The following is a 72089-nucleotide window of genomic DNA, read 5'->3' as shown; positions in this document are numbered from 1 at the left end:
ACAATCGCTCATTAGACGACCTGTCTATAAAAGTGCAGTCCCTGGTAGGGATGCTGGGAGCGCAACGAGAAAAGGGTATGCACGAGCTATACGCCAACTCTAACGTCGAGAGGATTTTAGAGAAGCTGCCACCCGCCAGACAAGAGCGCTTTAGGCGGCAGAGAGACCACCGTGATCCTAACGGTCCCGAACCATCCCTCCTCGATCTAGCCGACTTCCTGGCGAGAGAAGTCAGCAGCTTACGACTGGATACGTTCGTGCGGAGCACACCAAGCTCCAGAGAGGGACCCAGGAGAATAAACGATGGAAGAAGATCGGTGACTGTCATGCACCAATCAGAATCAGTACCGAGCAGTAAGAACCACAGTACCCCCTCGAGAAAAGAGAAGTGGAAGATGGTGTGCCCGTACTGCGAGAAGGAACACTGGCTGTCACAATGTGACCTGTTCACAAAGATGAATGCAGAAGAAGTGAGTCAATGGATAAAGTCCAACAGGCGCTGTTACCGATGTGCGCGCAGTCACATGGCAGCCGAGTGCCGCCTAAAGAAGAGGTGCAGTCGGTGTGACGGAGCCCACCTAGATGTCCTACACGACAGTAACAGAAGAAAGCCTGCACCTGCACCATCGAGCAGCACCAAGGCAAGTGTCATGTACATTGACCCCGCCAGCAGCAGCGGCGCCCAAGTGCTCTTAAAGGTAGTCCGTGTAACATTGAGCTACCAAGATAAAGTCATGGACACTTACGCCGTCCTTGATGACGGGTCAGAGAAGACCCTTCTGCTCGCGTCCGCTGCGGCCCAGCTGGGACTGCGGGGGAGCGAGAACCAAATGACGATTCGGACAATAAGAAGAGATTTAAAGACGATAAAAGGCGAGAATGTCTCCTTCACTATCGCAGCAAGCGGGCAGCCAGAGCGACGGTATAGGATTACAAATGCTTTCACCAGCCAAGAAATAGGACTATCACAGTACACCTACCCCATCGCCAAGCTGATGGATAAATATGTGCACCTGCGTCAACTACCTATCCCGCTCATAGACGGCGCCACCCCGACCCTGCTGATAGGCTCCGACCATGCAGACCTCATAGTCCCGATAGACCGGGTCCATACAGGACCCAGAGGCTGTCCTGCAGCAGTCGAGACCCGCCTAGGATGGACACTACAAGGCCCCCTCGCTAAATCTCTCAACCGAACAGCAGCCACTAGCTGCCTCCACTCCAGAGTGACAGAAGAAGACACCACTCTCCTGCAGCATGTCGAGAGGCTATGGACACTAGAGACAATGCCCTTTAAGAACGAAAAGAAAGACATTCGTTCTAAAGAAGACATCTACGCCATAAACCTCCTCGAGCAAGGGACAAAGAGAGTCACAGTCAGCGGAGTGATGAGATACGCAACTCCACTCCTGAGGCGAGAGGGAATGCCCACCTTTCACGCCACGAAAGAAGCTACGGAGCGGTATCTATTGAACACAGAGCGGCGCCTAGCCAAAGACCCCGCTCAAGAGAGTGTGTACCGCGCTGAGATTGAGAAGCTAATCACAGCGAGACACGTAATGAAGATTGACATTGAAGAGGTCCGACACAGTGTGAAGAACAGTTTCTACGTGGACAACTGTTTACAAAGCGTTTCGACTCAAGAAGAAGCCGAGGCTCTCCTACTCAAGCTACGCGCCTCCCTGATCAAAGGCGGCTTTGATCTCAGGCAGTGGGCCAGCAGCGACCCGCACGTATTGCGCAGCCTCTCCCCCGCGGACAAGGCTGCCAGCAGCGAGACCTGGATGGCGACAATCCCAGGAGAAGCCCAAGAAATGACACTAGGACTAGTCTGGCGCTTCAAAACAGACTCGCTCCACTATAGACACAAACCCCTGACCACGGAGCAGGGAAGGTCGACAGCGATACCGACCACCAGACGGAGTGTGTACAGAACACTCGCCAGACAATATGACCCGTTGGGATGTATTCTACCTTACACCACCAGGGCAAAGATGATTGTACGAGCACTATGGGACAAGGACCAGGGCTGGGACGACCCAATACCCGCACCCCTTGCCTCCACATGGAGAGAGTGGGAGACGGAGCTCCGCTCACTCCCAGGCGTCAATATACGCCGCAGCTACTTCCCACCCACAGTGAGGCCAGAGACATGCAAGATGGATCTACACGTCTTCAGCGACGCCTCCGAAGTAGCCTATGGATCTGTGGCCTACTTGCGTGCCCAAGAGAAGGGAGGAGAGATACACACTGCTTTCATCCTGGCTCACTCAAGAATAGCCCCACGAAAGCAACAATCTATCCCGCGTCTAGAGCTCTGCGCAGCCCTAGCAGGAGCGCATCTAGCCACGTTAATCCAACGTGAACTCACCATTCCGGTGCACAGAACAATCTTGTGGTCAGATTCCACGACAGTACTCACATGGATCAAGTCTGATTCATGCAGATACAAAGTCTTCGTGGGAGTCAGAGTCACCGAGATTCAAGAGTTAACAGAAGCAGCGAGCTGGCGGTATGTGGACACCAAACACAACCCAGCTGACGTCATCACCCGGGGAATGTCCCTAGATGACCTCACCCGTCACAACATCTACAGTGACGGACCAGAGTTCCTCAAGCTCCCGGAAGGAGAGTGGCCTACGCCCACCCCACGGGAGGCGAGTAAAGAGGAAGCTGAGAACAAGAAACCTATGTTCTGTGGACTGAGCACAGTCGCCTCCACAGACCCCAACATAGATGACTGCCTCACCCTACAGAGTGCGCAACTAAAGACATTTCTGTGGCACCACCCAGAGATTCAGCCCACTGCCGACATTTCAGCAGCTGACTACGAAGAAGCAGAACTTCTTCTACTACAACGAGCCCAGAGAGACTCGTTCCCCGACGAGCTAGACTGTCTACAGGGAGGAAAGCCCGTCCCATCAGACAGCAGATTGCTCCACCTGGCACCCGAGAGCGACGCCCATAATCTCATCAGAGTGGGTGGTCGTCTGCGGAAAGCCCCCGATCTACCGGATGACGTTAAGTACCCGATAGTCTTGAACAGCCGACACAAGGTCACAGAGCTGATCATAAAGAAATACGACGAGGATGTACACCACGCAGGAGCAGAGAGAGTCTTTGCGGAGATCAGACGTCGCTATTGGATACTTCAAGGAAGAGAAGCGGTGCGACGCTTCCAGCGAACCTGTCTAGACTAGACTGTCTAAACTATAACTTCACTCACACACCTCGACCTTCCAGACGGGGTGGAGGCACTGCCCTCATGACATCTCCTTCATGGGCTACAAACGTAACACCACTCCCAGAACTGTCACTCTCCTCTCTCGAATATCATGCAGTATCTGTCTCTAATCCTTTCAATCTCACCATTGTTACACTCTACCGCCCTCCAGGTCCGCTCGATCACTTCACAGATGAGCTGGACATGCTTCTTAGCTCCTTACCGGAAGATGGTACCCCTCTCCTTCTACTGGGCGACTTCAACCTGCCTGACTCATCTCAGTCAGTCATAGTAGTCTCCCTCCTACAATCGTTTGACCTGACTCCCACTGCCATGCCTCCCACCCACAAAGCAGGCAACTCCTTGGATCTCATATTTTCCCGTAACTCCAGCATCATTAACACCACGGTAACTCCCCTACATGTATCTGACCATTCCTTCATATCCTTCTCACTAACTCTCATGCTTAACCGAAAGGTCTTCACCCCAACTCAAACAGTCTCACTCAGACGCAACCTGCCCTCCCTATCCCCCTCCACCCTCTCCTCTGACATACTATCCGCTCTACCTTTGAGTGACACCTTCTCTGCTCTCTCCACAGAGATGGCAACCTCCACCCTCCTTTCAGCCCTGGCAACCTCCTTCGACAAGCTCTGTCCCCTCGTTGAGAAACCTGCCCGCCGTTCCCCACCCAGTCCATGGCTGACAGATCCAGTGAGAGAACAAAGACAGGTCCTGAGAGCAGCTGAAAGGAAGTATAGAAAGTCACGCCTCACTGCTGACATCGACACATATCACAACCTCTTGTTAACATTCTCCAAAACCATCACTAATGCCAAAGCTTCTTTCTTCCACCATAGGATCGAGGCCTCTGCCAAGAATCTTCGCAAACTGCATGCTACCATGTCCTCCCTCCTCACTCCCCCCCCACCCCCCCCTCCCTCATCTTTCTCTGCCGAAGACTTTGCGATCTTCTTTGAGGAAAAAGTGGAGAACATCCGCAGCTCCTTCTCCCAACCCCCACCCATTCCAAATGCTGAATCGAGAACCTCATCCTTCACTCTGTCATCTTTCTCTCCCATTACAGAAGCAGAGACCCTGACACTGGTAACGTCAAACCGTCCGACTACTTGCCAGCTGGACCAGCTACCCTCCCCACTCCTCCAGACCATAGCACCAGACATCCTCCCATTCCTAACTGCAACCATCAACTCCTCACTCAACTCGGGGGTGGTCCCCACCTCCCTAAAACAAGCCAGAGTCACGCCGCTCATAAAAAAACCAACCCTGAACCCTACTGTCATAGGCAACTACCGTCCTGTCTCTCTTCTCTCCTTCCTTTCTAAAACACTTGAACGTGCTGTATCCAACCAACTTACTACTTATCTCTTACAGAATGACCTCCTAGACCCTAATCAGTCAGGCTTCAGGACTGGTCACTCCACAGAGACAGCCCTCATTGCGGTCACAGAGGCACTTCACTTAGCAAAAGCGAAAGGCCTCTCCTCTGTCCTGATTCTCCTAGATCTATCTGCAGCCTTCGACACAGTCAACCACCAGATCCTCCTTGCGGCCCTCGCAGGAATGGGAGTGGCTGGCTCTGCGCTGACATGGCTGTCATCATACCTCAATGACCGCTCCTACCAAGTGTCATGGAGAGGGACCCTGTCGGCCACCCGCCCCCTGCGGACGGGTGTCCCCCAGGGCTCGGTTTTAGGACCCCTTCTCTTCTCCCTCTACACTAAATCACTGGGTAACATTATCACGTCTCATGGCTTCTCCTACCATTGTTATGCCGACGATACTCAACTCTTCCTCTCCTTCCCTCCCTCAGATATCCACGTCTCTGTGCGGATCTCGGCCTGTCTGTCCGACATCTCAGCCTGGATGACGTCCAACCACCTCAAACTGAACCTAAGCAAAACAGAATTGCTCCACCTGCCGGCCAAATCCTCCCCCCTGACCGACCTTTCAATCACAGTCGAGAATGCAGCTGTGACTGCGTCCCCGACCGCCAAGAACCTTGGTGTTGTCCTCGATGACCAGTTGAACTTCTCTGCTCACATCGCAGCGACGACCAGAACCTGCCGATTCCTCCTGAGCAACGTCAGAAGGATACGCCCCTTCCTGACAAAAGAAGCCACCCAACTCCTCGTCCAATCAACAGTCATCTCCCGCCTCGACTACTGCAATGCACTGCTCGCTGGCCTCCCGGCCACTGCCACTAAGCCTCTTCAACTCATTCAGAACGCAGCGGCCCGCCTGATCTCAAACCTACCGAAGTCGGCCCATGTCACCCCACTTCTTAGGGACCTGCACTGGCTCCCCATTGCTGCACGAATCCGCTTCAAGGCCCTCGACCTAGCATACCGTGCGGCAAAGGGAACCGCTCCCGCCTACCTCCGGTCAATGGTCTCTAACTACACACCCTCAAGACCCCTACGCTCTGCATCTTCTGGCCGCCTCAGACCTACTCCTATCCAAGCTCCGGGAGGGTCATCAAAGAGAAGTCGCCTATTCTCAGTCCTTGCCCCACAATGGTGGAATGAACTACCCACCCCAGTTAGGACAGCCGAATCACGTCCAATCTTTCGCCGTCGACTAAAGACGCACTTCTTCAACCATTATCTGAATTTAAAAAAAAAAAAAAAAAAAAAAAAAAAAAAAAATCTAACCCTAACTAACCGTACTGTCATGCACTTGTCCTAATAAACTAACCTACACTGTAGCACTCAACACTTTGATGAACATTGTTGCTCAGCTGATAGAGTTGTGCCCTTCCTGATGGCTTGTCGTACAGAACTTGTAAGTCGCTTTGGATAAAAGCGTCAGCTAAATGACTAAATGTAAATGTAGACTGCCGAAAGTGGCGCGCGCAGCCCAGCATACCCCGGATGGCTGACCTACCTCCCTGTCGCCTCCGACTCGGCGACAAGCCATTCCACTCCACAGGCATGGACTGTTTTGGTCCGTTGTATATAAAGAAAGGAAGAGGAACCGAGAAGCGGTGGGGTATTGTATTCAAATGCATGACCACCAGAGCGATACATATCGAACTCCTTCCAACCATGAGCACAGACTCATTCCTTATGGCCTTCCGAAGATTCACATCACGGAAAGGAAAACCGTCTACATTGTTGTCTGATCACGGGACAAACTTCAAAGGCGGAGAAAGAGAGCTGAGAGAGAGCTTCCAAGCTATGGGCCCAGAACTTAAGACCCACCTCGCTCCATCCCAGATTGACTTCCAGTTTAATCCCCCGAACGCACCCCACTTCGGTGGAACCTGGGAACGAGAAGTACGTTCTATAAAGACAGCCCTGTACGCCGTGCTTGGGGCCCAGACTGTAGCGGAAGAAGTCCTAATGACAGTCCTCACGGAGATCGAGGGAGTATTGAACTCCAAGCCCCTCGGCTACGTCTCCAGTGATATAGCAGATGTCGACCCAGTCACCCCCAACACACTCTTGATGGGGCGGCTGGACCCCGCGCTACCCCAGACAATGTACAGGCCTGAAGAAGCGAACGGCCGAAGAATGTGGAGGTACAGTCAAGTACTAGCTGACAAGTTTTGGAACAGCTTTCTACTCCACTACCTACCGTCTCTACAGACCCGCCAGAAGTGGGTAAAAGAGAGAGACAATTTGACAGAAGGAACAGTCGTCATGATTATCGACCAGTCACTACCCAGAGCTATGTGGCCGGCTGGCCGCGTAAGCAAAGTGATCACCGGTGCCGATGGCAAGGTCCAAGCAGCTGAGGTGCTCGTCCAAGGGCGAACTTACACACAACCCGTGGCGAGGCTAATAGAACTGCCCAGACTCCCAGACACTATCGATGACGACCATGACCCCATGACTTTGTGAGTTGACTGATCCTTACAGCGGACCTTGAGTGGTAGACAGTGCGGTCAATCTGTCTCTGCTTAGCTAATTAGGTGGGACTAATTAGGGGGCGGCTGTTGTGAAGGATCAGATTAAACCGAATATATATATTTATTTATGGATATATATTTAATAGTATTTGTATATCGTTTGATATCCCTTGTATATTCCTTGTACATATACACTGAATATCCCTTTGGTCTACTAACAGCCCATAATAGTTTCATTCTCTCATTGGACAAGAACTTGGCGCCAGCAGCCAAGCCCCTTGGTTCAAGTTCAATCGTGCCGACGAACATGTCGTTACTAGCCCCGGTTCCGCGTAGGAATACGTCTGCCGAAATACAAATGGTACTATTTGTTCACAGCGCATATATATATGGCGCAAGTAAAGTAGAACTTCCCTTAGCCCTTAGTTCTTTACCCTCCAACCTAGTGGCAAGACGTTAAGCCTCACCCACGATACACGTGTGGTGCAGTATGGTCAACTTGGCCTCAGAATGGCATTGAGACATCGTGTGGATTAATAGTTGAATTGTCATAGTTTGGCACTATACCATCGAGTGGGACGTATTTCTATTAAGTTAATAATAGTCTATTATGTATGGTGCATCGTTCGGTTAGAGTTATAAAGTGAGCAGTACCCCCATCGTTTTCCTCGCGTTATCTAGAGTCTTAACCAGGCTGGGCAGACCACGTGTGGTGCTTTCATCCGAGGAGTTCTGGGCAAGGACGAGTGGACCTGCACATTGGATTACCTTACCCGGACGACGGCGAGCCCTACACGGCTTGGATTATCTACTTGCTTTGGGTGCTTTGATTATGCCATGGATAACAGCCAACACTGGTAAGTGTTGGAACTACCCCCGAGAGGAGTCCAGGTGAGACGGCGCTCTAACCCGAGTGAGGTCGCCTCACGTCTCTTCGTTGTGGACCGGCAGCTACCGTCTACAAGAGGGCCCAACTGTATTCATCTGTGGACCAAGGTTCTGTGGGCACCGTGTTCAGCACTCTGAATTCTCCCAAGAAATCGTTGGCCAGATGGGATATCGCCAGCGGCTCTCCTAACCCCCCCCCCCCTACTGACTTACAACCAGCGGGACCCCCCTTTAGTATATCCAGCTATAATCATTAAGTACCATCGCTATAGTTCCCTAAAGAACCAGGTTGTATACTTGCTTCCTGCGTAACCAGAGATTGGACATTCAATGTTGATTTGCCTACGAATACTCATTTGCCTTACAAGTGCATTCAAATCATAAATGTCATTACGTGAACGTTGTATATACCCTTTGCTACATATTAAAGATTCGACGGATACATTTGTGTGGACTTGGTTTCATCAGGTTTCATCAGGTGGGAAAGTGTTCATCATATCTATATCATGTACTGTGTGGCCAGTAGTTAAAGTACATAAAGCGGTAGTGGTTTAATGATACCATACTTATCAATACAGTCAGGGAATTGTACCCCTCAGTTACACACAGGAATTGTGTAAAAGTGCCCAAATAGTGAAAGAAATAGTAAAATAGTTCCCCTTTAACCTCTTAACTGGCGCCCCCAAAAGTGGCCATTTCTTTACTTGAACTTGAGGACTGCATACTTTGCAAACCAAAATACTATACTTTATACTTATAGCACATTAATGAGCCTGGTCTCTTTTGAAAGATAACATTCTGAAGTTTGATACAATAAAGAAAATTCACTTTTAGTACTAATGAAATAGAGTAACATAGGTCTGAACTTGAGTTGTAGAAAAACGTGTTACTCATGTTTTTCTGTAGTAGTTGCAATATCCAAAAATATATATCCAAAAATTATTGGTATGGCTGAAGAAACACCCTGGTATTTGAAAAAATTCAAAGTCTGCTAAAGACTTTGGTGCACGCCTCACATATCGGCATGTAACCCGAGAACCGCTGAGCGGATTTTGTCGCATGAAAAGGCAATCGACAGGCAACAAATAGGGCTTTAATTGCACATCCGAGCCGCTAGAGGTCGGCAAATCGTCCTCAATACGGGCCGTTGCGTGTTAAGTGAATGGGTGTCTACCGGGAAGAAGGAATGTTTTGGTTTGGAAAGACGGGGTGATCGTACAGTTTTCAACCACACATAGCACACACCACACACACTTAACCCTTTCACTGCCACACTACAGAAGGTTAACCCTTTACTATCACACTACCGACGGTTACCGTCAGGGCCGGACTGGGGAAATAATTCATACCGGGAGATATAGCGCGAAATATAGCCCCAATCAGGCTACCTTTTAAGCGGGGGGTCTGGGGGTTCCCCACCAGGAAATCTTTTGTTACAAAGACTTAATTTCCTGCATTCTGGTGAATTTTAGTGCATGTGAATCACAAACTAATGAGCCAACAATTGCTTAGTACAATGTACTGTTATGAACCTCAAATAAAACTGTTGTGGCACTAGCAATGCTACTCTCACCTTCAAAAAGAAAAAAGCAAGAGCACAACATATTTTTCTATTTACTATTATAATCCACCTATTCAAACAGAGCAAGAGCACAATACCATATTCACTTTACTGATGCACTACCCATCAACAGTTAAAATAGCCCTTTACACAAACATTAAATAACAGACCTTGCATTACAATACTATAATAACAGTAGCCACTGCCAGAATAGTGACACATGTATCGCGTGTGGTGAGCACACGCATGCATGCACAACGAAGACAGAAGATTGCCTTGTCTCAATCATTTTAACTATAAAATGAGCTCAAAGTATGAGCTCACTGACTGAAATTTCCAACAAAAAGCATCAATTGTCAAATAATATTGATCACATTAACTAGACTAGATGTTTTTGAGGAAATTAGAAAGGGAACAACAACTTAACCCTTGTGTCTGATCAGATTCTTATATTTTGATAACTTTGCAGTGATTATGTTTGTAGCCAATATATGTGGCAAAGGTGTGTAATCTTTGAATTATCTTTGAATTATTTTGACTTTCTCTTTGATAAATTGTTTATTCAACTTCAGCCCCAATCATAACCACCACATATTGTTTTTTGTAATGTCAGATTTAACAACTCCTTTCAGAAAAGTGGGAGTATTTCATTTTTTATCTGAAGTTGAATAAAATATTTATGGAAAAGAAAGTGGGAAATTATTTCAATTATAATCTTTTTATGGCGTTTTTCAATTTAGTCCCCTAATATCACTTTAGTTTTCAGACACAAGGGTTAAATTATTTATTTGTTTCTTGGCAGATTTAACATGGGGCTTTTGAAAGGGGAGATGATGCATTGCATGGTAACGTTAGCTAGCTAACATCCACATGTTTATTTTTATCACTGACTAACCTGCTGGTTCCTTGACCTTGGTGCAAGAAAACATTTGATAAATGTTGCCGGATTTAGCAGAATCTCCTGTAAGGGCCTTTCTTTTTCTTTGTTTTATCCCTCTCTCCTCCACCCTTTCTCTTTCTTCCACTGTCCATCTTGACATCAACGTTAATTGACTTTCGCTCTACTGTATCTCTCCCGAGTCCCTCACTACCTAGCGCATTGCCTGGCTGCGTGTATCCTTTCCGCAACGGAATTCGGTTTCCGGGTTCCTCTGATTGGCCGCGACCCCCACGTGACCCGCCCCCCTATCCACCGCTCTGCCGCTGCCGTGCGCAGCAGAGCGAGCGGCCGCGCTCGCTTCCTCAATTTATACGCATGGAAGTATTGACTGAATGAATGAATGAATGAAAACTTTATTTAACAGATTGCAGAATGGGTACAATACAGTACGGCTCAATACACACAATTGTTAAGGGGATGCAGACCTGAGAAAGACGTTTGTCTTGTTTACATCAGGGTCCCCCATTTACAATTCATATAGAACGACTATGCCGTAACAAATCATTAAAAAAATATACCGTTAACTGGAATATGTTGTGCCTTTACACATATGTTGGATTATGTAATTGGTTTGTCATGACAAACAAATAAAAAAAAATCACGATTTACCCGCTGGCTACAACAACACTCAGTGACTGCATGTAGTCAGAGCCAGAGCTCAGCGATGCCGCTCGCGGCAGCACATTCTCGCCGCGGGCTGAGCTCTGGTGTCCGTTGGAGCAAGCCAGAGACAGCCGGCGATGTGATATTTTATTTGTTTGTCATGACAAACCAATTACATAATCCAACATATGTGTAAAGGCACAACATATTCCAGTTAACGGTATCCTTTTTTAATGATTTGTTACGGCGCAATCAATACTTCCATGCATTCGGGACCTCCATGTTTTGGGGGTATTCATCAGACAAATCGGATCCGGGGGTTTCGGCTCCCATCAGTCGGGCAAGAACTGCGGGTTTTCAGCCTCTCCCCTCTCTCCTGGAGCTTAGTATTCCTGCCTCTGAGGAGGTGGCTACAACATCAACACACAGTGACTACATGCAGTCACTGTGTGTTGTTGTAGCCAGCGGGTAAATCGCGATTTTTTATTTGTTTGTCATGACAAACAATTACATAATCCAACATATGTGTAAAGGCACAACATATTCCAGTTAACAGTATATATTTTTAATGATTTGTTACGGCGTAGTCGTTCTATATTAACACTTTGATCGCCATGGTTAAATTCATAATTTACCATCCCTCGCCATCTCTATTTGTCTATGGAGAAGTTCCCCTTCTTTGCAGGGCTATAACTTTTTAAATTGTATTGCTAATTTGACATTATTATGGCCCATTCAATGTCCTATATCTATTGTTCAGGGTGTAGCAACATTATACTTTTTCATTCACATATTCATACTAAAATATGGTCTAAAGTATAAGTATGTTTTTATCGTTTTCTGCAGCCTTCTTCAGAACTTGATTTATAGCCCCAAATGCATTATATTGATGATCAAATACAGTTTGGTAGCGATCGGTGCCAGATAAAAAATTTCAACTGGAGGTACTTCTAGAAGTTACTACGTATCATCTGATGTTGACGGATGGGCGGGGGGTCGTTTATAATTCCGTGGGCAACGTTATATCATTCACCTAGTGTGGGTCATATGATCATCAGAGCAGTTTATATGGAACACGTTAGAAAATAACGCTGAAACTCACCGTGGCTTCCTCGCGCCATTGGGGGATGAGCATGGAACAGAATTTTTTCTATTATGGGATGGAGAAATACCGGATCCATTTCCAGGTTGTATAATAGTATATACGTCCAAATCATGTTGTTTAATGAGTTAGGGTGAGCGATCGATTATCCAGTGTGTCAAGATGGAGTCCCGGGAGCTATAGCGAGTGGTCGGACCGAATTTGGATGAGCACCAGTTTCCTGTTTCCGGTTTGCTGTTTGGGCGATCTGCCGATCGGCCACCAGATGGCGCTCTTGAACCATTAGAGAGTTGAGAGGAGATCAGCAGTATATCTCAGGTCCCCGGAGGAGAAATATGATTTCGATCACAAATTTTTGAAATATTGATATCAAAGATGAGTTACGGCGTCTTCGGCAGAATGAGCATGGCGGGGAAAGACGAGTTCCAGCGTTTTCGGCGATTAAAGTGTTAATTGAAAATGGGGGACCCTGATGTAAACAAGACAAACGTCTTTCTCAGGTCTGCATCCCCTTAACAATTGTGTGTATTGAGCCGTACTGTATTGTACCCATTCTGCAATCTGTTAAATAAAGTTTTCATTCATTCATTCATTCATTCAGTTAATACTTCCATGCGTATAAATTGAGGAAGCGAGCGAGTCCACGGCCGCTCGGGCAGAGCGGTGGATAGGGGGGGCGGGTCACGTGGGGGTCGCGGCCAATCAGAGGAACCCGGAAACCGAATTCCGTTGCGGAAAGGATACACGCTGCCTGGCTGTTATTCTGCATCTGAGTGCCATCTGCCATTCCATTCGCCGCCTCCGCTGTCAATCAGTTGTATCGCCTGGTCCCGCCTCCACCAATCACAAGCGGCAGCAGGGCTCCATTGTGTGTGTGTGTGATCCGCGTGAGGGAGAGAGAGTCAGATAGTTCTCCAACTCTGTGGCAGACAGTGAAATCCTGGTTGTTCTCCACCCACCTAGGTTATCTAACTATCACGCCGCGCCGCCGCCACAACTAGAAACAATGGCCTGGCAAAAAAAAAAAAAAATTATAATAATTTTTTTTTAATATTTTTTATTTATTTATTTAAAAAATTATCTGTGCAGGCCAGGCCACCGGGAAAACTCCCGGTGCTCCCGATGGCCAGTCCGGGCCTGGTTACCGTCGGTAGTGTGATAGTAAAGGGTTAACCTTCTGTAGTGTGGCAGTGAAAGGGTTAACCTGCTGTCGTGTGGCAGTGAAAGGGTTGACCGTCTGTGTATTGTCGCAGTGAAAGGGTTAACCGTTTGGTAGTGCGGCAGTGAAAACGCGCAGTTTGTTTTGTAGATTTTTTCCATTCGTTTTTCGTTTGGAATTGTGAATCCTAATACTTGGGATCACAATAAACAATTTTTTTTTTATGACTCAACTGGATTGTTTGCTGGAAAGTGCGTCTGAAAGGTTTTACCCCGATCTGGTCTCGGTTTATGACGTTTTGGAGATCAAAAGTCGATACAGAAAGTGTTATACGTTTTCTGTACAGAGGTCCACCATGATAGGCACCCAGGTCTGTCACAAGTTCTAGATGTATTTGTCACATACAAATGGATAAGTGCAGTGCAGTGACTTCAAATGATCAAATAAACTTGTGAATATTTGTGATTTTATTTGTCTATATCCTCCACTTTCATTTATCTTCATCACATCGACCTCAGAATGGGAATTGAACACTGGTGGCAAAATGCTCATACACTTAGCTTGTGGCTGGTAAGTCTGTCCACTCTAGCAGTCCCTCCAGTGGGTGAACAATCATCTGGAGATTATTTTCACATTTTAAGAATGGCGGAAATATTGAACAATACTCGTAAATCGACCACCCACAGTGGCCAGCGGACATAAGAAAAGTACATTTCCCACCCTGGCTGACATGTAGGCTAGGCCAACAGCCGTGACAAGTTACGGTAACACCGGTACACAGAGGAAACTCCTCAAGCTCATAAGCCCGTCTAAGAAACTTAACAGACCCAGTGACAAAACCTTTTCTTCTGAAACCACCCACAGGTTTGTCGGCGACAGTTAGAAAGTAGACAAATAAAGTAGTCATAGTAAAAAGAGCCATACAGTAGGACCACAACATCCGATAATATCCTGCAACATTATGCCCACCATCTCCCGATTGCTTCTAGGCCGAAGGTCATGGATCCATGTTTCTCCTAAAGCCTAAGGGATGTGGTTTCACAGCTGTTCTTGTGTTCAGCTCAGCGATCCAATAAAGGCAGCATAGCTTGAGATTCTTCTTAAGTAAAACAATTGTCACTTCAGATTCTTCACAAGTAAAGTCGATGTTACTGAGTAACTTCACCAATTAAGTCAGTATCACTTGGTTACTGTAGCGATAAATACAGTGTCACTCTGTAGCTCTAAAAGGTATCACTCTGTGGGGCTATGCCCAGTGATAACAGTATTACTCTGTGTACTCTGGGGTTATACTGAGTCGCAGCAGTTCCTCTTCTCTCCTGACCACCATGCTGATGCTGTCGCCGCTGCGCACGGCCTGGTAGATCTCCTCTGAGGTGTTGACCCGGGTTCCGTTTATCTCCACCACCAAGTCGCCAGGCAGCAAGCCAGCCCTGAGACCAGAGCAGGACAGTACAGGGTTAGCAGTAGGGGTGTGTGTGTGGCAATACATCACAATATATATTTTTTTGAATATATTTTATTATAAATATGAAAATGTAGGTTGGGTTAGGAGTATTTGTAGGTTGAGTTAGGGTTATCTGTAGAGTTACCTGTTGGCTGGTGACCCCACGATGACCCTGTGTATGAGGACCCCATGTGTGACGTCTGGGAAGGAAGGGTCTCTCAACTTCAACTCAGCAATGATACTGAGAGACAAGAGAGACAAGAAGGCAAGTCAACATTTACCACTAAGTTAAGTTACAAGTTACCACAAAACTCCAATTAAAAGCTGAGTTCCATATAGATGCCTGTCCCTCTTATTGGCCGGTGTGGCTACACCTTTTGACAAATGAATGGCCAGTCTCAATTAGAAGCCAGGTCTATATTAATAGTTTATCTGGTTGCCATTGACGCTGCAAACAGTTTATTTATTACTTGCATTCAAAAGTCACATTTGCCATTGGCAGCCCAGAGAAAACAGTACAACCTGAAATCCAAGATGGTAAAAAGGGCCAGACTGCATGGTGGGAGGAGGAAGCTTGTTTCAAGCTAAGGTAATCTACATTGCAAGCTCATTATATGTGGTGAAAATAATTCCCAAGTGGCCCAAACTGGCCAAGGTAGCGTGTACATCTACGTCTGAAGCAGCACTATAGGCCTATACTGATGAGTGTGTGTGTGGGCTGGGTGCTGTCCAGTGCTGCAGGTCTGACTGTGCTGTTAAGTGTGTGGGCTGGGCGCTGTCCAGTGCTGCAGGTCTGACTGTGCTGCCGAGTGCGTGGGCTGGGTGCTGAAGGCCTGACTCAGCTGCTGAGTGTATGTGGGCTGGGTGCTGTCCAGTGCTGAAGGCCTGACTAAGCTGCTAAGTGTGTGGGCTGGGTGCTGTCCAGTGCTGAAGGCCTGACTCAGCTGCTAAGTGTGTGGGCTGGGTGCTGTCCAGAGCTGAAGGTCCGACTCAGCTGCTAAGTGTGTGGGCTGGGCGCTGTCCAGTGCTGAAGGCCTGACTCAGCTGCTAAGTGTGTGGGCTGGGTGCTGTCCAGAGCTGAAGGTCCGACTCAGCTGCTAAGTGTGTGGGCTGGGCGCTGTCCAGTGCTGAAGGCCTGACTAAGCTGCTAAGTGTGTGGGCTGGGTGCTGTCCAGTGCTGAAGGCCTGACTGTGCTGCTGAGTGTGTGTGGGATGAGCACTGTCCAGTGCTGAAGGTCTGACTCAGCTGCTGAGTGTGTGTGGGCTGGGTGCTGTCCAGTGCTGAAGGTCCGACTCAGCTGCTAAGTGTGTGTGGGCTGGGTGCTGTCCAGTGCTGAAGGTCTGACTGTGCTGCTGAGTGTGTGTGGGCTGGGCGCTGTCCAGTGCTGAAGGTCCGACTCAGCTGCTAAGTGTGTGTGGGCTGGGCGCTGTCCAGTGCTGAAGGTCTGACTGTGCTGCTGAGTGTGTGTGGGCTGGGCGCTGTCCAGTGCTGCAGGCCTGACTAAGCTGCTAAGTGTGTGGGCTGGGTGCTGTCCAGTGCTGAAGGCCTGACTGTGCTGCTGAATGTGTGTGGGATGAGCACTGGCCAGTGCTGAAGGTCTGACTCAGCTGCTAAGTGTGTGGGCTGGATGCTGTCCAGTGCTGAAGGTCTGACTGTGCTGCTGAGTGTGTGTGGGCTGGGCGCTGTCCAGTGCTGAAGGCCTGACTAAGCTGCTAAGTGTGTGGGCTGGGTGCTGTCCAGTGCTGAAGGTCTGACTGTGCTGCTGAGTGTGTGTGGGCTGGGCGCTGGTCAGAGGCAACTGAAAACGGTCTTGTTTCTCTTTAATGTTACATTAATTAGCGCAGTCTCTTAGAGTGAGATTAAATTAATGATTTATAATTGATGTTATTAGTCAGCACCATAAGTATTCATAAAGTGGTTTACCTTGGAGTCAGAGTCAGCATCATAACTCAGTATTTATAAAGTTGGAGTCAGCGTCAGCATCATAACTGTCTTTATAATGTATTTTACATTTGAGTCAGCATCTTAACTCAGTATTTATAAAGTGGTTACCTTGGAGTCAGAATCATAACTCAGTATTTATAAAGTGTTTACCTTGGAGTCAGAATCATAACTCAGTATTTATAAAGTGTTTACCTTGGAGTCAGAATCATAACTCTGTATTTATAAAGTGTTTACCTTGGAGTCAGAGTCAGCCTCATAACTCAGTATTTATAAGGTGTTTTACCTTGGAGTCAGAGTCATAACTCAGTATTTATAAGGTGTTTTACCTTGGAGTCAGAGTCATAACTCAGTATTTATAAGGTGTTTTACCTTGGAGTCAGAGTCATAACTCAGTATTTATAAAGTGTTTACCTTGGAGTCAGAGTCATAACTCAGTATTTATAAGGTGTTTTACCTTGGAGTCAGAGTCATAACTCAGTATTTATAAGGTGTTTTACCTTGGAGTCAGAGTCATAACTCAGTATTTATAAGGTGTTTTACCTTGGAGTCAGAGTCATAACTCAGTATTTATAAAGTGGTTACCTTGGAGTCAGAATCATAACTCTGTATTTATAAAGTGCACCATAACTCAAGTCTTTATAAAGTGTTTACCTTGGAGTCAGAGTCAGCCTCATAACTCAGTATTTATAAAGTGTTTACCTTGGAGTCAGAATCATAACTCAGTATTTATAAAGTGTTTACCTTGGAGTCAGAATCATAACTCAGTATTTATAAAGTGGTTACCTTGGAGTCAGAATCATAACTCAGTATTTATAAAGTGTTTACCTTGGAGTCAGAATCATAACTCAGTATTTATAAAGTGCACCATAACTCAAGTCTTTATAAAGTGTTTACCTTGGAGTCAGCCTCATAACTCAGTATTTATAAGGTGTTTTACCTTGGAGTCAGAGTCATAACTCAGTATTTATAAGGTGTTTTACCTTGGAGTCAGAGTCATAACTCAGTATTTATAAGGTGTTTTACCTTGGAGTCAGAATCATAACTCGGTATTTATAAAGTGGTTACCTTGGAGTCAGAATCATAACTCAGTATTTATAAAGTGTTTACCTTGGAGTCAGAATCATAACTCAGTATTTATAAAGTGGTTACCTTGGAGTCAGAATCATAACTCAGTATTTATAAAGTGTTTACCTTGGAGTCAGAATCATAACTCAGTATTTATAAAGTGCACCATAACTCAAGTCTTTATAAAGTGTTTACCTTGGAGTCAGAGTCAGCCTCATAACTCAGTATTTATAAGGTGTTTTACCTTGGAGTCAGAGTCATAACTCAGTATTTATAAGGTGTTTTACCTTGGAGTCAGAGTCATAACTCAGTATTTATAAGGTGTTTTACCTTGGAGTCAGAATCATAACTCGGTATTTATAAAGTGGTTACCTTGGAGTCAGAATCATAACTCGGTATTTATAAGGTGTTTTACCTTGGAGTCAGAATCATAACTCGGTATTTATAAAGTGGTTACCTTGGAGTCAGAGTCAGCATCATCACTCCAATGTACCTCCGCCTCGTGTCCAAGTCACCCAACCTCGACTCTACAAGGACAGAGTGATAATCTGTTATTACAAGTTTGTTTTCAAATGCATTTCTACTTACTAAGTAGTTTGGTACGTTTTCATATCAAATGTACAGTAGCACTAGGAATGTCAGAAACATATTTCAGGTTCAACTTTAGGTAGAAAAAGAGAAAGTTGACAGCGAAAATGGGAGCAGAGAACCATGGAAAGGTTGACACCCAGAAACCTAGAGAGAATGGCGCTGCAACGACCGGCTGCCTTTCTGTTCGCTCCGTCGAGACTGTGCTTACTTTTGTTAATATTTATAGTTTTAAGAGTTTTGTCTGTACCAACAGTAGGTGCATTTAATGTGTATGACCGTCAGTCACTTATAGACATCGGATTACGGGAAACTTACCGATTGGATTACTCACTGGACCAGCTTTCCGAACCGCAACAATGGCCTGAGGAGATTCTCCGGAGAATGGGACCAGATCCTTTGTTCCTTGATCCCAGGAACAAAGGAACCAGACGGCGTGGGAAGAGAGCTGGGATCCGTAACAGGCTGAGATCCAGACGCCACCGAACGCCATTGCCCAGTATATTGCTAGCCAATGTACAATCAATTGACAATAAACTGGATGACATCCGAGCAAGGATTCAATACCAAAGAGACGTCAGAGACTGCAACGTTCTCTGCTTCACCGAAACGTGGCTCACGCCGGACGTTCCAGACCACGCAATCCAACCAGCCGAACACTTCTTTATCCACCGCAAGGATCGTACAGCAGAGTCCGGTAAACAACGTGGAGGAGGTATTGCCTTCATGTTTAACAACAATTGGAGCGATCCAACTAACGTGAAGGAATTATCCAACCACTGCTGCCCAGACCTGGAATATATAACCATCAAGTGTCGTCCTTTCTTCCTCCCGAGGGAGTTAACGGCGATCATCCTTGTAGGAGTGTATATTCCACCGCAAGCCAGTAACAACGTCGCGCTCTCCAGACTCCACGACGAGGTAAATAGAATACAAGCGGCGAACGTTAACGCCGCCATTTTAGTGCTGGGTGATTTCAATAGCGCCAATCTGAGAAAGGTATTACCTGACTTCTATCAGCATGTGACTTGCAACACCAGAGGCGGTAACATCCTAGATCACTGTTACACGCAATTTAAAGGTGGCTACAAGGCTCATTCTGATAGTGGCTTTGGTAAATCAGATCACGCGTCCATCTTTCTTTCACCAATGTACAAACAGAGAATCAAAAGTACTCCTGTAGTCTCGCGAGAGGTGCAGAAATGGGATTTGACGTCAGAGGAGACGCTCCAGTCTGCGTTTGACTGCACAGACTGGAATGTGTTCCGCGACACAGATAACATTAATGTCTACACGGAGACAGTGCTGGACTATGTTTGTACTTTGGTGGAAGAAACAATCCCCACTACCAAAATGAGAGTTTACCCAAATCAAAAACCCTGGGTAGACAAATCCGTCCGTGAAGCTCTGAGAGAGCGCACCAAAGCATACAACGACGGCCTAGTGGCAGGCAACATGAATGACCACAAGGTGGCGCGATACAACGTAAGGAGGACAGTGTCAGAGGCCAAACGGCGCTACAGGGATAAAATTGAACTCCAGTTTGAACAAGCTGACTCTAGAGCTATGTGGCAGGGGCTCAAAACGATGACAGACTACAAAGGCGCCTCCCTCAAACTGAACAGTGACATCTCCTTAGCAAATGACCTCAATACCTTCTATGCGAGGTTTGATGCTGGTAATAACAACACCAGCTCACAAGCCACGGCAATGGGGGGGGGGGGGGGGGTCGGCTGCTGATGGAGGCGCAGTGTTCAGGGTAACAGAGCATGAGGTGAGGCGGACCTTTAAAAAAGTGAATATCAGGAAGGCAGCAGGTCCGGACGGCATCCCCGGCCGCGTCCTAAAAGTCTGTGCCGACCAACTGGCCCCAGTATTCACTGACATATTTAACCTGTCCTTAGAATAGGCTGTCATCCCCACCTGCCTGAAGAAGTCCACTATTATCCCTGTACCCAAAAAATCCAAGCCTGCTTGCCTCAACGACTACCGCCCTGTAGCTCTCACCTCCATAGCCATGAAGTGCTTTGAGAAGCTAGTAAAGGGCTACATCTGCTCCTCCCTCCCCATCAACATGGACCCCCTGCAATTTGCATACCGCCCCAACAGGTCCACGGAGGACGCCATAGCCCATGTGCTGCACACAGCAGCATCACACCTGGTCAAGAGGCAGGGGAACTATGTGAGAATGCTATTCATCGACTACAGCTCGGCATTCAATACCATAGTCCCCTCCATACTCATAGCCAAGCTCAGGGACCTGGGCTTGAACTATGACCTCTGCCAGTGGGTCTTGGACTTCCTGACTGGCAGACCCCAGGTGGTGAGAGCAGGCAACTGCACCTCCTCATCCATCACCCTCAACATAGGGGCCCCCCAGGGCTGTGTTCTGAGTCCCCTCCTCTACTCCCTGTACACACACGACTGTGTGGCTCAGCGGAGTAGCAATACAATCATCAAATTTGCTGACGACACAGTGGTGGTGGGCCTGATCTCTGCCAACGACGAGAGGGCCTACCTGGAAGAGGTCAAGGTCCTGGCGGGATGGTGCCAGGAAAACAGCCTCTCCCTGAACGTCAGCAAAACAAAGGAGATGATTGTGGACTTCAGGAGGTCGGGGGTCAAGGACTACAGCCCCCTCAGCATCGACGGGGCACCGGTTGAGAGAGTCAACAGCTTTAAGTACCTCGGAGCCTACATATCCGAGGACTTGACATGGACCACACACATTGACAGTGTTGTGAAGAAGGCACGACAACGCCTCTACTTCCTCAGGCGCCTAAGGAAGTTCCAAGTCAGTCAGAAGATCCTTAAGAACTTCTACTCATGTACAATAGAGAGCATCTTGACCGGCAACATCACCTCCTGGTTTGGGAATAGCACTGCACAAGACCGAAGCAGACTACAAAGAGTGACACGTTCAGCCGAACGCACAATTGGAGGGGGGCTCCCCACCCTCCAGAACATTTACAACAAGCGTTGCAAGGGCAAGGCTAAGAGAATCATTAAAGACTCCAGTCACCCGAACAACTGCCTCTTTGAACTGCTGCGGTCAGGCAAGCGATACCGGAGTCTCAAGGCGAGCACAGAAAGACTCAGAAGAAGCTTCTATCCCCAGGCCATCAGGCTGCTAAACGAACAATGAACACTACACAACAACAACCACCAAACGCACATAGCACACACATCCACACGCACACACTCACTTTAAACAAACACACTGTAGCACTCACTCCACACACTTTATAGCACACACCCACTTTAAACAAACACACTGTAGCACCCACTCCCCACACTTTATATTTATTGATGAAGGATTGCACTACAACTCGTACACCTTACTGTAAATTGTACCTAAATTGTACCTCATCCCATTTCTGCTTTGCACTATATAGTACTGTACATTAGTACACTGCATAGTATTGTATATTATATGGTAACTCAGAACATTGTACATATGTCTATACCGAACACTGTGACCTCATTTTCTTCTTCTAAATTACATGCTATACTATGTTATTTGATACTATCTTGTCTAGCACAGTCTCTGGAGCGTAACAGTAAGACGCATTTTGTATGAAAGTATTCTGTACTTCTGTATGACAACTATTAAAGAAACTTGAAACTTGAAACATCCACAGCACAAAAAAAAGAGGATACAGGCAGAGGGAGGGGTCTCTGTAGATAAAGACACCACCACACACCTCTAGTGGGTCATACGTGATGATTGAGAGGTTATGTTTATATGAGTAGAGTATATAGCTCACGGCAGGCCATGGTATGGTTATTATATCACAGCTAAGGGGGCGTAGTCCGGCCTGACGCGGTATTACAAATCCTTGCACAATGAAAATGACCCTTAAACATTACGTTAACAGCAGTAATCACACCATACCAGCAGTTAAACTGAGAACTACTTGCCTTCATATCTTGGTTCAAGAACACCAGTCAAGGTCTTAAACCCCTGGTCCTCACGCTACTACTACAAATACAGTATAAGTCTACAAAAATTTCGATTCACTATTGAACATTCACAATTTTGTATAGAAATCCTTACACCCCTATTGTGTAGTATATATCCAAGGACGACAGGACAGATGGGAGAGCCAGAGAGCATGGCGTGACAAAGGTCGAGCCTGTCCTTTTGTCATTTACTGCTGCTGTTAGCAGTGGAGGCACCACATCTTGCTGACCCAAGTGACACTACAAGTACTTCCTTTTGAGTACTCGCTGATAGAGTATTAATATGAGTACTTTTACCTAATATTGAATGAATACCAACCTCCCATTTGATTTTCTAACCGATAGATAATCCTGTGCTAGTTCTCGTTATTAATAACATTAATTCATTAATTCAATCGATACAGAGTATGAGTATTTTTGCCTGGTATATCAGGACAATACCCGGTTGTACTGGTACAGTCAGGGCCGCCTGGGAGAAATGCGAGGCCCTGTGCGAGATTTAAACACGAGCCCCCCCCCCCCCCCCCCCCCCTAAAAGGTAAAAAAAAAAAAATCATACAGGCAACATATTCTTAAATAATAGCGCTGCCCGAGGCTGGGCATGATACAGTCAAAATATAGCAAGAGAGAGAGAGCGAGAGAGAGCTCCCGTTCTACAGTCAATATACAGTGTTATCGCTGCACAGACCCGGCAATGCCCCTGACCCTCCACCAGAGCAAGGCCAGAGAGAGAGAGAGAGAGAGAGAGAGAGACACACATTGGAAAGAAACAACCCAAAACCAGAGCAACAGAGAGTACACAGTGGCAGAATACCTGAGCACTGTGACTGACCCAATACTAAGAAGATCCTTGACTAGGTACAGACTCAGCGAGCACAGCCTAGCCATCGAGAAAGGCTGCCATAGGCAGACCTGGCTCCCAAGCGAAGACAGACCCACTGCACACAAGATGAGGTGGAAACCGAGCTCCACTTCTTAACAACCTGCCCACTATACCAAGACATACTTCCCACAAATTGCAAACACCCAAAGAGACTTTGAAAACATCGACAACATACCATCGACAACATACCTACTGGGAGAAATACAAGAATGTGAAATAAAGCCCATTTGAATTGAAGAGAGAGAGATAGATAGAGCATGTCTGTGTGTGTTAGAAAGAGAGAGATAGAGAGAGAGCATGTCTGTTTGTGTGTGTGTGTTAGAGAGAGAGCATGTATATGTGTGTTAGAAAGAGAGAGAAATATAGAGAGAGAGAGCATGTCATTGTGTGTGTTAGAGAGATATAGAGCATGTCTGTGTGTGTTAGAAAGAGAGAGAGAGAGAGAGCATGTGTGTTTGTGTGTTAGAGAGAGAGCATGTCTGTGTGTGTGTGTTAGAGAGAGAGCATGTATGAGAGAGATAAGCAAAGATGAGCCCCTAAAGGATATTCAACTTTTAATGGAAGAACAAAACAGAAGGAAAAGATAACTTCACAAAGGCAACATGAATATACATAGATCCAAAAGGACAAAGATCAACACTTAAATCCAAAGAGAAGAGGGTCTATACCAGAGAAAACAAAGTAGCAAGGAGCCAATGGCCGACATCAGCTAAATAGGCTAACTGCAAATAGAGTAGCCAGGTACTGACACCAGGCCACACACCGTTAGCTGCTACTACAACAGCTAGCCGGCCCGTTTGGCTCAATATAACGTTAGCTACGTTAGCTAGCCGGCCCGCTTTGGCTCAATATAACATTAGCTACAACAGCTAGCCGGCCCGTTTGGCTCCAGAGAGAGAGAGAGAGATATATCCACGGCGGGAATAGAATAGAGTGCATTAAAAACTCACCAAACGTCCAAGAGGATGGAGACAACCGCGTGGAGTTGACGAAGTTCATCTGCCGAATGACCGTCCTCTTCATCTTGGCATAACAATGCTGCACGCGCTCTCTCTAGGTTAGCTAACGCTAGTTAGCCTTAAGCTAAGCTAGCTACTAGCCGACATCATCATGGCTATCCCGACTGAACCACACGTTAGCACTCGATATTATAACGTAGCTAAAGCTAACTAGCTATCCCTGCCTTTAGCTAAGCCGACATGGCTAGCCTGACTGAACTGTCTAATATGCAACAACTTTCATCTTCAGTCCATCTGCCGAATGGCCGTCCTCTTCGTCTTGGCTGGCATAACTAAGCATAACCTCCAAAGCTGCACGCGCGAAATAGTCAAACGCAGCTGACGCACGCCGGCGTACACATGATGTAACCCCTCCCTTCGTTGAAACCAATAGTATGTCTGCTGCAGAGCCCCAGAGCTCCAATAGTGAGTGTCTGCTGCAGAGCCGCAGAGCCAGAAACAAGTCAGACACATTCTACAAACGTGTCTAATGTGAAATATATAAGCATATAAGCAAAACTAGATTTTAGGTCTGTGATGAAAAAGGGCCTCGCGGGAAGGGGGGCCTTGCAAAAAATAAAAATAAAAATTGCGAGGCCCCCCTTCCCGCGAGGCCCTGTGCGACCGCACTGCTCGCACACCCCCTGAGGCGGCCCTGGGTACAGTATTGTGTGTTGGTACTCAGTGCATCTCTAGTTAGCAGCATGTTGGTATGGTAACTGAGATAATTTTTCAAAAAGGAGATTTTTAAAAGCATTGACGTTTTCACCAACCAAACTCAACTAAACACATGGTCACTTTGCTGCCCCCTTGTGGTTGATATTTTCACTCTGCTGCACACTCTGCCCTGCACCCAATCTGTGATGTCATGTGTCAGGGATCAAATCTGAAGTAAATACATTTTAGAAACTATGAAGTTCTATTTCCACTCTCTTACTCTTCTTGTCTGTGGCTTGGTCCAGGAAGAGTTGGACGCGGTCGGAGGGGATGGCGAAGGAGATCCCTGCCGTGACCTTCATGGTGTTGATCCCGATCACTTCCCCGTCCTGGATAAGAGAGGAGACGACACAGGATTTAAAAAGGTGCTATAGATAACCTTCAGCCACTAGATGTCACACTAGAGCACCAGCATGTCATGTATCCAATCGGGTGCATTCCACATGGAGAAATGGAAAGTAGGGAGTGGATTTTTTATTTATTTTTTATGTTTAATCTAAGGCTGTCAAAGTCAACGCGGTATTAACGCGTTATCGCCCGATTCTATTAACGCCACTCTCTTGTTTAACTCAAGATAAACTTTTTAAAATATATATATATATTTTCTTTTCCTTTTTTTTCTTTTTCTATTTGACTTCACTCAGGTGTATTGTTGATACTCTCATTGATACTATGTTTGTTTCTGACTCAAAGTGTGTGTGTGTGTGTGTGTGTGTGTGTGTGTGTGTGTGTGTGTGTGTGTGTGTGTGTGTGTGTGTGTGTGTGAGAGATAGAGAGGGGGGGTGAGAGAGATGAGGAAGGGGTAGCCCCTTTCGTGACTTTCGGTTTGCAAGCCTGGGGCTTTTGTGACCGCAGTCACTTATTTATACACCGCCACCACCCAAGAAAATAACAACCAAGCGTGATCGGGGGGCTCGGAGTGTGTCAAAAATATATCAGATATGAATTTCAAAGATACCCAGCGTACAAAATGGGTTTAACACAGCTTCACAATGGGGTCTGGAAGCTCGGAGTTGCTAATAAACATTTTAAATCATTTTTATAAAACGAGTGTACTCACAGAGCGAACCTTGGCAAAATGGCTGGTGTGTCCAGCAATCACTGCGCTCCCTATCGGTCCCTGTTGGTCATTACAACAATACACAGGAGACGCGCTCAGCAGATTCTACCCTGTAATGGCCTATAGGTAATGACCAACAGGGACCGATAGGGAGCGCAGTGATTGCTGGCACACCAGGCATGCGACAAAAAAAGTTGCAGAAGGAGAAGACGCCATCTTGCTGCCAGAGTTCGTTGTGAGTACCACTTGTGTTTCCTAACAATGATTTAAACTGTTTATTAGCAACTCCGAGCTTCCAGACCCCATCGTGAACCTGTGTTAAACCCATATTGTACGCTGGGTATCTTTGAAATTCATATCGGATATATTTTTGACACACTCCGAGCCCCCCGATCACGCTTGGTTGTTATTTTATTGGGTGGTGGCGGTGTATAAATAAGTGACTGCGGTCACAAAAGCCCCAGGCTTGCAAACCGAAAGTCACGAAAGGGGCTAAGGAAGGGGCAAGAGAGAAAGAGAGCTGGGAGAGTTCTCAGCCCTTGTGTGGGTTAATGTAACAAGTTCCTAACGTTTTCTTTCCCCTATTATTTCATGCACTTTATTCATAGTTTTAAATGATTATTTTCTTTTAAGTAATTTTGTGCATCACTTTTGAATTTGATGCAAATTTGCAATGCACAAGGGTCATCCTTTTGTGTTAAATGGCTGCATAAAGCAAGCATTTGTTGACTCTCATGTTGATAAGAGTATTAAAACTTGAAAGATTGCGATTAATCGCGAGTTAACTATGGACAATCATGCCATTAATCGAGTTAAATATTTTAATCGATTGACAGCACTAATATATATATTTGTATGCAGATGTTGACCATGTTTTCCATTGGGGACATAAATTGCAGGTGAAAAAAGGCAGTAACGGAACGTAAGCCATTATCGTCCACTCAGAACCAACCAATCCAAATCGGGCCACGCCCCCTTTTGCGTGGCATTCTGGGGCTTTACTCAAAGCCCAGTCGGATTTTGACGTCGAAAGGTAAGTGATGTGAAATAATACTTATTTTAGAGTATATATATCAAATTCCACGAGTATTCATCTATATTTAGTCATCTAAAGACTATTAGATATGAACATATGTTACCAGTAAGAAGTGGGAATCTCTAGAATGTGTTTGGGGCGATGGGGGTCTAACGTTATGTACACTATCTTTCTGTTGTCAGTAGATGGCAGCATTGGTTTAGAAGGTGAAAATGGTATGTCAAAACAAAATGACTACAAGTCCCAAGACCTTTGGCACCTTAGTTCACAGGTCAGCACCGGATTAAAGGTGAGGAAAACGCGATATGAACACGGGAGCGTTAAACTATTAATGCGACCTCAGTACAGTGACCGAGAATAGTCACCTAATTATCTTAACAAAAGTGCATCATGAGCATTATGTTTGTTGTCTAAAGGGAAACATAATGGTACAATTTAAGATTTTAAATGTTATCCGCATATAAAAAGGACAAATAAAACATTGTTAATTTGTAAAAAACTCAATGAAAACGGCGCAGGGTAAGTTATATTCGCTATTGTTATGAAAATGTGATAGAATCCTATAAAAATGTGGACGCATTTGGTCACCGTGACGGTAAATCACAATATATCACAATACTGTGACTCTAGTATGGTGATAACATCATACCGTGGGGCCTCTGGTGACTCCCAGCCCTAAGAGCTAAAAAAATACAACATGAAACTCTAAAACTGATTTAGCTATTCGATATCTGGCTTAAGTTTTCTGATTAATTGGTCTCTGACACTACTGGATGTTATTTATATGAAAATCTCTAGTGCACATGTAATTGGAGTGGGACAGGCCAGCATTGAGCGGTGGGTCGCAGAGGCCGAGAAGGTTAACACATTAATTTCCAATAACGAGTATACTCGTTATTGGCCGCCATGCATTGAGTGCCAACAACGAGTAAACTCGTTTTTATGATCGTTATTTCTTTTATTCGCTATCGGCATTCATAAGTCATCCAGGAAACCTCCGGGAGCCAGCTGGACCCTGTCTGATATTGCAACGCCTCAATCCCGCCGCCTGGTGGATTTCGGGCGAGTTACACTCCACTCTAAACCGGAAGTGGTGCTCTGTGCATCTGGGAAAAAGCTCCGCCAGAGATATCGTGTAACGTGGATCAATACACACACCTCGAGTGCATGGGATCGCTTTCGAGACGCAAGAATCAATATGCTTTCGGCGTTTATTGCGTCATACAAACGGAAAATGGATCTAGCAGATCAACATCAAATTATTGGAAAAAAAATTCTCCAGACGCATCGGCCAGAGGTAAGAGGAATCTAACGTTATTTCCAGCTCGATTGTCCATTTATTTCATTGCAATCCATCTGATCAACGTATGGTGTCTTACTAACCCCCCCCCCCCTTTCTGTATAATACGCGTCGGGGCCTATAGCGCGTTCTAGGAATTACTGCTAGGCTGTCGCGGTATCACATTTTCCCACCGCGGTTGTGTGTGTGGCTAATCACTGCGGGATGTGGTGGTACTGCACTTCTATTACATTTTTTTTTTTTTATTAACATGAGAGTTTACCCACGATCGTGATTAGACAACAATGCTAAGGTCGTAGGAGTCCCGAAACTATTTTAAACATGTTTGATAATCTATCTATTTGTCCCTCAACGTTCTGAAATGTGATAACAGTAGATTTGCCTGCTCCTTTAACACATTGGGCACCGTGCATTGTATCCATCATTGGGTCCAGTCTGCCACCGCTGTAACCCTATGGAGATGTTTACCTTCTTTGCAGGGCTATAACTTTTTTTATATTATAGCTATATCGATATTACTATGGCCCATTCAACATCGGGTATTTATCGTTCCGGATGTGGGAACGTTATATTTTTTCATTCATACATTGTTGTGTTTCTGCTGTAATTCCAAAAACGCGAGTTATAGGCCCTGAAGCATATGATAGATTATCGATGGCGTTTCTTTCCTATACACGCTATATTAAAAAATTCCAATGTATATGATCGATATACATTATGCTTCATCATGCGTGAAGGAAAGGGGGGGGGGGTAGTTTATAATTCCTTGATCGTGAGTAACAGCTTTATTTAGTATGGGTTGATACATTGATCAGATGGATTGCAAACAAAGAAATGGACAATCAAGCTGAAAATAACGTTAAGATTCCTCTTACCGTTCGCCGATGAGACTGGAGGAAAAATATTCCAATTATTTGACGTCGATCTGCTAGATCCATTTCCCGTTTGTATGACGCAATAAACGCCGAAATCATATAGATTATAGCGTTTCGAAAGCGATCCCATGCACTCGAGTGTTTGTCTGGACCCACGTAACAAGATATTACTGCCGGAGGGATTTCCTCTATGCACCAGCGCCACTTCCGGTTTGGTGTGGAGTGTAACTCGCCCGATCATCCACCAGGCGGCGGTATTGAGGCGTTGCAATATCAGACAGGGTGCAGCTGCAGTCCCGCAGGGAGGCTGGATGAATTATGAATGCCATGCCAAAAAAATGAAATATTGATCCCAACAACAAATTATCACGCTGTTGGCGTTCAACGCATGGCGGGCAATAACGAATTATGACGTTGTTGGCGTCCAATGTGTTAAGAGTGATGCGTTGTGGGATATATGCTGCATGTCTGGTCTACGCAAGCAGCCAATAGTCAGTCACACATCCCTTCTCCAACTTAAAACTAACGTTATTTGAGTGAACATTTAACGTTATTATAACGTTATTATAACACTATTTTAACGTTAGTGAATGTGAATGCACATACATAGCTAGTTAAATATCACAACTCATGTCATTGTTCATCATTGGGGGAAACTAGCCAATAGCTAACGTTATAGATAGGCTAGCTAGCATATAGCTAACGTTATAAATTGAAAACAAAGCTAACGTTAATATCCAGTTGACATTACAGATCATAATATCTATGATAACGTTAACGAAGTGAGAGTAGGGGTTAGGGAATCGTTGATGTAGTCAGAGTGTAGCGGGGACGGTAGACAAGAGGCAGCACTTGATTTGCGTGTAACGTTAGCATAACATTGAGCAAGCTACATGACCAGCACTTCGGCCCGGGAGTGTTGGGAGAATGCTCCCCTGTACTCTACTGTGGTTCAAATTAATAGAGGAAAAGGTATACATTGGGGGCTTGAGTCCGGGATATGAAAATAAATCCCGATTTCATCTGTGAGTTGTAAACTGTATGGAAACGTGAAGTTAGCTCATGCTACTGGAAAACGGAGCCTAGTCATTAAATGAAGTTAACATTTTATTTTACCGCGCATCTCGCGGTTGTCTGTTCTACATCCCGCGGGTGACTTGACACACCGCGGGATTGCGGTGATGCGGTTATCGCGACAGCCCTACTATACAGTCTAAAAACATACTTATATTCTCGACGGTACTAACACGACAATGTATGAATGGAAAAATATAACGTTCCCACATCCGGAACGATAGATACCCGATGTTGAATGGGCCATAGTAATGTCGATATAGCTATAATATTTAAAAAGTTATAGCCCTGCAAAGAAGGTGAGCCACTCCATAGGGTTACAGCACTGGCAGAGAGTGGTAAAGATGGGCATACTGCGTGGCACCCATTGTGTTAAGACCACCATATATCGGCGGAGGGCCTGGGGGGTCCGGTGGTCCTGGGGTTGGGAGGAAAATGTCTAATGTCTTTTGTGATGTTTGTGTTTTTATTTTTACTCAGTATTTATTATTATTTTTGTTATTGTAGTTAATATTATTGAAGTATTGTCTTGTGGTGTCTTGTGTATTATTGTATTATGTTGTTTGTTTTGAAAAAAAGGAAAATAAAAAAATATTTGAGTTTTCTATTCCTCTGTTGAGTGCAAGCTCCCATACGTCCATTTAATTTAGAAATGTCAACCACTTCAAGTATACAATCTCTCACGTGTGATTTGGAGAACTGTACATCTAAAGTTGTAATAGTTAAAAAATATATATAAAAAATTATGAAGTTATACAATTCCAAGATAGAATTCTGAGAAAATGCCCTAAAGACCTTGTGCCTGAACGGGTTAAACGTCGGTGTCAGTTTGGTGCAGCGGCATCTCTTTAACACTTTGGTCGCCAGGCTTATATTCAGAATAAACCATCCCACGCCAGCTCTAATTTGTCTATGGAGAAGTTCCCCTTCTTTGCAGGGCTATAACTTTTTAAATTGTATTGCTAAATTGACATTACTATGGCCCATTCAACATCAAGTATCTATTGTTCAGGGTGTAGCAACGTTATACTTTTTCATTCACATATTCATACTAAAATACGGTCTAAAGTATAAGTGTTTTTATCGTTTTCTGCAGCTTTCTCCAAATCGTGATTTATAGCCCTAAATGCATTATATTGATGATTGTATACAGTTTGATAGCAATCGGCGTGAGATAAAAAAAATCAAATGGACGTGCTTCTAGAAGTTACTACTTATCATCCGATGTTGACCGGATGGGCGGGGGGTCGTTTATAATTCCGTGGCCAACGTTAGATGATTCATCTAGTGTGGGTGATATGATCATCAGAGCAGTTTATATCGAACACGTTAAAAAATAACGCTGAATCTTACCGTAGCTTCCTCGTAGCGTTGGGCGATGAGCGTGGAGCAGAAATATTCCTATTATGGGATGTAGAAATATGAGATCCATTTCCAGGTTGTATAATAGTATATACGTCCAAATCATGTTGTTTATCGAGTTATTGGTAACGGATTGCTATCCATTGTGTCGTGCTCGAGTCCTGGGACTATTAGCGAGTGATGGGACCGAATTGGAATGAGCACCAGCTTCCATTTCCTGTTTCCGGTCTGGGCGATCCGCCGATCGGCCACCAGATGGTGCTCTTGAACCGTTGGAGAGTTGAGAGGGGATCAACAGTAGATCTCAAGTCTCCGGGGGAGAAATATGATTTCGATCACAGATTTTTGAAATATTGATATCAAAGACGTGGTACGGCGTCTTTGGCAGAATGAGCATGGCGGGGAATGACGTGGTAAGGTGTTTCTGGCGACCATAGTGTTAATGTGATGACAGGAAAACAAGATGAATGACTCACCAGATTAATCAGCGGGCCTCCGGAATTCCCGAACTGCAAGACAGAAATGAGCAACACATGACTCAGCAAGTACAACGTACAGCAACACTTCTGAATCACAATCAAACGTCTCCGTTTCTTTCCAGATTCATTCCTACGGTACATTTGGCGGGTGTCGTGAGTGTTCTGGGAGGTTACAACCCTCACTGGATGAAATTAAGTCAAATTAAAAAGGAGAAGTTGAACTGAAATCCATTTGTCAGTGACAGTGTTATTCTCTTGTTCGTTCGGTACGTGAGTTAAGCAAAACTCTACCTGTATAAAGGTTACAAAACTCTACCTGTATGAAGGATACAGAACTCTACCTGTATGAAGGTTCAAGTTCTTTAATAGTTGTCATACAGAAGTACAGAATACTTTCATACAAAATGCTTCTTACTGTTACGCTCCAGAGACTGTGCTAGACAAGATAGTATCAAATAACATAATAACATAATATAGCATGAATTTAGAAGAAGAAAATGAGGTCACAGTGTTCGGTATAGACATATGTACAATGTTCTGAGTTACCATATAATATACAATACACAATACTATGCAGTGTACTAATGTACAGTACTATCTAGTGCAAAGCAGAAATGGGATGAGGTACAATTTTAGGTACAATTTACAGTAAGGTGTACGAGTTGTAGTGCAATCCTTCATCCATAAATATAAAGTGTGGGGAGTGGGTGCTACAGTGTGTTTGTTTAAAGTGGGTGTGTGCTATAAAGTGTGTGGAGTGGGTGCTACAGTGTGTTTGTTTAAAGTGAGTGTGTGCGTGTGGATGTGTGTGCTATGTGCGTTTGGTGGTTGTTGTTGTGTAGTGTTCATTCATTGTTCGTTTAGCAGCCTGATGGCCTGGGGATAGAAGCTACTTCTGAGTCTTTCTGTGCTCGCCTTGAGACTCCTGTATCGCTTGCCTGACCGCAGCAGTTCGAAGAGGCAGTTGTTCGGGTGACTGGAGTCTTTAATGATTCTCTTAGTCACAAAACTGCCTGTATGAAGGTTACAAAACACTACCTGTATGAAGGTTACAAAACACTACCTGTATGAAGGTTACAAAACACTACCTGTATGAAGGTTACAAAACACTACCTGTATGAAGGTTACAAAACTCTACCTGTATGAAGGTTACAAAACTCTGCCTGTATGAAGGTTACAGAACTACCTGTATGAAGGTTACAAAACTATACCTGTATGAAAGTTACAGAACTCTACCTGTATGAAGGTTACAGAACTATACCTGTATAAAGGTTACAAAACTCTACCTGTATGAAGGTTACAGAACTGCCTGTATGAAGGTTACAAAACACTACCTGTATGAAGGTTACAAAACACTACCTGTATGACGGTTACAAAGCTCTACCTGTATGAAGGTTACAAAACTCTACATGTATGAAGGTTACAGAACTCTACCTGTATGAAGGTTACAAAACTCTGCCTGTATGAAGGTTACAAAACTCTGCCTGTATGAAGGTTACAAAACTCTACCTGTATGAAGGTTACAAAACTCTACCTGTATGAAGGTTACATAACTCTACCTGTATGAAGGTTACATAACTCTACCTGTATGAAGGTTACAAAATTCTGCCTGTATGAAGGTTACAAAACTCTGCCTGTATGAAGGTTACAAAACTCTGCCTGTATGAAGGTTACAAAACTCTACCTGTATGAAGGTTACAAAACTCTACCTGTATGAAGGTTACATAACTCTACCTGTATGAAGGTTACATAACTCTACCTGTATGAAGGTTACAAAACTCTGCCTGTATGAAGGTTACAAAACGCTACCTGTATGAAGGTTACAGAACTCTACCTGTATGAAGGTTACAAAACTCTACCTGTATGAAAGTTACAGAACTCTACATGTATGAAAGTTACAGAACTCTACCTGTATGAAGGTTACAGAACTCTACCTGTATGAAGGTTACAAAACTCTACCTGTATGAAGGTTACAAAACTCTACCTTTATGAAGGTTACAAAACTCTACCTGTATGAAGGTTACAGAACTCTACCTTTATGAAGGTTACAAAACTCTACCTGTATGAAGGTTACAGAACTGCCTGTATGAAGGTTACAAAACTCTACCTGTATGAAGGTTACAGAACTGCCTGTATGAAGGTTACAAAACTCTACCTGTATGAAGGTTACAAAACTCTACCTGTATGAAGGTTACAAAACTCTACCTGTATGAAGGTTACAGAACTGCCTGTATGAAGGTTACAAAACTCTACCTGTATGAAGGTTACAAAACTCTACCTGTATGAAGGTTACAGAACTCTACCTGTATGAAGGTTACATAACTCTACCTGTATGAAGGTTACAGAACTCTACCTGTATGAAGGTTACAAAACACTACCTGTATGGAGGTTACAAAACGCTACCTGTATGAAGGTTACAAAACACTACCTGTATGAAGGTTACAGACTGTATGAAGGTTACAAAACTCTACCTGTATGAACGTTACAAAACACTACCTGTATGAAGGTTACAAAACTCTACCTGTATGAAGGTTACAAAACTCTACCTGTATGAAGGTTACAAAACTCTACCTGTATGAAGGTTACAAAACTGCCTGTATGAAGGTTACAAAACTCTACGTGTATGAAGGTTACAAAACTCTACCTGTATGAAGGTTACAAAACTGCCTGTATGAAGGTTACAAAACTCTACCTGTATGAAGGTTACACAACTCTACCTGTATGAAGGTTACAAAACTCTGCCTGTATGAAGGTTACAGAACTCTACCTGTATGAAGGTTACAAAACTCTACCTATATGAAGGTTACAGAACTCTACCTGTATGAAGGTTACAAAACTCTACCTGTATGAAGGTTACAGAACACTACCTTTATGAAGGTTACAGAACACTACCTGTATGAAGGTTACAAAACTCTACCTGTATGAAGGTTACAAAACTCTACCTGTATGAAGGTTACAAAACTCTGCCTGTATGAAGGTTACAAAACTCTACCTGTATGAAGGTTACAAAACTCTACCTGTATGAAGGTTACAAAACTCTACCTGTATGAAGGTTACAAAACGCTACCTGTATGAAGGTTACAAAACTCTACCTGTATGAAGGTTACAAAACACTACCTGTATGAAGGTTACAAAACTCTACCTGTATGAAGGTTACAAAACTCTACCTGTATGAAGGTTACAAAACACTACCTGTATGAAGGTTACAAAACTCTACCTGTATGAAGGTTACAAAACTCTACCTGTATGAAGGTTACAAAACACTACTTGTATGAAGGTTGCAGAACTCTAACTGTATGAAGGTTACAAAACACTACCTGTATGAAGGTTACAAAACACTACCTGTATGAAGGTTACAGAACTCTACCTGTATGAAGGTTACAAAACACTACCTGTATGAAGGTTACAAAAACACTACCTGTATGAAGGTTACAGAACTCTACCTGTATGAAGGTTACAGAACTCTACCTGTATGAAGGTTACAAAACTGTACCTGTATGAAGGTTACAAAACACTACCTGTATGAAGGTTACAAAACACTACCTGTATGAAGGTTACAAAACTGTACCTGTATGAAGGTTACAAAACTCTACATGTATGAAGGTTACAAAACACTACCTGTGTGAAGGTTACAAAACGTTACCTGTATGAAGGTTACAAAACTCTACCTGTATGAAGGTTACAAAACTTTACATGTATGAAGGTTACAAAACTCTACCTGTATGAAGGTTACAAAACTCTGCCTGTATGAAGGTTACAGAACTCTACCTGTATGAAGGTTACAGAACACTACCTGTATGAAGGTTACAAAACTCTACCTGTATGAAGGTTACATAACTCTACCTGTATAAAGGTTACATAACTCTACCTGTATGAAGGTTACAAAACTCTACCTGTATGAAGGTTACAAAACACTACCTGTATAAAGGTTGCATAACTCTACCTGTATAAAGGTTACAGAACTCTACCTGTATGAAGGTTACAGAACTCTACCTTTATGAAGGTTACAGAACACTACCTGTATGAAGGTTACAAAACTCTACCTGTATGAAGGTTACAAAACTCTACCTGTATGAAGGTTACAAAACACTACCTGTATGAAGGTTACAAAACACTACCTGTATGAAGGTTACAAAACTCTACCTGTATGAAGGTTACAAAACTCTACCTGTATGAAGGTTACAAAACTCTGCCTGTATGAAGGTTACAGAACTCTACCTGTATGAAGGTTACAAAACTCTACCTGTATGAAGGTTACAAAACTCTACCTGTATGAAGGTTACAAAACTCTACCTGTATGAAGGTTACAGAACTCTACCTGTATGAAGGTTACAAAACTCTACCTGTATGAAGGTTACAGAACTCTACCTTTATGAAGGTTACAGAACACTACCTGTATGAAGGTTACAAAACTCTACCTGTATGAAGGTTACAAAACTCTACATGTATGAAGGTTACAAAACTCTACCTGTATGAAGGTTACAAAACTCTGCCTGTATGAAGGTTACAAAACTCTACCTGTATGAAGGTTACAAAACTCTACCTGTATGAAGGTTACAAAACTCTACCTGTATGAAGGTTACAAAACTATACCTGTATGAAGGTTACAAAACTCTACCTGTATGAAGGTTACAAAACACTACCTGTATGAAGGTTACAGAACTCTACCTGTATGAAGGTTACAAAACTCTACCTGTATGAAGGTTACAAAACTCTGCCTGTATGAAGGTTACAGAACTCTACCTGTATGAAGGTTACAAAACACTACCTGTATGAAGGTTACAAAACTCTGCCTGTATGAAGGTTACAAAACACTACCTGTATGAAGGTTACAGAACTCTACCTGTATGAAGGTTACAAAACACTACCTGTATGAAGGTTACAAAACTTTACCTGTATGAAGGTTACAAAACTCTACCTGTATGAAGGTTACAAAACTCTGCCTGTATGAAGGTTACAGAACTCTACCTGTATGAAGGTTACAGAACACTACCTGTATGAAGGTTACAAAACTCTACCTGTATGAAGGTTACATAACTCTACCTGTATAAAGGTTACATAACTCTACCTGTATGAAGGTTACAAAACTCTACCTGTATGAAGGTTACAAAACACTACCTGTATAAAGGTTACATAACTCTACCTGTATAAAGGTTACAGAACTCTACCTGTATGAAGGTTACAAAACTCTGCCTGTATGAAGGTTACAAAACTCTGCCTGTATGAAGGTTACAAAACTCTGCCTGTATGAAGGTTACAAAACACTACCTGTATGAAGGTTACAGAACTCTACCTGTATGAAGGTTACAAAACACTACCTGTATGAAGGTTACAAAACTTTACCTGTATGAAGGTTACAAAACTCTACCTGTATGAAGGTTACAAAACTCTGCCTGTATGAAGGTTACAGAACTCTACCTGTATGAAGGTTACAGAACACTACCTGTATGAAGGTTACAAAACTCTACCTGTATGAAGGTTACATAACTCTACCTGTATAAAGGTTACATAACTCTACCTGTATGAAGGTTACAAAACTCTACCTGTATGAAGGTTACAAAACACTACCTGTATAAAGGTTACATAACTCTACCTGTATAAAGGTTACAGAACTCTACCTGTATGAAGGTTACAAAACTCTGCCTGTATGAAGGTTACAAAACTCTGCCTGTATGAAGGTTACAAAACTCTACCTGTATGAAGGTTACAAAACTCTACCTGTATGAAGGTTACATAACTCTACCTGTATGAAGGTTACATAACTCTACCTGTATGAAGGTTACAAAACTCTGCCTGTATGAAGGTTACAAAACGCTACCTGTATGAAGGTTACAGAACTCTACCTGTATGAAGGTTACAAAACTCTACCTGTATGAAAGTTACAGAACTCTACATGTATGAAAGTTACAGAACTCTACCTGTATGAAGGTTACAGAACTCTACCTGTATGAAGGTTACAAAACTCTACCTGTATGAAGGTTACAAAACTCTACCTGTATGAAGGTTACAGAACTGCCTGTATGAAGGTTACAAAACTCTACCTGTATGAAGGTTACAGAACTGCCTGTATGAAGGTTACAAAACTCTACCTGTATGAAGGTTACAAAACTCTACCTGTATGAAGGTTACAAAACTCTACCTGTATGAAGGTTACAGAACTGCCTGTATGAAGGTTACAAAACTCTACCTGTATGAAGGTTACAAAACTCTACCTGTATGAAGGTTACAGAACTCTACCTGTATGAAGGTTACAAAACTCTACCTGTATGAAGGTTACAAAACTCTGCCTGTATGAAGGTTACAGAACTCTACCTGTATGAAGGTTACAGAACACTACCTGTATGAAGGTTACAAAACTCTACCTGTATGAAGGTTACATAACTCTACCTGTATAAAGGTTACATAACTCTACCTGTATGAAGGTTACAAAACTCTACCTGTATGAAGGTTACAAAACACTACCTGTATAAAGGTTACATAACTCTACCTGTATAAAGGTTACAGAACTCTACCTGTATGAAGGTTACAAAACTCTACCTGTATGAAGGTTACAAAACTCTACCTGTATGAAGGTTACAAAACTCTACCTGTATGAAGGTTACATAACTCTACCTGTATGAAGGTTACATAACTCTACCTGTATGAAGGTTACAAAACTCTGCCTGTATGAAGGTTACAAAACGCTACCTGTATGAAGGTTACAGAACTCTACCTGTATGAAGGTTACAAAACTCTACCTGTATGAAAGTTACAGAACTCTACATGTATGAAAGTTACAGAACTCTACCTGTATGAAGGTTACAGAACTCTACCTGTATGAAGGTTACAAAACTCTACCTGTATGAAGGTTACAAAACTCTACCTGTATGAAGGTTACAGAACTCTACCTTTATGAAGGTTACAAAACTCTACCTGTATGAAGGTTACAGAACTGCCTGTATGAAGGTTACAAAACTCTACCTGTATGAAGGTTACAGAACTGCCTGTATGAAGGTTACAAAACTCTACCTGTATGAAGGTTACAAAACTCTACCTGTATGAAGGTTACAAAACTCTACCTGTATGAAGGTTACAGAACTGCCTGTATGAAGGTTACAAAACTCTACCTGTATGAAGGTTACAAAACTCTACCTGTATGAAGGTTACAGAACTCTACCTGTATGAAGGTTACATAACTCTACCTGTATGAAGGTTACAGAACTCTACCTGTATGAAGGTTACAAAACACTACCTGTATGGAGGTTACAAAACGCTACCTGTATGAATGTTACAAAACACTACCTGTATGAAGGTTACAGACTGTATGAAGGTTACAAAACTCTACCTGTATGAACGTTACAAAACACTACCTGTATGAAGGTTACAAAACTCTACCTGTATGAAGGTTACAAAACTCTACCTGTATGAAGGTTACAAAACTCTACCTGTATGAAGGTTACAAAACTGCCTGTATGAAGGTTACAAAACTCTACGTGTATGAAGGTTACAAAACTCTACCTGTATGAAGGTTACAAAACTGCCTGTATGAAGGTTACAAAACTCTACCTGTATGAAGGTTACACAACTCTACCTGTATGAAGGTTACAAAACTCTGCCTGTATGAAGGTTACAGAACTCTACCTGTATGAAGGTTACAAAACTCTACCTGTATGAAGGTTACAAAACTCTACCTGTATGAAGGTTACAAAACTCTACTTGTATGAAGGTTACAGAACTCTACCTGTATGAAGGTTACAAAACTCTACCTGTATGAAGGTTACAAAACTCTACCTGTATGAAGGTTACAAAACTCTACCTATATGAAGGTTACAGAACTCTACCTGTATGAAGGTTACAAAACTCTACCTGTATGAAGGTTACAGAACACTACCTTTATGAAGGTTACAGAACACTACCTGTATGAAGGTTACAAAACTCTACCTGTATGAAGGTTACAAAACTCTACCTGTATGAAGGTTACAAAACTCTGCCTGTATGAAGGTTACAAAACTCTACCTGTATGAAGGTTACAAAACTCTACCTGTATGAAGGTTACAAAACTCTACCTGTATGAAGGTTACAAAACTCTACCTGTATGAAGGTTACAGAACTGCCTGTATGAAGGTTACAAAACTCTACCTGTATGAAGGTTACAAAACTCTACCTGTATGAAGGTTACAGAACTCTACCTGTATGAAGGTTACATAACTCTACCTGTATGAAGGTTACAGAACTCTACCTGTATGAAGGTTACAAAACACTACCTGTATGGAGGTTACAAAACGCTACCTGTATGAAGGTTACAAAACACTACCTGTATGAAGGTTACAGACTGTATGAAGGCTACAAAACTCTACCTGTATGAACGTTACAAAACACTACCTGTATGAAGGTTACAAAACTCTACCTGTATGAAGGTTACAAAACTCTACCTGTATGAAGGTTACAAAACTCTACCTGTATGAAGGTTACAAAACTGCCTGTATGAAGGTTACAAAACTCTACGTGTATGAAGGTTACAAAACTCTACCTGTATGAAGGTTACAAAACTGCCTGTATGAAGGTTACAAAACTCTACCTGTATGAAGGTTACACAACTCTACCTGTATGAAGGTTACAAAACTCTGCCTGTATGAAGGTTACAGAACTCTACCTGTATGAAGGTTACAAAACTCTACCTGTATGAAGGTTACAAAACTCTACCTGTATGAAGGTTACAAAACTCTACTTGTATGAAGGTTACAGAACTCTACCTGTATGAAGGTTACAAAACTCTACCTGTATGAAGGTTACAAAACTCTACCTGTATGAAGGTTACAAAACTCTACCTATATGAAGGTTACAGAACTCTACCTGTATGAAGGTTACAAAACTCTACCTGTATGAAGGTTACAGAACACTACCTTTATGAAGGTTACAGAACACTACCTGTATGAAGGTTACAAAACTCTACCTGTATGAAGGTTACAAAACTCTACCTGTATGAAGGTTACAAAACTCTGCCTGTATGAAGGTTACAAAACTCTACCTGTATGAAGGTTACAAAACTCTACCTGTATGAAGGTTACAAAACTCTACCTGTATGAAGGTTACAAAACTCTACCTGTATGAAGGTTACAAAACTCTACCTGTATGAAGGTTACAAAACACTACCTGTATGAAGGTTACAAAACTCTACCTGTATGAAGGTTACAAAACACTACCTGTATGAAGGTTACAAAACTCTACCTGTATGAAGGTTACAAAACTCTACCTGTATGAAGGTTACAAAACACTACTTGTATGAAGGTTGCAGAACTCTAACTGTATGAAGGTTACAAAACACTACCTGTATGAAGGTTACAAAACACTACCTGTATGAAGGTTACAGAACTCTACCTGTATGAAGGTTACAAAACACTACCTGTATGAAGGTTACAAAAACACTACCTGTATGAAGGTTACAGAACTCTACCTGTATGAAGGTTACAGAACTCTACCTGTATGAAGGTTACAAAACTGTACCTGTATGAAGGTTACAAAACACTACCTGTATGAAGGTTACAAAACACTACCTGTATGAAGGTTACAAAACTCTACCTGTATGAAGGTTACAAAACTCTACATGTATGAAGGTTACAAAACACTACCTGTGTGAAGGTTACAAAACGTTACCTGTATGAAGGTTACAAAACTCTACCTGTATGAAGGTTACAAAACTTTACATGTATGAAGGTTACAAAACTCTACCTGTATGAAGGTTACAAAACTCTGCCTGTATGAAGGTTACAGAACTCTACCTGTATAAAGGTTACATAACTACCTGTATGAAGGTTACAAAACTCTACCTGTATGAAGGTTACAAAACACTACCTGTATAAAGGTTACATAACTACCTGTATAAAGGTTACAGAACTCTACCTGTATGAAGGTTACAGAACTCTACCTTTATGAAGGTTACAGAACACTACCTGTATGAAGGTTACAAAACTCTACCTGTATGAAGGTTACAAAACTCTACCTGTATGAAGGTTACAAAACTCTACCTGTATGAAGGTTACAAAACTCTACCTGTATGAAGGTTACAAAACTCTGCCTGTATGAAGGTTACAGAACTCTACCTGTATGAAGGTTACAAAACTCTACCTGTATGAAGGTTACAAAACTCTACCTGTATGAAGGTTACAAAACTCTACCTGTATGAAGGTTACAGAACTCTACCTGTATGAAGGTTACAGAACTCTACCTGTATGAAGGTTACAGAACTCTACCTTTATGAAGGTTACAGAACACTACCTGTATGAAGGTTACAAAACTCTACCTGTATGAAGGTTACAAAACTCTACATGTATGAAGGTTACAAAACTCTACCTGTATGAAGGTTACAAAACTCTGCCTGTATGAAGGTTACAAAACTCTACCTGTATGAAGGTTACAAAACTCTACCTGTATGAAGGTTACAAAACTCTACCTGTATGAAGGTTACAAAACTATACCTGTATGAAGGTTACAAAACACTACCTGTATGAAGGTTACAAAACTCTACCTGTATGAAGGTTACAAAACACTACCTGTATGAAGGTTACAGAACTCTACCTGTATGAAGGTTACAAAACTCTACCTGTATGAAGGTTACAAAACTCTGCCTGTATGAAGGTTACAGAACTCTACCTGTATGAAGGTTACAAAACACTACCTGTATGAAGGTTACAAAACTCTGCCTGTATGAAGGTTACAAAACACTACCTGTATGAAGGTTACAGAACTCTACCTGTATGAAGGTTACAAAACACTACCTGTATGAAGGTTACAAAACTTTACCTGTATGAAGGTTACAAAACTCTACCTGTATGAAGGTTACAAAACTCTACCTGTATGAAGGTTACAAAACTCTACCTGTATGAAGGTTACAAAACTCTACCTGTATGAAGGTTACAAAACTCTACCTGTATGAAGGTTACAAAACTCTACCTGTATGAAGGTTACAAAACACTACCTGTATGAAGGTTACAAAACTCTACCTGTATGAAGGTTACAAAACTCTACCTGTATGAAGGTTAGAAAACACTACCTGTATGAAGGTTACAAAACTCTACCTGTATGAAGGTTACAAAACTCTACCTGTATGAAGGTTACAAAACACTACTTGTATGAAGGTTGCAGAACTCTAACTGTATGAAGGTTACAAAACACTACCTGTATGAAGGTTACAAAACACTACCTGTATGAAGGTTACAGAACTCTACCTGTATGAAGGTTACAAAACACTACCTGTATGAAGGTTACAAAAACACTACCTGTATGAAGGTTACAGAACTCTACATGTATGAAGGTTACAGAACTCTACCTGTATGAAGGTTACAAAACTGTACCTGTATGAAGGTTACAAAACACTACCTGTATGAAGGTTACAAAACACTACCTGTATGAAGGTTACAAAACTCTACCTGTATGAAGGTTACAAAACTCTACCTGTATGAAGGTTACAAAACTCTACCTGTATGAAGGTTACAAAACTCTACCTGTATGAAGGTTACAAAACTCTGCCTGTATGAAGGTTACAGAACTCTACCTGTATGAAGGTTACAAAACTCTACCTGTATGAAGGTTACAAAACTCTACCTGTATGAAGGTTACAAAACTCTACCTGTATGAAGGTTACAGAACTCTACCTGTATGAAGGTTACAGAACTCTACCTGTATGAAGGTTACAGAACTCTACCTTTATGAAGGTTACAGAACACTACCTGTATGAAGGTTACAAAACTCTACCTGTATGAAGGTTACAAAACTCTACATGTATGAAGGTTACAAAACTCTACCTGTATGAAGGTTACAAAACTCTGCCTGTATGAAGGTTACAAAACTCTACCTGTATGAAGGTTACAAAACTCTACCTGTATGAAGGTTACAAAACTATACCTGTATGAAGGTTACAAAACTATACCTGTATGAAGGTTACAAAACACTACCTGTATGAAGGTTACAAAACTCTACCTGTATGAAGGTTACAAAACACTACCTGTATGAAGGTTACAGAACTCTACCTGTATGAAGGTTACAAAACTCTACCTGTATGAAGGTTACAAAACTCTGCCTGTATGAAGGTTACAGAACTCTACCTGTATGAAGGTTACAAAACACTACCTGTATGAAGGTTACAAAACTCTGCCTGTATGAAGGTTACAAAACACTACCTGTATGAAGGTTACAGAACTCTACCTGTATGAAGGTTACAAAACACTACCTGTATGAAGGTTACAAAACTTTACCTGTATGAAGGTTACAAAACTCTACCTGTATGAAGGTTACAAAACTCTGCCTGTATGAAGGTTACAGAACTCTACCTGTATGAAGGTTACAGAACACTACCTGTATGAAGGTTACAAAACTCTACCTGTATGAAGGTTACATAACTCTACCTGTATAAAGGTTACATAACTCTACCTGTATGAAGGTTACAAAACTCTACCTGTATGAAGGTTACAAAACACTACCTGTATAAAGGTTACATAACTCTACCTGTATAAAGGTTACAGAACTCTACCTGTATGAAGGTTACAGAACTCTACCTTTATGAAGGTTACAGAACACTACCTGTATGAAGGTTACAAAACTCTACCTGTATGAAGGTTACAAAACTCTACCTGTATGAAGGTTACAAAACTCTACCTGTATGAAGGTTACAAAACTCTGCCTGTATGAAGGTTACAGAACTCTACCTGTATGAAGGTTACAAAACTCTACCTGTATGAAGGTTACAAAACTCTACCAGTATGAAGGTTACAAAACTCTACCAGTATGAAGGTTACAAAACTCTACCTGTATGAAGGTTACAAAACTCTACCTGTATGAAGGTTACAGAACTCTACCTGTATGAAGGTTACAAAACTCTACCTGTATGAAGGTTACAAAACTCTACCTGTATGAAGGTTACAGAACTCTACCTGTATGAAGGTTACAGAACTCTACCTGTATGAAGGTTACAAAACTCTACCTGTATGAAGGTTACAGAACTCTACCTTTATGAAGGTTACAGAACACTACCTGTATGAAGGTTACAAAACTCTACCTGTATGAAGGTTACAAAACTATACATGTATGAAGGTTACAAAACTCTACCTGTATGAAGGTTACAAAACTCTGCCTTTATGAAGGTTACAAAACTCTATCTGTATGAAGGTTACAAAACTCTACCTGTATGAAGGTTACAAAACTCTACCTGTATGAAGGTTACAAAACTCTACATGTATGAAGGTTACAAAACTCTACCTGTATGAAGGTTACAAAACACTACCTGTATGAAGGTTACAAAACTCTACCTGTATGAAGGTTACAAAACTCTACCTGTATGAAGGTTACAAAACACTACCTGTATGAAGGTTACAAAACTCTACCTGTATGAAGGTTACAAAACTCTACCTGTATGAAGGTTACAAAACACTACTTGTATGAAGGTTGCAGAACTCTAACTGTATGAAGGTTACAAAACACTACCTGTATGAAGGTTACAAAACACTACCTGTATGAAGGTTACAGAACTCTACCTGTATGAAGGTTACAAAACTCTACCTGTATGAAGGTTACAGAACTCTACCTGTATGAAGGTTACAAAACACTACCTGTATGAAGGTTACAAAACTCTACCTCTATGAAGGTTACAGAACTCTACCTGTATGAAGGTTACATAACTCTACCTGTATAACGGTTACATAACTACCTGTATGAAGGTTACAAAACTCTACCTGTATGAAGGTTACAAAACACTACCTGTATAAAGGTTACATAACTCTACCTGTATAAAGGTTACATAACTCTACCTGTATGAAGGTTACACAACTCTACCTGTATTAAGGTTACAGAACTCTACCTGTATGAAGGTTACAAAACTCTACCTGTATGAAGGTTACAAAACTCTACCTGTATGAAGGTTACAAAACTCTACCTGTATGAAGGTTACAAAACTCTACCTGTATGAAGGTTACATAACTCTACCTGTATGAAGGTTACAAAACACTACCTGTATGAAGGTTACAAAACTCTACCTCTATGAAGGTTACAGAACTCTACCTGTATGAAGGTTACATAACTCTACCTGTATAACGGTTACATAACTACCTGTATGAAGGTTACAAAACTCTACCTGTATGAAGGTTACAAAACACTACCTGTATAAAGGTTACATAACTCTACCTGTATAAAGGTTACATAACTCTACCTGTATGAAGGTTACACAACTCTACCTGTATTAAGGTTACAGAACTCTACCTGTATGAAGGTTACAAAACTCTACCTGTATGAAGGTTACAAAACTCTACCTGTATGAAGGTTACAAAACTCTACCTGTATGAAGGTTACAAAACTCTACCTGTATGAAGGTTACATAACTCTACCTGTATGAAGGTTACAAAACTCTACCTGTATGAAGGTTACAGAACTCTGCCTGTATGAAGGTTACAAAAATGCCAATTTTACAATTGGCCAAATATAGTCTGTAAAATTAAAAATCATACCAATATCGATTGTGCTTTTTTAAAGGTAGACTTTGTGATGTCGTCAAACAGCAACCTTGATGCAAAAAATCCCCACTTATTGCACTTTTCTTCACTTGGTATGTTTACATTTCTTGTCTTGGTCCGATTTCTCCAACACTTGAGACGTTGGCCAGCAGTAGCAACCCCTCCCCCCAAACCCACTCACGTCCAACAGACACATCAGATCAAAACTAAACAGAGTGCGATACCAAGTGAGGCCATTTAGCCTAGAAGTTGTCGTTTGACCGCATTACAGATTCTAACTTTAAGGCCCACATCAGGTGCTACGGTGTGCCAGTAATACTGTCCTTACGTCGATGGCGGCATCGGTCTGGATGTAGTCCATGTTGGGGCTGGACAGGCCCAGCTCCTTACTGCCTCGCTGCACAGAGCTCACGATGCCAGACGTGATGGTGTTCCTCAGGGAGAACGGGCTGCCCATGGCCACCACAAACTCCCCCTGCCGGACATCTGTGGAGCGCCCCAGAGGGAGAGTAGGGAGAGGGTGCTGAGAGAGAGAGAGAGAGAGAGAGAGAGAGAGAGAGAGAGAGAGAGAGAGAGAGACATAATGAGTAGGGATGGGTACCGAATTCGGTACTTTTGAGGTACCAAACCGAAACACGTCGGTAGGGATGGGTACCGAATTCGGTACTTTTGAGGCACCGAACCGAAACACGTCAATACTACCGAGTATCGAATCAAGTGAGAAACCGAAAAAAAAAATTTAAAAAAATTTAAAAAAAAATTATTATTATTTTTTTTTTACTTTTTTCTTTTCATGTCAACGTTCACACGCACAATATATGCTTACCTAGGATTTGACTTGATTCAACAACAATGCAGTCGGAGCAATGACAAGCCGAAAACTGTTGAAATTGTAGTTATTTGAAGTTTGGATTTTTTTTTTACGACTGAGGTAGGTAAATTACATTTCTTGAGACTAAAGTACCGAAAAAAGGTACCGTTGGGTACCGGTATCGATTCACAGGTACCGGTACCGGTTCAAATGTGAAAGGTACCCATCCCTACACGTCGGTACTACCGAGTATCGAATCAAGTGAGAAACCGGAAAAAAAATTAATTTTTTCTTTTTTTTTTTTTTACTTTTTTCTTTTCATGTCAACGTTCACACGCACAATATATGCTTACCTAGGATTTGACTTGATTCAACAACAAAGCAGTCGGAGCAATGGCAAGCCGAAAACTGTCGAAATTGTAGTTATTTGAAGTTTGGATTTTTTTTTTCACGACTGAGGTAGGTAAATTAAATTTCTTGAGACTAAAGTACAGAAAAAAGGTACCGTTGGGTACCGGTACCGGTTCAAATGTGAAAGGTACCCATCCCTAATAATGAGAGAGTGAGAGAGAGAGGCACAGAGAGAGAGACATAAAGAGAGACACAGAAACATAATGAGAGAGAGAGACACAGAGAGAGGAGAGAGAGAGAGAGACATAATGAGAGTGAGAGACAGAGAGAGGAGAGACACAGAGAGACATAAAGAGAGAGACACACAGAGAGAGAGAGAGACAGAGAGAGAGAGAGAGAGAGAGAGAGAGACAGAGAGAGAGAGAGAGAGAGAGACAGAGACAGAGACAGAGACAGAGACAGAGACAGAGAGAGAGAGAGAGAGAGAGAGAGAGAGAGAGAGAGAGAGAGAGAGAGAGACAGAGACAGAGACAGAGACAGAAAGAGAGAGGAGAGACACAGAGACATAATGAGAGAGACAGAGAGACAGAAAGAGAGGATAGAGAGAGACATGAAGAGGAGAGACACAGAGAGAGACAGAAAGAGAGGATAGAGAGACAGAGAGAGAGACACAGAAAGAGAGAGACACACACAAACAGAGAGACAGACAGAGAGGATGAGAGGAACAGACAGAGAGAAACAGACAGAGAGACAAAGAGAGCGTGAGAGAAACAGAGAGAGACACAACACATCAGTAAGTTTCTCTGTAAGTACTGGAAGAATTTCCCCGATACCGAATACGCTACTGAGAAACACGTCTAACATGCCAGCAATAAAAGCAACGTGACTTGATTTGCTGCCTTTTTGACAAGTTAACTCTCGCTAATGGAGAAACATGTATTATATCTCTACGACAGTCCCAAGTCTATACTGTTACTTAGTGTTCATTAAAAGTAATGGACTGGATCAGTAGTCTGTATAAGCCGATACCCAAAGCCCAGGTATTGATATCGCCATATCGGTATCAGAGTCAGAGTCAGAGATTTTATTTGCCATGTATGGACGAATCCACATTGGAATACAGGTACAGAGCAAACACTGTGTGTCTACAACTAATCCAATACAGGAGCAGAGTAGAAACAGTACAGAAAGAAAATATATATATATACACCGGTATGTAAAAAAAAAAAAAACACAGACAGTATAAAAGGACAAATGCTAAAGTTGATATCAACATCCCCTAAAAGTGCATAATCATAGTAAAGTGCATAGAGGCACAATTTACAGTAAAAGTGCATATAATCAAAGTGCATGATGCACAGACACACAAAAACAGCACTTCCACAACCTGACTAATAACACACCAAAACAAAAATAGGATAATATACAAATCTAGCCTTTGGAGTTATTCAGGCTGCGCACAGCACTGGGGGAGAAACTCTTAGTAAACCGAGAGGTAGAGCATGTGATGGAGCGGTAACGTCTGCCCGAGGGGAAGGGGACAAAGAGGCCTGCGGCTGGGTGACCAGAGGGGTCGTTGATAATGCCAGAGGCACGGGAAAGCAGCCTGGCACCATAGATCTCTTCTAGAGCTGGCAGGCTAACCCCGATTGTCTTGCGTGCGAGACGCACAATTCTGTTCAGAGATTTCTTCTCCTGGTCTGTAATGTTACCAAACCATATAGTACAGGAGGAAGTAAGAACGCTGTAAGGGACTGAAAGAGTCAAACGGGTGCATCCCTAGACCCACCCGACTCACCTTGGTATTGATCTTAATGGTGGCGATGTCTGCCACCTGGTCCACATCCTGCACAGTGGCATTGTAAGTCTCTCCGTTGGCCAGCTTGACGCGCACTCCTCTCTTATTGGCCACGACGTGAGCGTTGGTGACGATGAGGCCGTCTGCGCTGATGATGAAGCCTGAACCGTTGGAGACAGGGGTTTCCCTCCCCGAGAACGGGTGCCTGGCACAGAGACGGCAGAGGGTTAAAGGTCAGATGACCAGTCTTGCCCAGAGGTCAGTGGAATGGACTGTGTATAAACGCAGGATATGTTATTAATTGTATCAGTCTGGGAAACGTATTTGTGGTGGGCCTTGTTGATATTCTGGTGGGCTGCCACAAATAAACCATCAGAACACAACAACGGATTTACCAAATGTATTAAGTTATTAAAGGTCTAGATTTGATGTAGAGTAGTTTATTTAAAAAAAAAATTATTTAAATACATCCAGAGCTTTTAGAAAGGTGCAAAATAAAAGTATTGCTTCCCCTCCCAATTATTTTTTTGCAGGTCCAAAATGAATGTTGTTTACATGTTGCGTGCAAGTAATACCCTCCCAACTTCCCATTGCCCCACGTGGAATGCAGCTGCTTGGATAAATGATCTATTAGCACCTTTAATAATACCATACTGGTTCTGTATACATAAAGGTAGCATGGGTTGTCCTACCTGACACCAGTGCACATAACCCTACTGTAGCCTACTTGTCTCCTCCCCACCGTATATATTCTCTCCCCACCGTATGTATATTTCTCTGATTGATTGATTGATTGAAAAGTTTATTAACAGGTTGCAGAATGGGTACAGTACAGTACAGCTCAATACATACAATTGTTAAGGGGATGCAGACCAGAGAAAGACTTTCGTCTTGTTTACATCAGGGTCCCCCATTCTCTCCCCACCGTATGTATAGTTCTCTCCCCACCGTATATTTCTCTCCCACCCACCCACCCCCTCCTAATGTACAGTCTCATCCCCATCATATGTATATACTCTCTGTCAGGATCTATGGGTAACAGTACTGTATATTTGCATATCGTATATATATGCCACAAATGTAACAGTACTATATACCTGTAAGTCATGTATGTCCCTATCAGTATGCCATAAATGTCATGATGTCATCATTGTCATGTATGTCGTGTATGTCATATATGAATTGAAAATGGGGGACCCTGATGTAAACAAGACAAACGTATTTCTCTGGTCTGCATCCCCTTAACAATTGTGTGTATTGAACCGTACTGTATTTTGTACCCATTCTGCAATCTGTTAAATAAAGTTTTCATTCATTCAGACAATTTACCTGCCTATGATCTCAATATAGACCACGGCCGGGGTGGATTTCTCCACCACATCTGCTATGAAGTTGTACTTGAAGCGGGGGCTGTCTGGTTTGTAGGGTGAGGCACACTGGGCTGAGGGGAGGACAGATCCGTGTTGTTGTTGTTCGTCGTCCTTCTGACGAAGATACCAAAGTCCAACACCGCCCAGTCCCAAGCCAACAGCGACCGACTTCAGGAGGACAGAACCCCACCCAGCACCCCGGGGTGTTGTTGTTCTTGTTGTTGTTGTTGTTGTTGATGTTGATGATGATGTTGGTCTGTCAAGACTCCCCAAATGATCCCCTCTGTCACAAGAAGCAGAGGACACTCTGTCGCTACTAGGTCTGTGGTTCAGGGAGTTCAATCCACGTCTCTGACTTTGTCTCCTGATGAGCACTAAGAAGAGAAGACGATTGACAGCTGGCGATGCCATGTTGCATCACTTGACTTTAGTTAGTAACCTTATAACTGTATCACCGTCTTATTCGCTCCAGTGTAAACTTGTTGACGTTACATCGACGTCGCGGTGGTCCTCTGAGCCCTCAGGAAGTGTTGTCCACCTCCACACACGCAACCTTAACTGAGTGGGTTTTTAACTTTAACAATAAAATAAGCAGCCCCTCGCCGCCGGTGCCGTTTGTTTCAATCTGAACTGGTTGAGCAGCTCGCTAATAAACGTTAGCACTTCCGCGTGTGACGTCTTGACGTTTCTGCCAAGCGGTGCAATGGAGTCCAGCTGCAGCGCCGGTGAATCCTCAGTAGGAGAGATGCTTCCACCTGCAGAACCCCAGATCCCCGCAGGCTGAGGACAGCCGCAGGCTGAGGATCCGCAGGCTGAGGACGCTTGCTTCCATTGGCTGATTTGGGTCACGTGACCGTTGTTGCACCCAATGGCTGAGGGGACCCGCAGGCTGGGGACGCTCGCTTCCATTGGCTGATTTGGGTCACGTGATTTGGAGCGGCGGAAAGGAACCAAAAAATAATAATAATAAACACTGAACAGACGTAGACAAAATGGAGGCATCTTTGGACACCCCTGCGGCTTGTCCTTTTAGACAGGGTCAATTTTCAGAAAATCATAACCCTGAAGGCATTTCGTGTTTATTTTTGGTACACAACATTTCTAGGGGTATTAAGGGTGCTGAATCCAAATCTGCTGTATACCAAGCTAAAAAATGTCAAATAAGGCCTCAAAATTGAGAAATCCAACATGGCCGCCAACGCCAGGCTGAAATCCATTTAAGTGCATATCTTTTTGACTAAACAAGGTAGAAACATGAATGAAATGTGTTTTTATATGTTTGCATACATGAGGAATCTAAAATCATATCCTGATTTTAGATCAGTTGTGAAAATGTTGCTTGAAACTCAGTGGCGGCCGCTGGGTACTTCGCCACTAGGGGCGCTATACCAAATATTTTGCGAACATGTACAGTACAGTACTGTACCACGCAAGACTCATGGCAAGACGTGAGCGATTCGACTCACGCTCACGGCAATGAATCGGCTCTTATGAACGAGTCGCTCAGCTGTTACTACAACAACACACAACCAGTCAAATAAAGTATAGTCTAGACTCTAATTCACAACTTGAAACACAATATAAATAGAAAAGTTAGAAACAAAACTCGCCCGTCTCCAAACACAGGCAGATCTCTCCCTCTCTCCTTCTCTCTCTCACACACAGCGCGACGTGGAATCGATTCGTTACACAATCAGACCTATTATATACCAAGAATAACTTCAGTATGAGTACAGGGCTGTACACATATTTTGCATATTGTTAAACGAGCCAAGGCTAGCTATTAAACTATCGATATGAATCGAAAATCTGGGACCCTGATGTAAACAAGACAAACGTCTTTCTCTGGTCTGCATCCCCTTAACAATTGTGTGTATTGAGCCGTACTGTATTGTACCCATTCTGCAATCTGTTAATAAAGTTCTCATTCATTCATTCATTCAAACATAGACGATATTGAACAAGCCATAATCCACGTATTTTCAATCCGAGAGAGCTGCAGTAGTTAAATCAATGAGCCATCGATAAATAAACAATCAGCAATGTCTCGCTTCATGAATGGCCAGCAGTAGTACTGCTCCTAAAAAAACTATTTACAACCGTTAACGTTAAGAAGAGAGAGAGAGAGAGAGAGAGAGAGAGAGAGAGAGATTTCTTCAACCTCGAACCTAAATTCCTTAGCAACCCGTGTTACCAAGTAAACAAATCACAGAACGATAGCCAGTTAGCCCGCACCAGCCTAGTAGTACTACTAACGTTAGCTCCCAGAACGATAGCCAGTTAGCCCGCACCAGCCTAGTAGTACTACTAACGTTAGCTCCCAGAACGATAGCCAGCTGCCTAGTACTACTAACGTTAGAGAGAGAGAGAGAGAGAGAGAGAGACTCACTGTTTAGTTGAAACGTCCAGGGCAGGAAACGTGTATAATCCGCCATATAGCTTGTTAGCCAAGTGTTAGCTCAGCTGAGCTCGTCGACGTTAGCACAACACTCAACAAGTACATTCCTTTGTCCATTTCCGCTCGAACAGACTGCAAACTACCTGGCGTTCTATCGCCATGCTCTAAGACAAACTCTAACCTTAACCAACTTTGAAAGAGTGCCTAAGCTTAACAGTCTAAAGAACTTGCAGTCACAGCACGGCACGCTCTAAGACAAACAACAGTCCTAGTACCAGGAACCAAGCTAGAAGCTAGAATTGGAACATTAGAAATTGGATTCGGCCAATCAGAGATTGTCTCTGTGAAATTCTGCCATAGAAAAAAATACTGGCGTCGGCCAATCAGAGAGCGTCTCCGCGAAATGCGGCTATGGAAATTCTCACGGAAGTTCACGCTGCTTTCTAGACCGCTTCAAATCGCGCTCGGATTCCAACATAATAGTCATATTTCAACGCACAACGCCGTATGCACTGATTGGCTGTGACGGAGACAGCGATCAAACTGTGACGCGCAGTCAGAGCGCTATCGCTTCTTGCCCGGGCGAGAAATACGAAAAAATAAAAAAAAACGTCACTTCCTGCCCATGAAAACGCTGTTTTTTTAATTTAGATAATAACGTTATATTGTGCATTGGAAATACAAACATACTTAAAATGAGTAAATATTATTCATTTTAAACATGTTTATATTATTTATAGGGCTATAAAACAAAAAACAAAAAAGTTTTTTTTTTTTCTTCTTCTCTCATTTAACAGGTGGGTCGGCGCCCTAGCGCCACCAGTGGCGAGCCGCCACTGTTGAAACTCATATTTATAGCAGAAACGGTGGTCGTTATTGATGCATAACTCATCAACCAAATAAGAAAGAAAAGCAGGATGATCCCAGGCCATGGATTTATTCATCAAACTCTTTTCTCTTGAATTTTTTTAATCAACATGCCATTTATGCAAATGAGATAGTCCTTAATATGCGTACAGTAGCTTAGGTACAGTAATTTATTGTCAGTCATCAATCGTATTCAGGCAGGTGTTGCAGGTGTCTTGCAGTTGCATGATTCATCCAATGCCACTTTTCCTGAATAGAATAGAATAGATTATAATATAATATAATAAAATAAAAATATTATTTTACCATATCAATATAAGTGAATGTTCAAGTTTCTTTATTAGTTGTCATACAGAATACTTTGCATAAAATGTTTCTTTCTGTGTTGCTCCTGAGAGTGTGCTAGATAATAACAAGATAGTATAAAATAAGTATAATAAGTATAAAATAGAAAGTCAAGAAGTCAAGTACGTAAACAAGTGTAAACAACAAAATTGTTCAGTGTATCTATATATACAGTACAGCTGGTACAAGAATGGTGAAGTATAGCTTAGCTTGTGGTGCCACCTTGTAGTGGTGAGGTGCAATAAGGAATGAGAATGATGTGCAATTTCCTTACCAATAATATAAATATAAAGTGTAAAGTGTGTCTAAAGTGGTAAAGTGGGTGCTACAGTGTGTTGTTTATTTAACTCTTTCAATGCCATGCCTGGTTTTCCGTTTTACCGCTTGAATGCCACCATCGGCGCCAATGTTAACGTTAATATCGCCTAATCTATGTTTTAAATTATGGCTATGTGTCTAATCTGCCCATCGCATTATCAAATACTATTTTCCAGTCAGTGCTGTGAAGGCAGATTCTTTTTTTATCGCGTCGTTTCCGTTTCAGAGCAGTTAGAAAAGCCCACCTGATTCTGGAGCATTCTATGAAAATCGTCTTTTAGTGGAATATTCCACAACGTTGATATTCGTCGGCCTTTTTATGAATCGTTTTCAAATAAACGCTAGATGATCAATATTATACGTGCACGCACGCACATTATGGCCGCGCACTGATAATCGCCCCGTTGATTTCCTCTCGGACTTTTACAATGAAACCGAAAGAAGACATTTCACAAAACAGCTTATAACTTCATCAAACTTACTCCGATTATCCTACCACTGATAACACAGAGTCCTTACCTGACATCAGATGGTATCCAACTGGTATATTCCAATTCCTGATCACCATTCGAAAAAATCGATAAGTGTATGGATCCAACACAGTAGATCTCTATGATCCGCGGGGATCTGAGGCTCCAGAATGAACTGTGGTAACCCCGGCTGGATCAGTGAACTGGAAAATGTGGAGTACCGGATTTTTTTCCCCATTCATTTTCATTGAGTCCATTCCAAAATCACTTATGTCATCTGGGAGACGACAGGGGGCGCTTTTTTCCACAGTGATCGTCGGCGCCCCTCGGCTATACTCGGGTAGGCTCGGGTGATGCAATAATTTTTCAGATCGCAAAAAAATAATAATAATAATAATCCGAGAAATCTCGTGAGTGGCTAGCAACCACCTATAAAAAAACACGAGAAATCTCGTGAGTGGCACTGAAAGAGTTAAGTGAGTGTATGTGTGCTGTGGGTGTGTTGATGGTTTGCTTATTGTTCATTGTTCATTCATTGAGCATCCTGATGGTCTGGGGATAGAAGCTCCTTCTGAGTCTCTTTGTGCTTGCCATGAGACTCCGGTATCGCTTGCCTGACTGCAGCAGTTCAAAGAGGCAGTTGTTTGAGTGACTGGAGTCTTTGATTATTCTCTTAGCCTTGCCCATGCACCGCTTGTTGTAAATGTCTTGGAGAGTGGGAAGCCCACCTTCAAGCCCTGGGGGGCCCCTATGTTGAGAGTGATGGATGAGGAGGTGCAGTTGCCTGCTCTCACCACCTGGGGTCTGCCCGTCAGGAAGTCCAAGACCCACTGGCAGAGGTCATAGTTCAAGCCCAGGTCCCTGAGCTTGGCTATGAGTTTGGAGGGGACTATGGTATTGAATGCTGAGCTGTAGTCGATGAATAGCATTCTCACATAGTTCCCCTACCTCTTGTCCAGGTGTGATGCTGCTGTGTGCAGCACATGGGCTATGGCGTCCTCCGTGGACCTGTTGGGGCGGTATGCAAATTTCAGGGGGTCCAGGTTGATGGGGAGGGAGGAACAGATGTAGCATCCGAGGTTGGTGGCAGAGTCTCTTGTGGACGGCCTTTGCAGAATAACTCAGGCACACCATAGATCTTGCAGATGAATCTCTCTGTTGATGTCACAAGATCTTCTGTGAAAGGGCCCTTCCCAAGGCCAGCAAGATCAGTGTGATGGTGCTTGAACACCTGCCAGGCTGTTTTCTTTCCGTGACCACTGAACTGGGACACACTGTCACATCCGGTGAGGGCATGGAAGGCAAGGATTGTGTCCAATTGATCATCAGATAGTAGCTTTCTAATGTCATGTACTGGAAAATATTTTGGATCCTTCGATGTCCCAGCTTTCATGTAGAGATGCGTACATCGGATTCTGTCATAGTGAGCCAAGAGTAGAAGCAGCACATCTGTGTCACGCGCTGCCACAACGATTGTTTCCACTGGAGCCTGGATGAGAAAATCAGACGTGTATCAGCTTCCTCATGGTCAGCACTCAGAGAGGAGACTTCAAGATCTGGATCTGTTGACTTGACAGTTGTCCCTTCAGCAAACCTCTCTGATACTACAACTACAGGTTCATCATCCGGGCTGTGTTCTATCAGGTGGTTTGAGAGTAATTGAGCGATATCTGATTTGTTGTCTTCAAGGGCCATGAAGCTCGACCAATCGGCAGGAAGTGGAACAGACTTGTTTTTGATTTCACGACGTACTGGCCTGTGGCGCTGTTTGCGTTTCACCCTTGTGCCTGTTTTGATGGATTGGTCATGGTATCTGTCAAAGACGACATCTACTCTCTGGTATTTTGCTCCCATCTTCAACACGGTGTCAGTGAACTTGTTGGCATAGTCACCAAATGTTGTAGTGTCAGGTGGCTTTCCGAGTGCCATTACCAGAGCTTGGCCATCAATGACCAGGCAGCTGGGTCCCTGAAGGGTAAGATCTGCAGGGGTTTTAACTTGTTTCGTCAGTATATTTGCGAACACAGACTTGTTGGTGGAATGTAGACTCCCGTTAGTTGTGGCCAGAGATGGCAGGATGGGCATGAGCTCATGCTGGAGGATATACGACCTGCTCTGTAAGCTGTGATGAGCATTTGTAGAATCTGCCTGTCCACTTTGATGGTGTTTTGCTTGTTCTTGGAAAGTTGCACAACTTCATACAAAGAGGCAAATGTCTTGGCTTTGTTCTTTCGAATGGGTGATTTCAGGTTCAGGTGCTGATCACTATCTGGAGGTTCACACAAACGTTTGTCCACAAACATGTTCAGTTGTGCCTGTCCAAGGTGTTCTGCGCCAAGTATGGATTCTTGAATCTCCGGTGTGACTACGTCCTTGTTGATGTATGTAAGAACTTACAAAAGCACATTTAATTCAGGTTTGTACCTTGTGTAGTCACACTTAACTCATTAAGCCCCACCATTTATTTTTTGAAAATTCGCCTAAAACAGCATGCTTACATTAAAATGCTTACATATCCAGATTTATAAGAGCTACTTGCATAAACTTGGTACCTGAAGAAAGCTAAGACTTGGGGGATTCTAATGTTGGTGTCCAACACTGTACAGTTATTACCAAATTGCTGTAGTATTCCTGCAAACACTGACGAAATGTCATTTTTTTTATCCTCACCTATACAAAGATTACAGTTAGACAGTCAAAAACACCCTGTTACTCATGATTGCACCCCAGCTATATTCCTACTTTCTTCCTCCATAGGTGCAGATGTTCTGTGCAAAGTTTCATGTCAGTAGAATAAAAACTGTGGGTTTAGCACCTGTTTTTGTGGAGAGAGGGCCCGGTGCTGGCGGCCATGTTGGATTTCTCAATTTTGAGGCCTTATTTGACATTTTTGAGCTTGGTATACAGCATATTTGGATTCAGCACCCCTTAATACACCTAGAAATGTTGTGTACCAAAAATAAACACAAAATGCCTTCAGCACTTTATACAAGCACATTTTCTGAAATTCTGCCTAGTCTATTTGTGTAGTTATGCATATCGGGACCCGATCACGTTGAAGTGCAAGCATCGTTTCTGCAAGTTTCTGGAGTGACTTCGCGACCAGTCCGTTTTATTGTCCCGAGTGGCGGTGCAACACCTCGTACAAGATTGATTGATTGATTGATTGATTGATTGATTGATTGATTGATTGATTGATTGATTGATTGAAAAGTTTATTAACAGATTGCAGAATGGGTACAGTACAGTACAGTGTAGTAATCTTCCTAGCTTAATCTACTCTGCGTTGTGTTTACTTTAACAAGCCCTAGAAGTTTTATTCTACATACAAACAGCAGTAACCATGAAATGGTTTCTGCTCGTTACCAACAGAGAAAACGGCGGCGGTTGAAGAAAACGAGTTCCGAGCAGATCGATCTTTGAAGAATCCGTGTTTAATGAAAAGTATTTCAACAATATTACAAATCAATGATTTGAAGAATAAATGCAATGAAACTACGAGATGCAACCACTATGCCGGAGGATCGTAGAATTCAGACTAAATATTCAATATAACCTAAAAAGCTTGTAGCTATAAGCATCTCTCGTCTCGGCTTCTTCGATGGTAGTTGGAAATGCCGTCTCTCTGTGTTCTCGCCGGTCGGTTCACCTCGAGTCAAAGGGAGCGTGTAGATTGGGTGTTGAGCCTTGTATCGTTCGTGGGGTTGTGTGTCTGCCCTCTCTGTGGAGCCGGCCATATTCAAATCTAGACTCCGCCCCTAATTTTACGTCAAGCGGGCGTATCCGTCTGATTCGTACCGAGCTTCCTGATTGGAGAAACAATAGCTCTGGCTGTCAATAGGCTAGTCCACTAAAGTGACGTCAGAACTGAATTCCTTAGTGGGCGTTTCTCCAACAGTTTTAAAAACCCCAACGGTTTTAAAAAGGGGAAGCCTTTCATGTAGGCTATTTACGTGGTGCCTTCTGTTCACCGTGGGGGGGGAGGGATAGTCATCGCCACACCTGGCAATCTATCCCTCCCTCCCCTGTGAACCCTCAGGCTTCCTGGTTATTTCCTGTATATTCAAGATTCAAGATTCAAGATTCAAGAGTTTTAATTGTCACGGCATACAGGTATACAATGAAATGCGGCTGGTCTTGCCCGCGACGATGTGCAATACAGTGGTACAACATATAATAGAATCCAATAAAATACAGTGGTACAACATATTAATAGAATCCAATAAAACAGTGCAATAAACAGGTACATGGTGTGCCATCTCGGTATCTGTACATTAGTATTTACAGAGCATATAGGACATGCTAGTTAGCTTTAGTAGTGCAATACACTGTTCCTGATGTTATACTATTTTAAGTGGCCTTTCCTCTGGCCATAAGTGTGCGTGTGTGCGGCATGAGTGTTAAAGTGGCTGCTAGTGTGTGAGCGTGCTCAGCGTGCGTGTCGTGTATGTACTTGTGTGTGGATAGTTCAGTTTCTGTGTCTCTCGATGTTCATTGTTCAAGGCTCTGATGGCCTGGGGGAAGAAGCTTAGCCTAAGCCTCTCCGTCTTAGTCTCTAGAATTCGCAGACGTCTGCCTGACCTCAGGCTTATAGGCTCGATGTCTACTGGGGTTCTTTGATCTTAAAGCTGTAAATGTTAAACCACGCAGCTGCTTATCTCATCACCTCCCCAGGAGATGAGACTGCCGACTGTCTCTGGTTGAATTTAGGAAGGAGTGTCTTTGGATTTTCTAATTTGTAATGTGCATTGTGTTGGTGCAAATTACCTGTCCCATTTCGCCATTCTGTGCAGGAGGGTACATTTTTACACAGGTTGGTTGATAAAACTACCACAGTTTCCCCGATTTGGGGATTAATGATCCCCAATATACTTGTTAGTATTTTCTCAATCAAACTGTTACAATTACCTTAACCTTACTGTTTAGCCAAATCACCTAAGAACCAAATATTTCCAGAATCCTTCTAACTCATTTTTCATATTTGTTAGTATCAATTGCTTTCAACACCCACATTAGCTCCCTTTTCCACTGACCGACTATGAATCCGTTTATGTTTACACAGTTCTCTATTCACTCACACCGTTTAACAATTTCCAATTATTTGCAGGTTATACACAATGTATCAGTTATATCAATTTCACTTCAGTCTAGGTCCGTCCCTTTATGCAAAAAGATGATCGTACCAATTACCAGGTTTAGACTATACTTATGTGTTTTCTTAACCAAACGTGTCTATTTTGTGCAATCCACTCTGAAAGAAAAGACTTTACATTGCATTTACTATCTAAACATTTCTAAAAAAGGAGAGAGCTCAGCTAATGAAAAATGAAAAATTAATATATACACGCCCTCTCCAAGGCCTATCAGTTACACTATCCCTTCTTTCGCCTATGTATATCGTTGAGGCTTCTGGATGACTCGTTTTGGTCGAGTATCTCGTTCCGGGCTTGTGCTAAGCACTGGTTCCTCCGGTTCTTCTGGTACCTTCTCCAAATCCACAGAGGAGAAATTATTATGTTCCAATTCATAATCTTCTCCTCTGTCTGGTTCCTGTAAAAAACCCTCATCTTCTACTCGTGGCCAATCGTGGTCCCCTCGGTCTGGCTCGCCATAATCATTCGCATCTTCCCCATCGTTTGGGGTTAGCGCCACCCCAATTTCATCCTCCGCCGCTTCCACTTCGCCTTCATGTAACGGTTGCGACGCCCCGGTTTCATCGTCAAGGTCTCGTGGTTCAGGTTCCCATTCTTGGTCCGTATCGATTGCTTTTACACAATGAGTAACGTGAAACCACATAGGCGATCCTTGGATTTGTAAAGCCCTCTCGGTGGCTCGAACGACTTTGTATGGCCCTTCTCGTCTCGCGCCAAACCACTTGCGTCTAAATACTTTAACATAAACGTAGTCGCCTGGTATGATTTGAGGTGTAGTCTGCCTATTCACCTCCTCCCCGGTTTCATGCTCCTGTCTACTGGAGACATGATCCAGAATATTTCTGTGTATCTTTGACATGTATTTTACGTATTCACGCATATCGTTGTCCAGGGTGTCCAAACTCGGACCTTTGCCTGTCGCGCGCAAACCTGGTACTACCATGCAGCGACCTAACATCATTTCGTGCGGTGTCAGACGCAGTCCGCGAACCTCGCTTGACCGGCATGCCATCAATGCTAACGGGAGAGCGTTCAACCAATTCAATCCTGTGTGTTGACAGATCTTTACCAGCTTGTTTTTTAGCGTCCCGTTCATGCGTTCCACCATCCCCTGGCTCTGCGGATGATAAACGGCCCCCAATCGCTGTTTTATGCCTAAATGTTGGAGTATTAAACGTACAGTTTTGTCGACAAACTCTTTTCCATTGTCCGAACTAATTCTGTCCATTAAACCAAAACGGGGAATTACCTCTTGGCATAAGAACTTAGCCACCGATGCTGCATCCTTGTGCCGGGTGGCGCACGCCTCCACCCACCTTGAAAAACGACAGACAACGACAAGAATATATCTCTTCTGATTAATGGGCTTAATCATGTCAATGTAATCAATTACAAGGTCTCGCATTGGGCCATTGGGCGTGGGGATATGTCCTGGTGACACACTAATCCCCTTACGTATATTGTTTTTCAAACATATTACACATCTCTTTAGCACATGATCAATTTGACTGTTCAAATCTGGCGCCCAAAAGCCATATTCTCTGATTTTTCTCCTTACCTCTCCTTTATGCGCATGGCAAAAGTCGTGAGCCGTGTGGATCAGCAGTCCGACCAGGCCAGCAGGAGCCACCACAAATCCACTGATGTCGCGCCACAAACCTGAATCATCCTGACAAGCTCCCCTGGTTATCCAGAGGTTCCGTTCTACCTGACTAGCCTCCTCCTGGAAAGTCAAAACATCCTTGTAGGTTATCTTATCCTCTAACTCAACTCTGTGTGTGATAACCAACACCTTACCTGCTCTGTCGGCACCTGTCACTTCCTTGGCAGCTTCGTCTGCTCTCTTGTTTCCTCGAGTTATTTTTGACTCGTCAGACTGGTGGGCAGCACACTTGATTATCGCAATCTGCTTTGGTTTCATAATTGCTTCTAACAACCGTTTAATCTGACTACAATGTTTTATGGCGCTTCCATCAGCTTTCTTAAAACCTCGCCCTTTCCACACCGTGCCAAATAAAAATGCGGTGCCGTGCGCATAGGCCGAATCTGTATGAATATTTACAGTTCTGCCCTCTGCCATGTTACATGCTTCCGTCAGTGCGACCAACTCTGCTAATTGGGCTGAACAAGGTTGTGATAATGCTTCGGCTTTTTCCACCACAAACCCTTCGCCCTGTGACCTTACCACGGAGTAGCCTGCTTTTAGTCCCTCGCCAACTCGATAGCAAGAGCCGTCAGTCCATAATTCCAGATCTGGACTGCTAAATGGAAACGCCTGCAAGTCTGCTCTGAGTTTAGAGTACCTCTCGGCTTCGACTATACAGTCGTGGGGTTCTCCATCCTCAGGCGTAGGGATGTCAGCTGCCGGGTTCGTTATGGAACACCTGACCAGCGTCACGTCTTCCTGTTCCAAAAGTCTGTAGTAGTGTTTAATGCGAGGCATCGTTAGTGCATATTTACCGGACTCCAACAGACTCTTTAAGTCATGCCTCACCATGATATCCACTGGATATCCCATCATAATACTTGCGGCTTTTTCGTACATCGTATACACTCCAGCCATTTCTTGGTAGCATGGAGCCATCCCCATCTCTACTTCCGAGTAGGCAATTGAGTAGTACGCCATCGGCTGCGGTCGCGCCCCCACCCCTGTGTTCTGGGCCAACACCGCGCACGCCTGCTTCTGATCTGGAGAAGAAGAGACGTAGAGTATGAATTTCTTGGTATAGTTAGGCAAAGCCAGGGCCGGCGCCTCTAACAGTCGGGACTTGATTGTTTCGAATGCCCGTGAGCCATCTTCGGTCCATACCACTTTACTACTCAGTTTATCAACGCCCGCTTCTTTCATCATTTCTCTCAATGGTTTCACTATTTCCGTATAGTTCTCGACCCATGGAGAGCTGTACCCCATTATACCCAGAAATCCCATTAGCTGTCGTACCGTCACAGGTTTGGGCGCCGTCTTTATGGCCACCAAATGTTCTTCTGAAATAGCCCGATGGCCCTGTGAAATTGTTTGTCCTAAATCACTTTAGGTTTACAATATTGCAACTTCTTCAACGACACTTTATGGCCGTTTTCCGCCAACAGCTGCAACAGTTTCACGGAATCGCGATGACATGTTGTCTGATCGTCCGCGCACAGTATCAGATCATCCATGTACTGAATGACCCTAGAGGTCATGACCTTATCCAACCCCTCTAAATCCTCCCTTAGGATTTTGTTGAATATGTGTGGCGAATGCTTTAGTCCCTGAGGGATCCTAGTATACTCATAATATTCATCCTTATAAGTAAAACCAAAAAAATGCTGGCACTCCTTGCTCAAGGGCACACTAAAATATGCACTACACAAATCTATAACCGTAAAGTATTCAGCTTTCGACGGGATAAATGTTAATAGCACATGGGGGTCGGGGACATCTGATGGATAGTCAAGTAACACCTCGTTGATAGCTCTTAAATCATGCACCAGCCGGTAAGAGGTATCAGGCTTCTCCACGGGTAGCAACGGCGTGTTGCTCCGGGGATTAGTTGTTTTCCGTAGGACTCCTGCAGCTAAAAGTCCTTTGATTTGTGGCTCGATTCCAGCCACCGCTTTCTCCTTCAATGGATACTGTTTTTTCCAAGGCAGGGTGGCCCCAGGTCTAAGCTCCACCTTCACAGGTTGAGCGGACTTGATTAATCCAATGTCAGTGCTGTTTTTTGCCCACAGCGTCTCAGGCACCGCCTCCATCTTGTCCTCTTGGAGGCTTGATGAATTAGGGAGTTCTCCCAGTGTCTCTTGGGATAATTGCACAGTTTGGGGACGACCCATCCCTGTGCCTTGGACCATGATCTTAATAAACCTTTTATCAGGGCTTATCCAGATCCGTTTGTTTTCTTTCATTTGTTCAAATTCCATCCCTTCGGCTTTTTTCATCATTTCGCCTATGTGCTGTTGATCACATGAGCTGATTACCTTCAAAGTCACATGGGGAACACTGTCCATAATGCCGTGCTCTTTATGCAGATAGTCGCTCCGTGCAATACGTAGCGCTGCTCCCTGCGGCCCCAATATGATATTGGTAGCATTCAGCTGTACTTTGTCAGGTTGCACCCTCAGCCACTCCTTAGTCTGTGACGAGTCTGCATCTCTATGATACTGCAGAGTGCAATGATAGGGGGTCTTTGGATCACTTGCTTCAGGCATATTGGCAGTGATAAATTTCTCCCATTTCAAGGCTGGACCAAGCAGCTCTTGGTCCAGTCCCCCTAGACAATAAATCTCTGGTGGTTGACTGTCGATTCGTTGTACCATCTGATAGTACTGGTCTTCTCGTTCGGCTATCACACAACCCTCCGCAGTACATTTAATGTCCATCCCCAGTTACCCCAGCCCATCTCGGCCAAGTAAGTTAATAGGTGTGCTTTCCGAGACCAGCACAGGGAGAGTCGCTTCCTTCCTTGATATCTCAGAGTCACAGGATCGGTAACAGCCGTCAGCTGGTTTACTCCCTCAAATCCAATTGTCCGTACGTATCGACCGGACATGGTTAGGTGCGTCGCGTCTTGGGGTTGTACTACCGTGTAGGCCGCACCGGTGTCTGCCATCATCTCGACAGATTTGTCATTCACCGTTACGCACACAATAGGCTCCTCCCTCAAAGACGACACTGACAGCTGACACCTCCCCATTGGACTCTCTGGGCCTCTTCATAGTGGTTCATCTGGCCCTCTTGCTGGATTTACCGGGCCATTGTTCTCACTAGGGTCTTGAACTCGGGGTGGGCCTTGGCCTTGCCAATTTCTTCCCCGGTCTCCCCCTCTGACTTGGTAGTCCTGTCCACAGTCCCATGCGAGATGACCAGTCTCCCTGCACGACCAACACTCCATCCGCCGCAACGCGTATCCATTCGGATTCCTGCCTCTGCCTCCACCTCTTCCTCGTGGTTGCCACCCGATTGCTCCTCTTGACCTTTGTTGTTGTTCCGGCGCATGACCCCCTTGTGTTCCCGCTTGAACCCGTCTTTGTTCCTGTGGTTCCCCTTCATAGCCTGTCCCACCTCTTGGTTGTGGGGCCTGGACTAAGGCTTGAAGGTATTCCACTACCTTCCCTGCATCGGTTGGCTGTTGATACATGATTTTACGTTGTTGATCCATATCCTTCTCCTTTGTTCTTTGCTCTTTTTTCCGATACAGTTCAACGTAATGGTCCACTTGATCAATATATAAGTTCACTGCCATACTTGACAATGACACCACCTCGGCCAATTTCTGTCTTACCTCTAGGGGGAGGCCGTTTTCAATCTTGGCTCTTAACGTGGCTTCATGCATAGGGTCAAGTCCTGCCTCCTGACCAGTTGTATTCTTCCACGCGGCATAGGCTTGTCGTACGTACAGCCTGGGGTGAATTGTTGCCCCCAGAGTACCAATCTGAATTTGGTCTGCGTGCAGTCTCGTTGGATAGGCTTCTCGTAGGGCCATCCACATTACTCCCCTGTATGCTGTGAACAGGTCCGCATCATGCGCTCCAGTCCCCACATGGCCATGCAGGTGAGCCATCTCCAGTATCCTTTCCATACCGTCTTTTCCCATCATGGTTGTCAATATTTTCTTGACATCCCCCATTGCCATTTCTGTGCCGACCATCAACTCCTCCAGTTGGGCAATCCATGGGTTGGCCCCATTCTGGAGGGGCGGCAATTTCTCAGTCACCTGTGTCACGTCCGACGCCTTCAAGGGGTGATATTCCAGGTCCTGTCCTCTTATTATTATAGGAGGCATGTGGACAGGGGCTAGCTTGTTTTTCGTCTGTGATCTGGTCAGCCTTCTCTCCCTTACGGCATCTTCTACTTTCTGGAGGGCCTCTTTCTGCTCTGCTTTTTTGTCTTGCAGCGCATTTTGCTTTCCCTCAATGCCAGCCCGCATCCTCATGATCTCTTTATATTCCTCGCTCCCATCCATGTTTGCAGAGTCGTGGCTCGTAAATCGCCCTATTAGGACAGCGTGGTCCCTGTCCAAAGCCACGAGCGCCTGGTCTATCCCTGTCAGATCGTCTTTTATCTGTGTCATCTGCCCCCCAAGTTCGATGTCGATAGCCTCCGGCTTCTTACCTACTGCATCTACATCCACCCACTGTGATTTCGTGAGACCAACCTCGAAACTGTCAGGGTCTACCCCCCTGCTGGACTGGGGTTGGGGGGAAGGGAGAGCTTGGTATACGGAGTGGGGCGCAGGAGCTGGGGGGCTTTGTAAGTACTCCGGCTGGCGGACAGACTCTCTCTGGTAGTCATACCCTCTCTGGTGGTCATAAACTCTCTGAGGATGGCCGTAGGTTGCCTTCATCCTTGCCCACTCTTTCTGTTTTAACCTTGTCTCATAGCCTTCCTTTCCCATTCTTTCAGCTTCTTGGATCACTCTAGCTCGCTCTGACATCCTTTCCATCCCTTCCCTTGGCTGTGAGGCGGCTGCATACTCTCTGTCTGACCAAGTCTGGGCTGACCTGTCTGGTTGCCTAGCTATCAGCTGAATTGATGTCTTTGCTTGTCCCTTCTCTTTGTTCCCCGCATCATCTGTCATTTCATAAGGACTCGTCATCTCTAATACAGGTAAGATGGGGTATATTGGCCCCCCATTCCTACTGACATATGGCGGGGGTGCTAAAGCTCCCTCAATTCTTTCCTGTTGGGCAATAAGATAGGAGGCTGGGGTGGGTGAGGCTAACTGAACTGCACTTTGGGCGGTGACCGGTGTTGTGTTAGGGGCCAGGGGAGTTATGGTGACCGGGACTACCTCCTCTACTGGTTTATCTGCATCATTGCCATTTGCAATGGCCTTCCTTTCACTATCTCTCCTCTCGGCTTCCCGTGCATAAGAGTCTATCATGGTTGTTTCTTGCAAATATTTCTTTGCCCTTGCCACCTTGCCCCCTTGATATTCATATGTCTTAATTAGCATTCGTATATTAGCTATTAACTCCAAATCAAAAGAACCCTCGACAGGCCAACGTTTCGCAAGCTTTTTCCATCTATCATTCCATCTTTTTGATACATAAATTGCTTTTTCCAAGTAATATTCGTTACCTTTTGTCGTGTCGTGTTCGTTGGCAATAATCTGTACTGGACTCTCTTCCATCCATCCAATTATGGTCAACTTATCTGCTTTGGTTGTGGCTTTCATTTTCTTATACGCGCTTTTTCTCCCCATTTTTCTAAAGTTTCTCTTGTCTTTTTTATCTTGTAACAATGGCAACAGGCAGAAAAGTAGCTTCTGTAATCCCTATCTAAGTGTAGGTGTCTATGCTTCTTGTGACTGACTCCTACTCGGACAGCCAATAGTGGCACTGTGGGCCCTTCCTATTCTCTTCTGTCCCTTGTTCACCTGAAATTCCTATTCTTACCTGATTTGTGGTGTTCCGCGTGTCCAATCGAACTGCTGGAGATCAGAGCACACAATGACAACAGTTCTTGTTAATTTATCAACCGGACTTGTACTTTACTCTGTCTTTATAATCAAATTCCTGAGAGGTTCTTTTCATTCACTGTATGAGTATCTTTTTACTTTCCTCATACACTCTTAAACACGAGACATTTGTAATTGATACATGTGTGTGATACCGCCAGTTTCTACTCCCTGTTTCTCTTCTCGTTCGATCTCTGTCAACACACTGGGTTCCTATTTTTTGTCGAATTTCGGCTCTCCTTTACTTCCGCTTGATTCCGCTCCAATTCTGATACTCCTCGGAAAACAAAAACATCTTGATTAATATAGTTACATTCATTTTTTCACATTCTTTTTCATTATTCAGTACCACACCCCCCAGGGGACACCTGTCACTCAGACACGTGTCCCCCAGAGATAATCTAAAGAATGCCACGGACGCCGCGCCACGCACGCCGTGAGTTGTCAACCCTGTTTACTGAAGAGACCCTGACAGCCCCTCCACAGCGGTCCGAACACACCTCACCACAGGTACAAAGCAGTCAGCATCCCGGCAACTTATCCCGTCCTTCAGGCCAATATCCCCAGAGTCCAGTGCCCTGCCGGACGGCCATGCATAGCCGACCAGACCCAACACCGAACTCCGGGTACACCGCCCCACATCATACAGTCAATCCAAACGTACCTACTATGGAAAAAAAACACAATTGCATACACAACCTTATCTCGCCAACGGCAACGTACGGTCGTCCAGGAACGTCCCCCGCCCCACACCCACACGCACGCTCCGGCCCTCCCACTCCCCAACCCTGAATGTCCACCACCCAGATCAGAGAATAGTTGCCAGCGCGGACGCCGGGCATCTCGGCTTTATCGGAACGCCCACACCCACCCTGCCACCCTCCGCGCCATCCCTTACCATCATCATCGCATACGCAGGTGCAGTCGAGCAGTGTGGGTCCTCAGACGCAGAACCAGCCGCGCCGAGAGTCCTGAACACGTACTCCACACACACCCTGATTACATTCACACAAACAACTATAACCGCAAACATTACCACAGCACACAGCAAATACTTAGCAATCGTCCATCCTATATAGCCCATCCAACTTTGACCCCAGCCCTCCCACGAGTCCTCCCGCGGGGGCTGCATCTCCCTAGTAATATTCTTCAAATGCTCTATAATCGCTGGTAAGCCACCTATATCATTTTCTGGGATAAATGTGCAGCATTCCTGACCAATTAACGCACACGTGCCTCCTGAACTCGCCAACAGGAAGTCCAAACCTGTCCTTGACTGCAGTTCCATCAGTCTTAAGGACCGTAACTCTTGAGCCTCCAGGGTCATACCCTTCGCGGTCGTAGCCGCCATATCTTCAAACACGCGAGCTAGATGGTCCAGTTCACCCATGTTCGCATACGTCCCCCACCAGGGAAACGCCACCCTGAAAAAGTGGTCCGCATCCCTCCTTCTCCTTGACCTGGGAAGCGTCGGCAAAACATCTGACACCCTCATAGCCGGCACTAAATACCCCAATGCACACCTACCCCTCCACTTAATAGGTAACGCGGCGTACGCATACTCACCACAAATCCAAAACGCCCCACTAGGGGCTGGCGCCTCCGAATCCTTACCCCAGACTCCACTATCACCCAAGCAGCCGTCCAAATAGCCCACGTCCCTACCACCGGACCTCCCCTCTACGCACATCTCAAACCCAGCCGCCCTAAACGCCACTGGAATGGGGCTACTGTCCTTCAGCCCTGCATAACCCACAGCCTTATTCGACCCCAACTCCCGGCCCAAATACCTCAATATCTTATCATGACTCACCCCGTCGCACAGGCGAGGGAGAGGCACGTCTCTCAACACATTGGCATGACACTTCGTTAAGGGGTGCGCAATCAGAGGAAGACCCGCGTCGGCCGCTTGCGGGGCCAAGCCACACACATAGCAATCCGTTTTATTAGCCATTTTAGCCACCGTCCTCGCCATCCCCAAAAACAGATTCCCGCGATGGTCTGGCAGCGACCTTCTACCCACTACCACCACCTCTGGCTGTTCAGGTCGCTGATATGGATCATACATTATCGTACTGACCAACACACACAACCAAACCACCGCTACAGCACACCCCCGAAGCACCCGCCTACTACTGTCACTCAAACCAGGAACCATGTTGAATGTTCCGTCCTCCTCTTCCTTCCTCCGTCACCGGCGCGTATCCTAATATGTCCTGCAATCCCCACAAACAACAACACAACTTTATAACTACACACACCACAGTCTACTGACACGAAGACCCCAACCTAAACACAATACTAGGACACCCCGGCACCCCAAGTAGGGTAGGAGAAAAAAGGCCGCAACGAAACCGCCGACCGGTCAAGAGAGGACCGGGCCAGAGGGAAAACATGTATCTCTATGCCGGTCTTCAGAAGGAAGAGGGGGGAGAGAGAGAGAAGGGCTCAGCGAGTGAGGCAAAGGATGGAGTGGGGGGGTAGAAGGGAAATGGGAGAGAGGGGGGGAAAAGGGAGAGAGAGAGAAGGGGGGGGGGGCAAAGGGAAAGAGGGAGCGAGACAAGGAGGGGGGCAGAAAAGAGAGGGAAATCGGGAGAAAAAAGGAGAGGGGGGAGAGGGAAAAGAAAGAGAGAGCCAAGGGAAATAGTGAGAGAGAAAAAGGGGGGGGGGGGGGGGGGGGACACGTGGTCCCGACCAGACCTGTTCCAAACCATAAAACATATTACACAATACGCCATACTTTGCAACTGCCCAACCGCCTCCCGTGGAGGGGGCATGAGGGAGAGAGAGAGAAAAGAGAGAAAGTTAGAGAGGAGATAGAAGTGTAAGAGAGGAGAAGAGGGTACAGTGAGTATAGGGAGAAAAAGGGAGTGAGAGGGAGGCTAGGGGGCATGGGGAGAGAGAGAGGGAGAGAGGGAGAGGGAGAGAGGGGGGGGTGAGAGAGAGTGAGAAATGCAAAGAGGGGGAGAGAGAGAGGGAGAAAGACAGAGAGACAGAGAGAGAGAGAGTGAGAGAAAAGAGAGAAAGTCAGAGAGGAGATAGAAGTGTAGGAGAGGAGAAGAGGGAGAGAGAGGGAGAGAGGGAGAGGGAGAGAGGGGGGGTTGAGAGAGCAAAAGGGAGAGAGAGAGGGAGAAAGACAGAGAGAGAGAGGGAGAGAGAGTGAGAGAAAAGAGAGAAAGTCAGAGAGGAGATAGAAGTGTAAGAGAGGAGAAGAGGGTACAAGGAAAAAGGGAGTGAGAGGGAGGCTTGGGGGCCTGGGGAGAGAGAGAAGGAGAGAGGGAGAAGGAGAGAGGGGGGGGGTCGAGAGAGCAAAAGGGAGAGAGAGAGGGAGAAAGACAGAGAGACAGAGAGTGAGAGAAAAGAGAGAAAGTCAGAGAGGAGATAGAAGTGTAAGAGAGGAGAAGAGGGTACAAGGAGAGAGAGAGGGAGAAAAAGGGAGTGAGAGGGAGGCTAGGGGGCATGGGGAGAGAGAGAGGGAGAGAGGGAGAGAGGGGGGGGGGGGTGAGAGAGAGTGAGAAATGCAAAGAGGGAGTGAGAGAGAGGCTTGGGGGCCTGGGGAGAGAGAGAGGGAGAGAGGGAGAAGGAGAGAGGGGGGGGGGATCGAGAGAGCAAAAGGGAGAAAGAGAGGGAGAAAGACAGAGAGACAGAGAGAGAGAGAGTGAGAAAAAAGAGAGAAAGTCAGAGAGGAGATAGAAGTGTAAGAGAGGAGAAGAGGGTACAAGGAGAGAGAGAGGGAGAAAAAGGGAGTGAGAGGGAGGCTAGGGGGCATGGGGAGAGAGAGAGGGAGAGAGGGAGAGGGAGAGAGGGGGGGGGGTGAGAGAGAGTGAGAAATGCAAAGAGGGAGAGAGAGAGAGGGAGGGGGGTGAGAGAGAGTGAGAAATGTAAAGAGGGAGAGGGAGATAGTGAGAGAGAGAGGAGGGGGGTGAGAGAGAGTGAGAAATGTAAAGAGGGAGAGAGAGAGGGAGAAAGAGAGAGAGAGAGGGAGGGGGGGGAGAGAGAGTGAGAAATGTAAAGAGGGAGAGATATGGAGACAAGGGTGTGTGGGGAGAGAGAGAGAGAGAAAGAGAGAGAGGGAGATAGAGAGAGAGAGAGGGGGGGGGGGGTAGGCCCAACAGAGGGACATCACATACATTCAACCATACAATAA

At 44.2% G+C, this 72089-nt stretch overlaps 1 protein-coding gene across 1 annotated transcript; it reads right to left on the bottom strand.

Annotated features, from left to right (window-relative positions):
- Window positions 1-13805: 13805 nt before the first annotated feature.
- LOC311248179 (serine protease HTRA2, mitochondrial-like) lies at window positions 13806-51568 on the bottom strand. The gene is made up of 8 exons (XM_084339110.1): window positions 50909-51568; window positions 49580-49784; window positions 46948-47142; window positions 32140-32172; window positions 25177-25285; window positions 18265-18334; window positions 14943-15038; window positions 13806-14783 (listed from the first exon to the last, which is right to left on the bottom strand). The coding sequence occupies exons 1-8, from the start codon at window positions 51358-51360 to the stop codon at window positions 14618-14620; spliced, it is 1326 nt and encodes a 441-aa protein (XP_084195236.1). The 5' UTR covers window positions 51361-51568; the 3' UTR covers window positions 13806-14617.
- Window positions 51569-72089: the final 20521 nt, after the last annotated feature.

The sequence above is a fragment of the Notolepis coatsorum genome, assembly GCF_963971535.1.
Source record: "Notolepis coatsorum genome assembly, contig: SCAFFOLD_552, whole genome shotgun sequence".
Taxonomy (NCBI): Eukaryota; Metazoa; Chordata; class Actinopteri; order Aulopiformes; family Paralepididae; genus Notolepis; species Notolepis coatsorum.
This window is presented reverse-complemented; position numbering and strand designations above follow the sequence as displayed.

Coding starts and splice junctions, on each gene's coding strand:
- LOC311248179 (XM_084339110.1), bottom strand. CDS start 51,360: ATGGCATCGCCAGCTGTCAATCGTCTTCTCTTCTTAGTGCTCATCAGG. Junction 18,335..25,176: donor CCAAGCCACAGACAAGAAGA/GTAAGAGAGTGG, acceptor CTGTCCTTGTAG/AGTCGAGGTTGGGTGACTTG. Junction 14,784..14,942: donor GTGGGGTCACCAGCCAACAG/GTAACTCTACAG, acceptor CTCTGGTCTCAG/GGCTGGCTTGCTGCCTGGCG.